The 69,833-nt window shown below is 44.0% G+C and overlaps 5 protein-coding genes across 8 annotated transcripts in view; 2 read left to right on the top strand and 3 right to left on the bottom strand.

The window, feature by feature from the left end:
* Positions 1 to 10,876: 10,876 nt before the first annotated feature.
* Positions 10,877 to 32,508, bottom strand: LOC148774652 (uncharacterized). Of its 2 annotated transcripts, none has more exons than XR_016035452.1 (2): positions 32,416 to 32,508; positions 10,877 to 11,206 (listed from the first exon to the last, which is right to left on the bottom strand). XR_016035452.1 is itself a non-coding variant. In XM_088828672.1 (2 exons), exons 1-2 carry the CDS (start codon positions 15,705 to 15,707, stop codon positions 10,959 to 10,961), a joined length of 318 nt encoding a protein of 105 aa, XP_088684798.1. In that variant the 5' UTR covers positions 15,708 to 15,763; the 3' UTR covers positions 10,877 to 10,958. The 2 variants fall into 2 exon arrangements, 1 of the variants encoding a protein (XP_088684798.1); XM_088828672.1 differs by lacking the exon at positions 32,416 to 32,508 and adding an exon at positions 15,638 to 15,763.
* Positions 31,645 to 33,770, top strand: LOC129536645 (C-C motif chemokine 3-like). The gene is made up of 3 exons (XM_055395686.2): positions 31,645 to 31,852; positions 32,440 to 32,554; positions 32,962 to 33,770. Exons 1-3 carry the CDS (start codon positions 31,777 to 31,779, stop codon positions 33,050 to 33,052), a joined length of 282 nt encoding a protein of 93 aa, XP_055251661.1. The 5' UTR covers positions 31,645 to 31,776; the 3' UTR covers positions 33,053 to 33,770.
* A 5,597-nt stretch (positions 33,771 to 39,367) lies between these two features.
* Positions 39,368 to 42,079, bottom strand: LOC129536652 (WAP four-disulfide core domain protein 18-like). The gene is made up of 3 exons (XM_055395697.2): positions 41,971 to 42,079; positions 40,961 to 41,109; positions 39,368 to 39,614 (listed from the first exon to the last, which is right to left on the bottom strand). The coding sequence occupies exons 1-3, from the start codon at positions 42,053 to 42,055 to the stop codon at positions 39,567 to 39,569; spliced, it is 282 nt and encodes a 93-aa protein (XP_055251672.2). The 5' UTR covers positions 42,056 to 42,079; the 3' UTR covers positions 39,368 to 39,566.
* A 14,926-nt stretch (positions 42,080 to 57,005) lies between these two features.
* On the top strand, positions 57,006 to 59,189 carry LOC129536663 (WAP four-disulfide core domain protein 18-like). 2 transcript variants are annotated; one of them, XM_088828671.1, is made up of 4 exons: positions 57,006 to 57,162; positions 57,778 to 57,926; positions 58,754 to 58,856; positions 58,946 to 59,189. In XM_088828671.1, exons 1-4 carry the CDS (start codon positions 57,078 to 57,080, stop codon positions 58,975 to 58,977), a joined length of 369 nt encoding a protein of 122 aa, XP_088684797.1. In that variant the 5' UTR covers positions 57,006 to 57,077; the 3' UTR covers positions 58,978 to 59,189. The 2 variants fall into 2 exon arrangements, with proteins under 2 accessions (XP_088684797.1, XP_055251684.2); XM_055395709.2 differs by lacking the exon at positions 58,754 to 58,856.
* A 9,880-nt stretch (positions 59,190 to 69,069) lies between these two features.
* LOC129536673 (WAP four-disulfide core domain protein 18-like) overlaps positions 69,070 to 69,833 on the bottom strand; it is a 1,938-nt gene continuing 1,174 nt past the window's right edge. For both annotated transcript variants that reach the window (XM_055395720.2, XM_088828441.1), the window contains exon 3: positions 69,070 to 69,314. In XM_055395720.2, coding sequence (XP_055251695.1) covers positions 69,267 to 69,314 — 48 coding nt within the window. In that variant the 3' untranslated portion in view covers positions 69,070 to 69,266. The remainder of the gene's footprint in view (positions 69,315 to 69,833) is intronic.

A 69,833-nucleotide genomic window follows, 5' to 3' on the forward strand; every position in this document is an offset into this window, starting at 1 on the left:
GGCAAGAGTACTGGAGTGGGGTGCCATTGCCTTCTCCCCATTTGATTCTACCTACAAGCAAATAAATTCCCACATTGTTGAGACATTTTTCTGAACCCTCTTCTGTCTTCTCTTTCTCTTTCTTCCACACCACTGACCCCTGCGCCCTTCCAATATATCTTCAACCACCACCAATACAGTCATCACTGATACCAACCCCCCACCCGCACCCCACACTCCACTCTCCAAAAGCAGCAATACCTTCTCGGTTGACAATCTAAGAATTTTTCTCAGTTGTCAATCTCCTTGGTATCTCTGAAGAACTGACATTGTTCAGGATCTTTTCAGTCTGAAACTCTCACTGATGGCTTCTCTCTTTGCTCTTCCTTTTCTATGCCTTTGGCTTTCTTTTATTTCTACCAATACCCACCCCCAACTTTATTGGCTCACAGTCAAACATGATTTCTCTGGTTGCCTTGCTCCTGCCTTGAGCTTAGTCACTAAGTCGTGTCCCACTCTTTGAGACCCCATGGACTGTAGCCCACCAGGCTCCTCTGTCCACGGGATTTTTCCAGGCAAGAATACTGGAGTGGGTTGCCATTTCCTCCTCCAGTGGATCTTCCCAACCCAGGGATTGAATCCATGTCTCCTGCATTGGCAGGTGGATTTTTCACTATTGCGTCATCTGGGAAGACTGCTCCTCCCACTCCTACGTAATCAATGGCCAGTCTTTGTGAAATCTTTCACAACTTCTCTTACAGTCTTTCCAAACTGACCTGTACCACCCTAGTCACATACCTGGACCCTTGCAATACTCTTGGAACTCTCTCTCATCTAAAACACGTATTGTATGTTGAATTCCAGCCAACTCTGTGCATGAATGTGAGATTGTTCTTCCCAAAGTGCAACTCTAATCAGGTGACTGATTTCCTCAAAATGCAAATCTGTTCTCTTCTGTGATGACCTCCCCAACTCCTGCCTGTGGAAATCTCCTTAATCCTTGAAAGCCCCACTGTACTGGCTATTTCCACCATAAGCATAATGAACATACTCATTCTTTCTAGATTAGGCAGTAGTTCTCAAACTTTAATATGATAGGAATCATCCAAGGATTCTGTTAAATTATGGATTGTGATTCATGTCTGGAGTGGGGCCCAAGATTACGAGTTCTTAACAAGCCTCACGGTGATGCTAATAACCCTGGCCAACAGACCACATTCTAGGTAGAAGAGACTCTGCCAGCACTTTTGAGTCACCCCAAAAAGCTTGTTAAAAGAGACTAATGCTAACATCCTCTGCTCAGGTTCTCTGAGGTCTCTAGCTTTCTCTGTGTGGGGTGTGTGTACTTACTGAGATAAAATTACCATTTTAAGGTGTACCACTCAGTGGTTTTGGTACATTCACATTGTTGGGCAGCCATCACCATTCATCACCCCCAGAAGAGATCCCATACCATGATCCAACTCTCTCTTCTGAACTTCCCCCACCCCCGGCAACCTCTAATCTACTTTCCATCTCTAAGCACTTTTCTATTCTAGCTATTTCATATTAAGGAACTCATTTAATAATATGGTCTTTTGTGTCTGGCTTCTTTCACTATTTTCAAGGTTCATTTAAGTTGTAGCATCTGTCAGTACTCCAGTCTTTTTCATGGTTGGATTGTGTAGATCTACCAGATATGATTTATACATTCATCAGTTGATGGACACTTGGGTGATTTCTACTTTGTGGCTAGTATGAAGTTAATGTTGCTACGAGCACTCATGTGCAAATTTTTGTGTGAACATGTTTTCAACTCTGTAGGGTAAAATTGCTAGAGTGGACATAGTCACGTAGCAAGTCTATGTTTGATTTTTTGAGGAGCTGCCAAGCTGTTTTCCACAGAGCCTGCACCAATTTAACCGCGATCAACCAGTGAGAGTTCCAATTGCTCCCATATCGTTGCCAACATTTGCTGAAACCTGACATTTGATTATAGCCATCATAGCAATTGAAAAGTGGTATCCCATTGGGGTTGCAATTCACATTTTCCCAGTGACTAATGATGTTGGACTCTTTTTCATATACTTAATGATCATTTGCATGTGATGTATTCAAGAAATAGCTATTCAAGTCCTCCTTTTGCAAAATAGAAGTGTTTGTCCTTTTCTTGATGAGTTGTAGGAATTCATGATATATTCTGGATATTAGACTGTTATTAGATGCATGATTTGCAAATATTTTCTCCTATTCTATGATTTATCCTTTCATTTACATGATAGTGTCTGGCTTCTTTAACGGACAAAAGTCATTAATTTTATGAAGTGCAACTTCTTTACCTCTTTCGTTGCTGTGTTTTGGGTCATTTTTAAGAAATCATTGCCCAATTCAAGGTCACAAAGATTCACACTGATGATTCCTTCTAAGAGTTTTATAGTTTTAGCTCTTTTAGTCAGGTCTTTGATCCATTTTGAATGATTTTTTTGTGTATGTAGGTATGTATACTATGTATGTATGCATTTATGGTTTGAGATGGTAATCCAAATTTATTTTTTGGCATGTGGATGTCTATTTGTCCCAGCATCATTTGTTGAAAAAAAAAATCCCATTCTTTCCCCCACTGAACGGTCTTTGTCAGTGTGTGTGTGTGTGTGTGTGTGTGTGTTTAAATCCCAGCTAATTCTCCAGCACAGTCATGGTTAAACCACTCCTCTCCACTCTTTTCAGTACCTCTGTCATGTCACTTTCTATCAAACATGTTTAACGTTGTGAATTAGTCTGTTGAGAGCAAACTTTGATTTCCCATCCTGATTATTTCTGCCTTGCTGATATGAAACCTGACTCATACCTCTATTTCTTCAAATATCTAGTCCCTGTTCTTTACACATATAGTAGGTACTTCTTAAAGAATAAGTTGATGAATTAGAAACAAGGGAATGAATGAGTAAATAAACCATGAATGAATCAACAAATGGCTGAATATTAATAAAGGGTAGTGATCCCCAACCTTCCTCCACAAATGGGCAACAGCTTATGAAATCCTAAAATGTCAGAGACCTGCTGTCTCTGGGAGAATCTCTACTCCAGCTCAGCATCAGCGTCATGTGGAGCCTGTATAGGCTCAACCTTGGAGAACCTGAGTAATCAGGTCTGGACCAGGTCCTACTCTCTGTAGTTCATTTGAAAGCTCCCAGATGATTCTGATCATCAGCCACATTTGAGAGTCACTCATCTAGTCCAACCTCTCTTTACTTGCTCAAGCCACACACAAGACAACCCCCATTTACAGACGATAACATGGACACGGAATGAGATTCATTGCGAGGGTGGCAGGAGCAGGTCAACCACTGGCAGGCACCACAGTGAGAATCCTCTTGTAGGTGGTGATATGCTTGTTGGTTGCAAAGTTCTTTTGCCCAAGACTTTGAAGCAGCTTTGAGGGTCTGCTTCCATCTTTAAACTCTATCTCTATGAGTATCAAGACTAGAATCCAATAAGTGCTTCCATCAGAAATAATTTCTTTGCTCATGTATGGCAGAAACACAATATTGTAAAGCAATTAATCTTCAATTAAAAATAAATATTAAAAAAGAATAGTTTCTTGACCTTTGGGGGCTCAACTCTGTATTCGAGGTTAATTTCACTGAGTTGCATAACACAAGGGACATGTACATTAACGGTAAACAACCCTGAATTCAAATCCGAATAACCCAGATCTTATTTACTGGAAGGGTCGGATGAGGTTCTATTGAAGCTCATGTTTACACAGTGAAGTCCTAGATCAAAGTGTATCCTGATGTTAATAGGTCACGGTCATTTACAAGATAAATATTCATGGTATTTAAGTGTCTCAACCCAGTCTTTTCTGATCGTGAAGGTATCTGTGTGGAGCAGTGCCGAGAAGACCAGGATTGCGCAGCAGGAGAGAAGTGCGTCAGCAATGGCAGTGGCCACGTGTGCTCACCAGCTCCGCAAGCAAGTAAGGCTGAGCGCCCTGCCCGAATTCCTCAGCTCAGCAGGGATATGCTTGGTCTTGCCCAGCCTTCCAACTGCTTGGCATACACACAGCCGAGCAGCTCAGTTACCTTGTGCTAAGTCCTCTGAGTACTACCTACTACCTGCGTGCTAAGTCTCCTCAGTCACGTCCCCCTCTGTGTGACCCTGTGGACTGTAGCCCGCCAGGCTCCTCTGTCCGTGGGATCCTCCAGGCAAGAGTACTGGGGAGGGTTGCCATGCCCTGCTAGTCCCCATTTTCATGTCTCTCCAGTACTTGGGATAGCTGACAATCCATTCTTAGTAGGTTCCTCAGGAAGCTCCCACGGAAACCACGTCCCCAGTCGTCTCGATCAGTCGCTGCATCGCTTCCCACAGATTTCTGCACAGAGGGAGACGCCTCACTGCTCTGGGGGAGTTTACTGCTGTGTCTCCTTTCATCCGCTCATATTTTGGAGTTTGAGGGGACACATTGTTCCGCAGTTTCGTTGTCTACGTGTTTTAAATGTTATTTTGATAGCTTTGTGGGTTTTTACAGGGAGATTTTAGAGAACTCAAAAACGTATGCAATCTACACAATTAAAACCATTTTTCCAGAATCTGACATTATTTTTATTGAACAACTTCTTTTGCCTTTATGAATTGTCTGCTTGATCCTTTTGCCCATTTTTCTGTTACATTATCAATTGTTACTGTTAATTTATAAGGAATTCTGGATGCAAGTTTTTTGTTATATGCATGGATTATAAACAGTTTCTGCTAATGTGGCTTTCTTTTCACTCTCTTAATGCTGTCATTCAATTAAAAAACATTCCTAATTTTAATGAGATTCCATCTACCTATCTGTTTTAATGGTCAGTAATACTTCTGTGATATTTAAGAAATACTTGCCTATCCCGAGATCATAAAGCTATCTGTTATAGTATCTGCTAGAAGCTTTATTGCTTTACCTTTTACTTAGGTCTATAACCTATCTGGAACAGATTTTATTGTGTGGTATGAGAAGAGACACGGAGAATGCAATGGCAAGCCACTCCAGTACTATTGCCTAGAAAATCCCATGGATGGAAAGCCTGGTAGGCTGCAGTCCGTGGGGTCGCTAAGGGTCAGACACGACTGAGCGACTTCACTTTCACTTTTCACTTTCACACATTGGAGAAGGAAACGGCACCCCACTCCAGTGTTCTTGCCTGGAGAATCCCAGGGACAGGGGAGCCTAGTGGGCTGCCGTCTATGGGGTCACACAGAGTCGGACACTACTGAAGTGACTTAGCAGAAGCAGCAGCATGAGAAGAGACAAGATTCCTTTAAAAAATATATATGTGAACAATCCAGTTAACCCAATTGCATTTCAGTTCTGCAGTTTTGCTTAATATTATCTTGTTTTCTTGATTATTGTTGGTTTGGGGGAAACCATATAAACTTTTAGAATAAGCTTATCTATTTTTGTGAAAAATTCTTCTATGATTTTGACTGGGATAGTATTATCTTTATTGGGGTGGGGGAACTGACATGTTTATGACACAATCTTTTCATTCAGAAACATGGCGTCTCTCTCCATTTATAAGATAGCTAATTTTTTTTCTTAGTAGTATCATATATTTTTCTGCACATAATTGGTTAGATTCATTTTTTGAATGTTATTGTAAAGGCATTTAACTTATTTATTTTCAAACTCAAGACTTCAAAGCCTTTAACCACATCTTTGCTCATGTCAGGCATCTGTGTGAATGAGTGCAGAGAAGACAGGGACTGCGGCGTAGAAAAAGAGTGCCTCCACGTTGGCTGCCGGCGCATCTGCCTGCCTCTAGCTACTCCGGGTGAGTCCTGACTTCTCCACCACTGTCTGTCCTGCAACAGTTAGGAGCTTGGCATTGTCTAGAGTTGCACAATGGTGTGGTCGCCCAGAGAAACACTGGAATGCCTGAGGTGTCTCTCTGTTCTTGCCGTTTGAGCAAAAGGCTGGTCACCATACCCTTTCTCCCTACAATGTGAAGTCTGGGAATGATGAAAAAAAAATCTCATTTAATTTTGCACAAGGAATGTTTACTTATTACAGAAAAGTCAGGAAGTACGGGACAAACTGATGGCAAGATGTGCCTATTATCGTATTACTGGGAGATAAACATGGTTATGTGTATGTTCATATCCTTCCACGTATATTTTCTGGAGGTAAGGCCTTTGCACCACAATGAAGATCCCACATGCTGCAATTACCAACAGACGGAGCCAAAAAGAAAAAAAGAATGGAAGGAAGGAAAGAAGATTTTTAAAAAAGAGAGAGCAAGAGAAGAACTGGATGGGAGTTGGCGAGCTAAGAATGGGTGGAATACAAGCCCTAGGAAAGAGAATAGCATATGCAAAGGTCCTGAGGCAAAAATGAGGATCATACATTTGAGATGAGAAAAGAAGATTGGTGTGCCTGGAGCTTCAAAACAAGGGAGCAGCCTGAGCCTCAGCAGACAGGCAGGGACCCAATTATGCGGCATTTGACAGGACATGCTACAAGGATTTTGGATTTTATTCTGGGTATAATGGGACGCTTTGGAGGGTTTTCAGGTGGTTGCAGTGGAGAATGGAAGGGATGCAGAAAGAATAGAAGTGGAGAGACCTAGTGGAGCATATTGTGGTCGTCAGGGCAGGGGATAAGGACAATTTCTATTGGCATGAGTTTTTTCATGTCTGCAGGTAAAGTTTGTGTGTAGGAATGTATTGCAGTTACTTCGATTTTTAAATGAATATTCAGTAAAGCAACAAATTAAAAACATAGCTTACCAGTGGATAAAGAAAATGTGGTACATATATACAAAGGAATATTACTCAGTCATAAAAAAGAATGAAATGATACTATTTGTACTAACATAGATGGACCCAAAGTCTATCATACTGAATGAAGTATGTCACACAGAGAATAAGAAATATCATATGGCATCCCTTAGATGTGATATCTAAAAAGACATGATGCAAATGAGCTTATTTACAAAACAGAAGTTGCCTCACAGACTGAGAGAATGAACTTATGGCTTCTGGGTGAAAGGGGAAAAGGGATAGTTAGGGAGTTTGGGATGAACAGGTACATACTGCTATATTTTAAATGCGTAGCCAACAAGGACCTACTGTATAGCACAGGGAACTGTGCTCAGTGTATGTGGCAAGCTGGATGGGAGGGAGGGGAGTTTGAAGGAGAATGGATACATGTGTTTGTATATGTATGGCTGAGTCCCTTTGCTGACCTCCTAAAACTATCACAACATTGTTAACGGGCTATTCAGTTCAGTTCAGTTCAATTCAGTCGCTCAGTCGTGTCCGACTCTCCGCGACCCCATGAATCACAGCACGCCAGGCCTCCCTGTCCATCACCAACTCCCGGAGTACACTCAAACTCATGTCCACAGAATCAGTGATGCCATCCAGCCATCTCATTCTCTGTTGTCCCCTTCTCTTCCCGCCCCCAACCTTTCCCAGCATCAGAGTCTTTTCCAGTGAGTCAACTCGTCGCATGAGGTGGCCAAAGTATTGCAGTTTCAGCTTTAGCATCAGTCCCTCCAATAAACATCCAGGATTGATCTCCTTTAGAATGGACTGGTTGGATCTCCTTGCAGTATAAGGGACTCTCAAGAGTCTTCTCCAACACCACAGTTCAAAAGCATCGATTCTTCAGCGATCAGCTTTCTTCACAGTCCAACTCTCACATCCATACATGACCACGGGAAAAACCATTGCCTTGACTAGACGGACCTTGGTAGGCAAAGTAATGTCTCTGCTTTTTAATATACTATCAAGGTTGGTCATAACTTTCCTTCCAAGGAGCAAGCGTCTTTTAATTTCATGGCTGCAATCAGCTGAGTGCTTAATCAAGTAGAACAGATCAATCTTAAACAATCAGTCCCATTTAAATTTTTGTGAATTAAATTTTGACAAAAAATTTTACCCAGTCTAACACTCAGAACCTTCCAAAGTAATGCACTCCTGTAAATATAACAAATTAAAATTTTGACTATAGCAAAATCAAGTTGTGTTAAACATGTCAATATTCTCTGTTAACTTAGCCAAGTTCTCTTACATCTCTCAACTCAAAATCACAAGCACAAAATAAATTGTTTAATTACACATTTTATATTAGAATTACAAGGATAATCTGCTATGCACCCTAAGAGGCCATTAAAAAATGTAAGTGCTCTAAGTTCAAAATTATATACATGATTCCAGCGATTACAAATATATGGGAATTCCCTGGTGGTTCAGTGGTTAAGACTCAGCACTTTCATTGCAGAGAGCCTGGGTTCAATCCCTGGTTGGGGAACTAAGATCCAGCAACTAGCATAGAGCTGCTAAAGCAACCAAAAAACTTTTAATTAATCCCTATATCTGATTATTAATATTTTGGACCTGATTTATATATTTTTTAAATTAATTAATGAATTTTTTATTAACTTATTTGGCTGAGTTGAGTCTTAGTTGGTCCGCAGGATCTTCCTTGCATCATGTGGGATCTTTCCTTTAGCGTACAGACTCTAGTTGGGTCGTGTGGGCTTAGTTGCTCCAAGGCATGTGGAATCTTAGCTCTCCGCCTAGAACTGAGCCCGCGTTCCCTGTATTACAAGGTGGATTCTTAACCACTGGACCATCAGGGAAGTCCCCACATCTTTCTGTGTTTAATTACCACCTTTGTGAGGCTTACCCACTAAGGTGCAGCGTTACTATCTTACACAAATTGAGATTACTGGCCCAATTTTATATGATCCCCACCGGCTCATCATCCCAGCACTGGAGGATGCTTACTGGCCAAAACGGACTTCTGACCTGGGTTTGTGCACTTCAAGTGTGATTCTCTCCACCATAACTGGGTACACAGAACTCTACTTTAATACTCAAAATGGCAACAGGAGGCTTGGAATTCACATCTTTTAAATAGGGTTGATGTCTTCTAAGTTCTGATTAGACCCTCGAGTGCTTCTTCTGTGTGACTTGTGTAGACAGAAGCCAGCACCTTCACTGAGGGTGTAGCAAACATTCCTAACGGCTATGCTAGACTTTTTGCAGGTCTTTAGCTCTTTCAGGACATTTATTACCCTCCCCTCTGGCACTAAAGACACTTGAAACCAATCCATCCATCCTTTAGATCCTTCTGTAATTCTCTGTGATCTGTGTGGATGGAATCCTTCTAAGGTTACAGCTGATGCCCTGCAGCAATTTCTTACCACATAATTCAGTTCTGAATGCCTGTGAGCATCTTCTTGATGCTCAGTCTTGACTCCAGGTCCCTGGTTGGATTCTGCATACCCACCAAGCACTCATCCGCTTCTGAAGCAAATCCTGAGGTTATGCGGATGAGAGTTTGGACAGGGGTGGTGGTGGAGAAGCCAAAGTCGCTGGAATTGAGAGAGATTTTGAGGCAGTTGACAAGATTTGTTGATAGGATTTGTTGATAGATTGGATGGATGCATCAGGGAGAGGCGTTTCAAGGGTGACTTACTGTTTTCATCTGGAGCAGCTTGGAGGATGGAGGTTCCATTCCTGAGGAGGGGGCTCGGAGAAGGAACGCAGCTGCGGTAGTCATAGCTCCACATTCAGGGGAGGCTCGATATCCACCCAGCTCCCCGCAGGCCCGAGCACCCCAGTAACTCAGGAGGAGCCCGACCTGCATGGCGGCGGGGGTGAATGGCCACGGTTTGCCATTTGTGGAGCCTGTTCTGCAGAGGTCGTCAGTGGCCCCTTCTGTGCCCACCCCCTCCCTGCCCTTCACCCCTGCACTCCCACCCGTCCTTCCTGGGGACCCCTGGTCTCCCCACCTCCTCACTCACTCTAGTCCCTTTGGCTTTGAGATTTGAGCTTCCATCCCATTTTAGTGTGGATGGAGCTGCAGATAACCGCTTTTCCGATGGGATTTGTGTGAGCCCAAGAGCACAGGGGTGCTAAGGACTGGAGTTTGGAAGAGGAGGAGCCATCCAGGGAGGAAATGGCCTTGACCAGGGCAGCTGTGGGCTCTGAGAACAGACTGTGCTCTTTTCCTGACTTTGCCCCTGACAGTAGGTGGCCGTCCCCTCCCCACCACGAAACTCAGGGATGGACAGAGACCTCTGACCTCTGATGTCGAAGAGCATCCTTCCTGCACAGGAGTTCAGGGTCGAGGCTGACAGCCACAGTGTGCCTTCCCCAAGGACTGCGGTGGAGGGCGTGCGCTGGGCCACACTGGTGTCCCTGAGGCCCTTCTGCAGTCTGTGTGCAGTGAGGCACGGCCAGACTGGCATCAGCCTCTGCCTCCTGCCTGCCTCCCTTTCCTCCTCACGCCCGCAGAGCACTGCCCTGTGCCTGTCTCTGTCTTTAGTTGAGGAGGTGGTGAGGCGGATGGGCAGATTTCCAAGGTCAGTTTTATCCCAGGTGTCAAGGATAAGGGTCAGGCAGCATCTAAAGAGACTGTAGGACTTCAGTGTTGGGGTGCATGCATTGGGGACAGAGCATGGATTTTGGAGGGGCGCACAGATTTGAGGGGGGAGCACGAGGAGGTTGACAGGTGGACAGACAAGTGCATGTTTTGAATGGCAGAGACCTGGGGAAGGGTGAGCTGCTCTGCCCACTTGGATGAGGGGGTGATGAGATGACCTCGATGCGCACCGCAGCTCTGCACACGCAAACAGAGGGTCTCCCCACGGCGTCTGTATTCACACTGCTCCTCTTGTTTAAGGACCCTGAACTGGGGTCACTGTTTGTCCTCCTCCTGATTCTAACTACACCCCCATCATTCCACTATTTACATCTACTCCTATTGAAATGTTTACAAGGCCCCAGATACACAGTAAATACCACAGAAGTGTCTGTAATTTCAAAGAAATGATCAGGCTGTCTTCAAGAGAACCAATTTAAGCCACCAGTCCCTTTCTGCAGCATGGATTTATTTCAAGACCTGAGCGCCTGCAAGGGGACGACAGATTCTGGCCGGTTGCCACAGTCTCCTCTGGCCCCGGAAGGTGGAGCTTCATGGCAAAGCTTCAGGAGAGCACAGCCCATCAGAGCAGGAGCACGGAAATGCACGCACAGGCGCTCATTCGGCCAGGACTCGCCCAGGGCCCATCTGGGCTGAGGGAGCTGGCTGGGGAGGGGAGGGGGCTCTGCAGCCTCTTCTCATGATTCCTCGACTCTGAAGGTCCCACTGCTCCCAGCTCACTTGGATGTTTGGTCCAGGTATTCGATGTGCTTCTGCACCCAGGCCTGGCCTGGGTCGGCACAGATGGATCGCCCACTTCTGGTCTGGAAGCTGAGGAGCAAAAAGGAGATGAACAATGGAGAGTCAGCAGGCAAAGAAGAGTCCGTCCCACCACCCCAGCCTCTCCCGCCACCCTCACCAGCAGCTGCCTCCTGTGTCACTCCCACCCCACCCCACTCTTGTCACTGTTCCTAGAGACTCCGCCACCCCTTCCCTCTCCCAGCCCTACTGGTTTTGAGATTGCACTCTTTCCATTGTTGGGGGGCTGTATCTATATGACCCCTGGCTGGGGTACTGGTCCTTCAATAATTTTCCACACGGGAGAGGGGGATTGCCATTGACATGTAGGAGAAACGGCAGGTTATCAGCTGGTTCTGCCACACTTAGGGCTGTAAGATGCTGGAAACTTCTCCAGCATCTTAAGAGAAAGCTTCGACCTCTATCTGCACCCCCACAGCCCCTGAGGAGGGGTGGGGGAGTGTAGGGCAGGACATGAGACAGTAGCATCTGACAGGAAATGTTCTGATCTTCCTCCTCCCCACCCCACCCCCTTTTTAAAAATCTTTCGGTTGCGCTCCCAGGCATGTGGGATCTTAGTTCTAAAGCCAGGGGTGGAACCAGTGGCTCTGGCAGCACAGAGTCTTAACCCCTGGACCACCAGGAAGCCCCCTCCCAGCCCTTAAATTGTCCCCCTCTGAGACATCTCCTCCCTCCCACTGCCAGCCCCTCGCAGCCTCATCTCCCAAACCCTCCCCAGGGCTGGGATGGGACTCTGTGATCCTAGTGTTTCAAATTTCTGATTGTCCTCAGGATTCAGAAATGAGAAATCAGAATTCCTAGAAAATCTCAAATCATAAATTATCTCATATTTGTCTTTTTAAAAAAATTGAGATATAAATGGATGTATAACATTGATTTCAGTTTAGCTGTACTGTATGTTTAAATTTTTTAAATTTTCATTTTATTTGAAATTACTTTATTTAAATTTTATTTTATTTTGAAGTATAGCTTCTTTACAATGTTGTGTTAGTTTGTATATTTTTTGCAGCACTTTATAAAAATAATGTAACTACACAGTAAACAGTGAAACATTTTTTGCTGATAGGGTGTTTTTTTTTAAGTTTCAGAGGTTTTCTGTAAAAATAAATAAATCCAAGGTAATAATAAATGATGTTTCTATGTATAGTGACAAGATGATAGACTCGGTAACACATTGAATGTTCTCTAGCAGATAGAAACAGTTGATAATAGAAAACATGAAGAGAGGGTCCATTAACACAAAGTAAAGGGTTAATGAAAATCATTTAAAAATTGAAAAAAAGTGCTTTAACTATTTGATATTTAAAATATTTAAAATTTATCATTCAAAAGTAAAAAATTTAAACATAGGAAGCATTGAGACTTCTCTGGTGATTCAGTGGTTAAGATGCCACACTCCCAATGGGGCCCAAGTTTGATCCCTAGTCAAGGAACTAGATCCCACATGCTGAAATGAAGACCTACTGCAGCCAAATAAATAAAACAAACAAAAAAATCTGAACAAACAAAATAAAACACAGGAAACGTTAGTTGCAAGCTATTTGTAGTCTTTACTTTCCTTTGTTTAGCCTCAAATATTTCAGACATAGAACATTTTTTCCATATTGGGTTAGCCAAATTGTTGAAAGTATGTCAAAATGCATTTTCAAGTTGGAACTTGAATACTAAATGTTTCATATAATCTCATTTCTTATTTTAATGATGGACATGGCTTGTCTGCTTCTCCTGAATTTAGTTTCTCCTTTCAAATTGGTGTTGCTTTGGCAAATTTAGATTTTACAGAAAAGTTAGCCAATGCTTCTGCTGTCATGTCCTAGCATTCCGTGACATTTACACATTGACTCTGTGTATTTCTTCTGTCAAAGCATTTACAAAAAACTATCACCTTCAGCAATTATTCAAACCCAAGGTAACTGAACGTTATGGGCAATGTCAGTGAACGTTATTATTCAAATAACATATCCACATCTCTGAGCAAGAATCACAGTTGGAGTTGCTCATTTAAGGACATAATTTGTTTCTCCCAACTTGTTCTTTCTTGAAAAACCACTTATATGATTGTGAAAGTATATGAGTTTTACAAACTCATTAGCATTTCTTAGCTGTGAACTCACACTTTTACCGGCGCAATGGTCTCAAGCTGCCGGATGGGGATAACCTCTCCCTTAACTGCTCCCAGTCACTCCACATGCTGATCTTAACCTTAAACTCCACATGCCAAGTGTTTACCACTTTTGTTCCTGATATCAGCAAATTCCTTTAAGTCAGTAACATCTCTCTGTTGAGTGTCATGCAGTATTCTATCAGAGAATCAGAATACTTTTTTCCATTTTCTCAATTGCTCTACTGAGTTTTGGGGGGGCTTGTAATTTAGAAAAAAGCATATAATTTCCTGAGAAATATAATTTCCCACATGAAGATGCTAGTGGATGCCTAGGGTGGGCCACAGCAGAGGGGGGGACTGTTCCCCTGCATCTGAGAGGACCCTCTCTCACAGATCTGGCAGCGGCAGACACTGCTAGAAATTGGACGTTTTCTTGGCTCAGAGGAGCAGGGCCTTGGCTAGGAGTCACGAAAGCTCCACTAGTCCTTGTTTCTTCTCCTGAAAGCTGTGTGACTCCAGGCAGGACGCCCACCCTTTCTGAACCTTTGTCCCTAAAATGGCAAATAGTAGCCTTAGGGCAATTACTGTGCAAACTGATATTTATACAGATGATTGTTTTGTGCAGTAAAGGCCTTATTACCCCCACGGAACAGACAAGAAAGCCGTGGGTCAGGAAAACTTGACAAAGCACAGAAGGTCACAGGCTGGCCAGAGCAGAGCTTCCAGATCCAGGCTCCCGGGGAGAGATGGTCTGCCTCTGCCCCCAGTGCACTCCAGCGTGTTGCCTGAGCAAGTGGCACAGAGTCGGCGTTTTATGTGTATATGGGATAGATCCTCCCTTGAGATGCTGGGCAGAGCAGCTGCAGCTCCAGGTCGGGCATGGGATCACCAGGGTCAACACTGATGCACTTACCACCAGTCTGGACCCAGACAGCCATTCTGTGGGTCATTTTCAGTACAATGTTCAAAAACATTACCTGTGCTAGACAGCATTCCATCATGAAATAGGCTTGTATTGGATGATGTTCCCTGACTGTCAGCTAAGGTGAGTTCTGATGGGCGAGGCTAAGCTGTGGTGTCTGGGAGGTTAGGTGCATTATATGCATTTTCAACTTCTGGTATTTTCCATTTCCGGTGCGTTTATCGGGAGGTAATCCCCTCGTGAGGCAAGGAAGATGTGCGCTGAGACTCTACTACAGGCCTGGCACCTGGCTTAGTTCCTGATGTGACTCGTCTCCCTTCCTCACAACCATCCTTTGAGAAGCTATCAGTGATCACATTTGCAGATGAGAAGTCATATGACAATAACTGAAATTATTGGAAAGTAGTGAAAAGCTCTTTTGCAGTCAAAATTCCTGGAAAGTAGCTGTCAAATATGCCATTTGATATAGTAGGGTGTCAAATGACAGTCCTAGCATGGAATGTTGTTCAGTCCGATTTTGGTTGACATTCAGCCCAGGAGAATTGTTTCCTGGGAAGCTTCCTCCCAGGTCCCTCTGTGCCACCTCCTCCCCGGGCTCCAGACCCCTGCAGAGAGGCAGGCAGGCCTGTGGAGGGCAGTGAGCTGGGATCAGGACACTGGGGGTTTAGCCCTGCCTCTTTCAGAGTCAGCTGCTGCCTCCTCTTCCTGTGGCACAGGTGTTTAGTGAGAGCTCAGTACACAGCTCTGTGCCGTGTACACACTGGACAGGTCTTGCAGGGAGAGGAGGGAAGCTGACCCAGCTGTCTCAGGCTCAGATTCCCCCGACCACGTGGACCACAGCTGGGTGTGGCAGGCAGTGTGGACCCTGGAGCCTGGGCAGGGATCCCTGTCTAAGGGGACAGCACCTCCACCTCAGTCCCAGTTGGAGGTGAGCTAGTGGAAACTTGGGCTCATGTCTGCTTGGTCTTCCATATTTGTGAAAGAAATGGGCAATAGGGATTTTTTTTAAGGTTTCCAGTTTTTCAGTGTTGGCAACCATCCAAATATGGTCAAACCCCATCTAAGCCGTGAAGAGAGCATGATCCTTTGTGGGTTCCTCTTGCCCAGATTCTGCTCCTGCCTGGAGGCTGCTGAGCAGACACGCAGAGGGCTCTGGGTCAGCTTCTTGAGGCTGGGGCCCAAAGGCCAGGAAGGCTGTTTTCAGAGGCAGGTTTTCCCCACCCGAGGGGAGGCAGAAGTGAGCCTCAACCAGAAATGGGGAGACACCCTCGGGAAAGACACTCTCTGTTTATCAGGAACCCCAGACCATGTTTTCTAGACCACATACACCTCCTCACTGCAGCTCCACACCCTGCCCACCCCCACCTTCAGTCTCTGTGTTCTCATTGTTCAGAGCAATAAGAGTAGCAGGTCTCACCTTCATTGGCCTCCGAGTGCAGGACAGCAAGAGTGAGGAGGAAGGCCAGGGTAGCCAGGCTGACCCTCATCGTTCTGGGTGCCGACCAGCAACAGGAATGGGGCTGGGCTGAGGACTCCTGGATTTTCTGGCTTCTTGAAATCTTATAAATTTTATAAGTTGCTGCTCAGGAAGTCAAAACATACAAAAATTTAAGGTTGTGTGGCAGTTTTGATTCTTGGGAGTTGTAATCAATGCTGCTGTGCAGTGCATGTGCTCAGTTGTGTCTAACTCTTTGTGACTCTGGGGACTGTAGCCCACCAGGCTCCTCTGTCCATGGAATCTTCCAGGTGAGAATACTGGAGTCGGTGGCCATTTCCTCCTCCAGGGGATCTTCCTGATCCAGGGATCAAACCTGCATCTTTTATCTCTCCTGAATTGGCAGGCAGATTTTTTTTTCTTTTTTTTTTTAATGTAGATTTATTTATTTTAATTGGAGGCTAATTACTTTAAAATATTGTAGTGGTTTTGCCATACATTGACATTAATACTAACAATGAGAAAACAGAAAGAGAAATTAAGGAAACAATCCCATTCACCATGGCAATGAAAAGAATAAAATACTTAGGAATATATCTACCTAAAGAAACAAAAGACCTATATATGGAAAACTATAAAACACTGATGAAAGAAATCAAAGAGGACACAAACAGATGAAGAAATATACCATGTTCATGGATTGGAAGAATCAATATAGTGAAAATGAGTATACTATCCAAAGCAATCTATAGATTCAATGCAATCCCTATCAAGCTACCAACGGTATTTTTCAGAGAACTAGAACAAATAATTTCACAATTTGTATGGAAATACAAAAAACCTCGAATAGCCAAAGCAATCTTGAGAAAGAAGAATGAAACTGGAGGAATCAACCTGCCTGACTTCAGGCTCTACTACAAAGCTGCAGTCATCAAGACAGTATGGTACTGGCATAAAGACAGAAATATAGATCAATGGAACAAAATAGAAAGCCCAGAGGTAAATCCACACACCTATGGACACCTTATCTTTGACAAAGGAGGCAAGAATATTCAATGGAGAAAAGACAATCTCTTTAACAAGTGGTGCTGGGAAAACTGGTCAACCACTTGTAAAAGAAAGAAAACAGGCAGATTATTTACCAACTGTGCCTCCTGGGAAGCCCTGTGACCAATGACATACCTAAAATATGAGAACTCAATCAATTTAGACAAAGAAAAGAGGAAGGCAGAGAGTGACCCTGACTTTCACATTTGGCTGATGTCTTGAGGGTGGTGGTGGGGGAGGCCTGGAGACCAGGAGCTGTGTCAGAAATGGCCCCCCTCTCCCGGTCTCCCTTGAGAGCCTGGTTAAGCCCCCTCGGTGAGCCTGATCTCAGGTGTGGACCGTGAGCTCAGAGGCCAGGTGACTGTCTCAGGATCAGCAGCTCTGGCCTGATGCCGAAGAGGGATGTGGGGGTGAGTGCAGGGTTCACCCCGAGCACAAGGTCCAGGCTTGATGGGGGCTGGGGAGGGAGCAGGGTCCAGGGGCGTCCTGGGACAGCTGGGCCTCACCAGCCAGGGTGGACTGGAAACCTTCACCTATGTGGAACAGAAGGGTCCTGCCCCCTGCCCAGCCCAGGGAGCTTCATCAGACCCTTAGTTACCCAGGCAGGGGCCTGGGCTCTCTGCTCAGCCAGGCCAGCCTCCAAGACAAGACTGAGAGACAGTTTCTTCTGGACTGAGCTGGGGGAGCCAGAGGCAGGGCAGTGTTGTCCACAGAATACAGCTGTGTCTTGTCACCCTAAGTGTGTGCTGCAGGGGCCGTGCTCAGGATGCCAGGATGGCTTAGTGACCGAGACAGAAGGTGCCAACCATCCTGGGTGCCTGGGACCAAGGAGGTTCCTGGGATTTGGGACTTTCAGTGCTGACACAGGGGTGATTGGTTATCCTACTAGGAGGTCAGGCAGGAGTGACTGTCCCTACCTCCAATCCCACCACATTCAGATCAGGCACCTGTGTGGTTTTTTCCCATTTCTTTTCATTGTGATTACAATACATATAATGTAGAATTTGCCATCATAAACATTTTAAGGGTACAGTTCAGTGGTGTATCTTCAGTGGTGTTAAGTACATTCATACATTGTGCAGCCAACCCCCATCCATCCACAGAACTTTTTTCATCTTGCAAAACAGAAACTCTATTTCATTCAGCGGTGACTTCTCACTCTCCCTCCCCAAGCTGCTGGCAATCACTATTCTACTTTCTGTTTCTGTGAATTTGACTATTCTAGGTACCTCACACGTGAGTGGAATCATGCAGAGTTTGTCTTTTGGTGACTGGCTTTTTTTCTCTTAGTATAATGTCTTCAAGGTTCATCCATTTTGGAGCATATGTCAGAATTGCCTTTCTAAGCCTGAATATTATTGCACTGTCTATATACCATGTTTTGCATGTCCATACATCTGCTCATGGACACGGGCTGCTTCCACATTGAAGCTATGGTAAATAAATGCTGATATGTATGTGGCCATACAAATACCTCTTTAATATCCTGTTTTCAATTTTTTTTTAATTTTCAATTTATTCATTTTTTAATTGAAGGATAATTGCTTTACAGAGTTGTGTTGGTTTCTGCCAAACATCAACATGAATCAGCCATAGGCATACATATGTCCCCTCCCTCTTGACCCTTCTCCCACCTTCCTCCCCATCCCACCCCTCTAGGTTGTTATAGAGCCCTGGTTCAAGTTTCCTGAGTCACACAGCAAATTCTCACTGGCTATCTGTTTTACATATGGTAATATAAGTTTCCATGTTACTATCTCCATACATCCCACCATCTTGTTCTTCACCCCGTTTTCTTTTCTTTTTTTGGCCTATACATACATAACTGGGATGGTTGGGTCATATGATAAATCTATTTTAAATTTTTTCAGGAACTACCACACTGTTCTACCACCATTGCATCATTTTATATCCCCATCAACACTATACAAAAGTTCCAATTCCTCCACATCCTCACTAACATTTGTTATTTTCTGTATCTTTGAGAGTAGCCATACTAATGGTGTGGGGTGATAGCTTGTGGTGTTAAGTATCTGTGTTTTTATCAGTTTTACATAATAGGGTTCCAATTTGTTCGCAAAGAAAATGTCCCCTACTGAAAGGAAAAAAGTTAACCCCCTGTTCTTATGGAAAGATCAGTAACTTTTGATCTGGTCAGAGGCATTGTTTCAAGCCCAGGAGGTCACCACTTACAAGCTATGGGAACTTTTGGGTAATTTTGTTAAGCTTTCAAAGCTTTGCATGCTTACTGAAAGGTGTATGTGTTGACAGTGAGGTCCAGCTGCTCATCACTCAAAAGCCACTGAAGAGGCCAGGTTGGTGGAAAGTAAAATTTGCTTTGTTTTGGATGCCAGCAACCAGCAAGAATGGACATCTGTCCAAAGGCCACCTCCCCACCACTGACAATCAGTGAGCAAAAGCTTTTATAGACAGAGGGAGGCAGATAGATGCAGATATAGCACAGGCAGCTCTGACAGTCATCTTGAAATTGTCCTCAGTGGTTTGACCAGTGTCATCTTGATTATTTTCAGTTCAGTTCAGTTCACTCACTCAGTTGTGTCTGACTCTTTGTGACCCCATGAATCGTAGCACGCCAGGCCTTCCTGTCCATCACCAACTCCTTGAGTTTACTCATACTCATGTCCATCGAGTCGGCGATGCCATCCAGCCATCTCATTCTCTGTCATCCCCTTCTCATCCTGCCCCCAATCCCTCCCAGCATCAGGGTCTTTTCCATTGAGTCAACTCTTCGCATCAGGTGACCAAAGTATTGGAGTTTCAGCTTTAGCATCAGTCCTTCCAGTGAACACCCAGAACTGATCTCCTTTAGAATGGACTGGTTGGATCTCCTTGCAGTCCAAGTGCTAGAGATCAAAGCATTTGTTCACAGATTTTCCAGCCCACATTTCCTCAGATGTCCATTGCTGCCAGAGATGGAAGTGGAGTTAGTCCAGCTTCACTTGCCCTAGCTGCACCCATGCTGACTTGCAGTGTACACTTCCTTTTCAAAGTGCCAACAAAGGATTTCTTACCAAGAATTGCATAGACATAGAATCTTGCCCTTAACAGAGGTGGATGACCCCTCTCAAGTTCATGGAATCCATCTTCTTTACTATTCCTTTTTGGAAAGTCAAAAAAGCGTTGAAGACGGAAACTGAGGGTAACTGGAGGGGAATATTTTAATCACAGTGTTGATGTCATGCTGTCAGTTGCACAACCCAGGGCTGTCAACACCCTTTGGTTAACAGAGGGATTTTCAGAGTATCCTCACGAATAGCTCCGTTTCTCCATCGGTTGGAAACACTTCTGATGAAATTGCTTGTTCTTTGAGGTCCTTCTGAAGAAATGATTTCCTAGTTAGAGGGTGGCCAGGAGCTGGTATTGCAGCAGGCCTCCTTCAAGGACAGATAGATCTGTGAGGTGTGTGCTAACTGCTGCTCCCCCACAGAGCAGAAGGTGCTGATGTTCTTTCACAACTGATCTGACCACACAGATGTGATATCAATGACAATGCCACCAGCGGTCCGGGTCAGAAATAGCCCTCACCATCTGGGCTGGAAGATCCACTTCTAAGACGGCTTTCTCCATCACATGCGCCACATGCCTGGGCTTGGAATTTCACTGGAGCTGTGTCCATATGGCCCTTCTAGATGGCAGTCTTAGGGCTCAAAGATGAGTGTTCCAGATGAATAGGGAGAATCTGTCTGGGTTTTTATGACTTAGTCACAGAAGTCCTATTGTATCTCTTGCATCATAATCGACTGGTCAAAGCTGTCACAAGCCTGATCAGATTCAAGGAGAGGAGAAATAGATCCCTGCCTCTTCTTGGCAGGAGTGTCAAAGAAATCATGGCTGTGTTTTAAAACCACTATAGTATCATTTTATCTGTAAATGTTTCTATAAGCTTATTTTTTACTTATTTAAAAATTTAATTTAAATATAGTTGATTTACAACATCATGTAAGTTTCAGGTGTTCAGCACAGTGCTTCGGTTGTATTAGCTTCTTGTTGCTGCTTTAACAAGTGACCCTCAATCTTAATGGCCTAGAGCAACACAGATGTATTCTCTCACCATGCTGGAAGTCAGAAGTTTGAAATGGGTCTCTACTGGGTTGAAATCAAGGTATCTGCAAGGCTGCCTCCTTTTTTTGGAGGCTCTATGGAAAGATCCACTTTCTTGTCTTTTTTGACCTCTAGAAGTTGCGCCACATCCCTTATCTGTAGCCAGCAATGGACAGTCAAATCTTTCTCACATTGCATCACTCCGACACTGACAGTCTTCCTACCTGGTAGAATCCTGGTAATGACGCTGGGTCATGCAGATAACCCAGGATAATCTCCCTATTTCAAAATCAGTTGATGTCTATCTTGAGTCCTCTTTTCTGTGGAATGTAACATATTCACTGATTACAGTGATTAGGACATGGCCTCTGAGAGAAGGGTTATTATTCTGCCTACTCCTACTTCAGTCTATATCTTAAAAAAAAAAGAATTAAAAAAGTACAGTCACAGTACCATTGCTTATTGGCCATCTGTATGTACTCTTCCCTGAAATGTCTGTTTATGACTTTGGTCCACTTTTTAATTGAATTATTCATTCATTTGTTTAAGGTAGAATTTTGAGAGTTCTTTATATATTCCAAATACAAGTGCTTTGTCAAATAAGTCTTTTGAAGAGCAAAACTTTAAAATTGATGTGCTCCAATTTTATCAATTTTTCCATTTATGGGTTGTGCTTTGGGTATCAAATTTGAGAACTTTTTCCCCTTGTCTTAGGTCTAGAAGATGTTGCTCCTATTTTTTTTTCCTAAAAGTTTTGTCATTTTATGTTTTACATTTAGGTTCATGATCCATTTTGAGTTATTTTTTATGTGTAAGGTATGAAATTAAGGTCAAGTTTTCTTGGTTTTGTTTTTTTGTTTGCTTTTGGTCTATAGATGTCCACTTACTTTGGTACCATTTCTTAAAAAGTTTATTCTTTCTCCATTATTCCTTCTATAGATGTTTGCTAGAATTTGCTTTTGAAGGCTATGAGAATTTTGGTAGGGAGGAAGACTTAAATTACTTAATAGAAATAATTCCTTAATAGATATAAGACCATTCATATATTCCATATATTTTTGTTACATAGTCTTCTCATGTCAGTAAATTATATTTCTGATAAGGGCGAAAGGGACTATACTCCAAAGAAACAACAAAATTTAGCAAGCATGTACCAGTCTGAGCTGGGAGAGAAACTTGGGTCTGGATTTTGAGGGTGACTTGATCAAGGATGAAGCACAAGCAGGAGTCAAGATTGCCAGGATAAATATCAATAACCTCATATATGCAGATGACACCACCCTTATGGCAGAAAGCAAAGAGGAAATAAAGAGCCCCTTGATGAAAGTTAAAGAGGAGAGTGAAAAAGCTGGTTTAAAAGTCAACATTTGAAAAGCAAATATCATAGCATCTAGGCCTATCACTTCATGGCAAACAGATGGGGAAACAATGGAAACAGTGACAGACTTTATTTCTTGGGCTCCAAAATCACTGCAGATGGTGACTGCAGTCATAACATTAAAAGACGCTTGCTCCTTAGAAGAAAATCTATGACCAACCTAGACAGAATATTAAAAAGCAGAAATATCACTTTGCCAACAAAGGTCTGTCTAGTCAAAGCTATGGCTTTTCCAGTAGTCACATATGGATGTGAGAGGTGTACCATAAAGAAAGCTGAGTGCCAAAGAATTGATGCTTTTGAACTGTGGTGTTGGAGAAGACTCTTGAGAATCCCTTGGACTGCAAGGAGATCCAACCAGTCCATCCTAAGGGAAATCAGTCCTGAACATTCATTGGAAGGGCTGATGTTGAAGCTGAAGCTTCACTACTTTGGCCACCTGATGCAAAGAACTGACTCATTGGAAAAGACCTTGATGCTGGGAAAGACTGAAGGCAGGAGGAGAAGTAGACAACAGAGGACGAAATGGTTGGATGGCATCACCAACTCAATGGACATGAGTTTGAGCAAGCTCCAGGAGTTGGTGATGGACAGGGACACCTGGTGTGCTGCAGTCCATGGCGTCACAAAAAGTCAGACACGGTTGTGTGACTGAACTGAACTAAACTGATCAAGGAAGCTGGAACACAAGAATGGATTAGGGGGAGCTTATTGGCTTGGGGACACTCTTTCTGGATATAGGCTATAACTTCCTGGCAAGGATCACAGAGATTGGTGCAATTTTGCACCCAGGAAATCTTCAGAATCCCGGCAAAGGCAATGGCTCATGATGAGTGAAGTTAAAATACTTGAATTGCCATGACAGGTGGAGAAGACCACCTATTTTCTCCAGGTGGAAGACCTGGAGAAATGGGCATGGTAGAGTAGATATACCATGTGAGGCTGAAAGATCCTCCAAATTATGTTCTATGGAAAGTCCCAGAAAGCACATTATTCATCAAAGCCATCAGGATTGGCTGGTGAGACAGGGATCAGCATCAGTGGTATTTCTCCTTTTCCAGCTAGGACTGAGGGTAGGAGTGGCTGATACAGAACTTCGCCCATTGATAGCAGTGAGGATAATGCCCTCCCTCCTTTTGAATCTTCAGGATTATATCTCTCACCATGTTGTAAAACTGTTAGCCATTATGTCTTCAGATCCATTTGCTGTCTCATTCTGTCTCTTCTCATTTTGAGATTCTAATTAACCAAATGGCAGGTGCCCTGCTCTAGCCTCTGTGTGCTCTTACCCTCTCTTTTGTATTTTTCATTCTCCTGCTCCCCCATGCTTCATTTTGATATGCTTGAACTTGACTGATATTTCTTCAGTTGAGTTTAATCTACTCTGAGGTTTTATTTCCATTTCTGCATTTTTTGGATCTGAAATCTATATTTTAACTCTTACATATTTGCAACAATACTCATGGTAGTTTCCAGTTCCTCACCAAAAAGCTCAAATTTCTTTGTCAGGCATTTGTGGCATCAGCATCTGGGATTGTATTTAAAAACATTTTAGGGTTTGAGATTTTCTAAATGACCCAGGTGACAGGGGCTGGCCTCCTCTTTGTTCAAGTGGGTGGTTTTCTTCTCATTTATTTTTCCTCCCATCAGCCCAGACAGAGGATGGTTTCTTGCAGTCTCTTCACTTGGGCAGCACTGGACTTTGTTTTCCTCCAGCCCAGCAAGGATGTGAAAGGTTCAGTTCATCTTCTCAGCCACCTCTTCTGAATTGCAAACATCCTCAGTCTAGAAGAGACTTCACTGCCAGGCTCAAATTTCTGGATTTCTGTCATCTCTGGATAGAAAGAGCTTCTTGATGACGGTGAAAGAGGAGAGTGAAAAAAATAGCTTAAAACTCAAAATTCAAAATACTAAGATCATGGCATCCAGTCCCATCACTTCATGGCAAATAGATGGAGAAAAAGTGGAAACAGTGACAGATTTTATTTTCTTGGCTTCCAAAATCACTGCAGATGGTGGCTTCAGCCTTGAAATTAAAAGACTCTTGCTCTTTGGAATAAAAGCTATGACCAACCTAGATAGCATATTAAAAAGCAGAGACATCACTTTGCCAACAAAGGTCCATATAGTCAAAACTGGTTTTTCCAGTAGCCATGTACGGATGTGAGAGTTGGACAATAAAGAAGGTTGAGTGCCAAAGAATTGATGCTTTTGGACTGTGGAGCTGGATAAGACTCTTGAGAGTCCCTTGGACAATAAGGAGATCAACCAGTCAATCCTAAAGGAAATCAGTCCTGAATATTCACTGGAAGGACTGATGCTGAAGCTGAAGCTCCAATACTTTGGCCACTTGATGTGAAGAGCCAACTCTGGAAAAGACCCTGATGCTGGGAAAGATGGAAGGCAAGAGGAAAAGGGGATGACAGAGGAAGAGAGGGTTGGATGGCATCAGCAATTTTAAGGACAGGAGTTTGAGCAAACTCTGGGAGGTAGTGAAGGACAAGGAAGCCTGGAGTGCTGCAGTCCATGGGGTTGCAAAGAGTCAGAAACGACTTAGTGACTGACAGCAACAACATCCTTTCTGGGGTCTTTAAGCAACAATTCCTTACTTCTGACTTGCTGAGGTAGGCTGTCTCTTGCCAGAGTATTATGCATTCTTCGTAAATCTGATTCATATGGAGCACTGAGTGACAAATTCCTAGTGTTTAAGAGTGTGGGGCTTGCTCTAGTCTGCAGTTTTGATCACATTACCAATTATATGACCTGGACAATCTCCAATCTCACTGAAACTCTGTTTCTTCATTTGTCAAAGGGTGATAATCAGAGTACACACAACACAGTGATTTTGGAGAACAGACCATGCATGTAAACCCCTTAGTGACTAGAGAGGTTTAGTGTGCACATAAGAATCGTTCAATTGCCAATTTGCTTGGTTCCTTATGGGGAAAGAGGAAAGTGAAAAAGTTGGCTTAAAACTCAACATTCAAAAAACAAAGATCATGGCATCTGGTCCCATCACTCCATAGCTAATAGATGGAAAAACAATGAAAACAGTGACAGACTTTATTTCTTGGGCTCCAAAATCACTGCAGATGGTGACTGCAGCCATAACATTAAAAGACGCTTGTTCCTTGGAAGAAAAGCATAGACAGCAACCTAGATAGCATATTAAAAAGCAGAGACATTACTTTGCCAACAAAGTTCCCTCTAGTCAAAGCTATGGTTTTTCCAGTAGTCATGGATGGATGTGAGAATTGGACTATAAAGAAAACTGAGCACCAAAGAATTGATACTTTTGAACTGTGGTGTTGGAGAAGATTCTTGAGAGTCCCTTGGACTGCAGGGAGATCAAACCAGTCAATCCTAAAGGAAATCAGTCCTGAATATTCATTGGAAGGACTGATGCTGAAACTGAAAATCCGATGCTTTGGCCACCTGATGTGAAGAACTGACTCATTGGAAAAGACCATGATGCTGGGAAAGATTGAGGGCGAGAGGAAAAGGGGACGACAGAGGATGAGATGGTTGAATGGCATCACCGACTCAATGGACATGAGTCTGAGCAAGCTCTGGGAGTTGGTGATGGACAGGGAACCCTGGCATGCTGCAGTCCATGGGGTTGCAAAGAGTTGGACACGACTGAGAGACTGAACTGAACTGACTTATGAGGAAATTGTTTCTCCAGATGTGGGACCAGGAGTTGGTATCACCCAGGGATCAGCTTGGGCTTCCCTGGTGGTTCAGATGATAAAGAATTCACCTGCAATGTGGGAGACCTGGGCTCGATCCCTGGGTTGGGAAGATCTCCTGGAGGAGGGCATGGCAACCCACTCCAATATTGCTGCTAGGAGAATCCCCATGGACAGTGGAGCCTGGCAGGCTACAGTCCAGGGGGTCACAAAGAATCAGAAATGACTGAGCAATGAATCACAGTACACAGAATAAGGATCAGGCTTAGCTGTTTCCTTTCCATGTGACAGATTTCTCTCTGAAGTGAATGATAACAGCCTTCTTCCATATAGCAGGATGCCCTGATGGACTCCCACAATTGCCCTAAGTGTATAAATGTGACATGCGAAAACACCACTAGGTCTCAAAAAGGATAAGCCAAACTTAACCACACCCTGATGGAAAGAACAGAATTGGAAAGCCTGGAGGTACAAGGGTGGTGAAACTCAAGATTATCTTTCCAGTAATTTGTCTATTTGTTGAATACTCACCATAGACCTGCAAGTCTAGATTTAACGCTTTAGGAGGGTCAGCAGCTTTAAAAATGGCCATATTCTTTGATCCAGAAATTCTATTTTTCAGAATCTATTTTATGGAAATTAACTCACAAATGGGGAAAATTTTAAGGACAGTGGTTTTCTTGTGGTAGTTTATCTATGATCACATAATTAATAGCCAACTATATAGTCTACCTTGCTGGACTGGTAAACTGATAGACATAGTGGTTAATGTTTAAGAGTCTAATGCCAGCCTCTTAAACAAATAGAATGATATGAAAAGACTTGATTTTTATTATTACATATGAATAAACAAGATGCAAAAATAAAATCCTGGGAAGATGAGAAAAACAGAAAGAAATAAACCTACTTTATATGCCGATCCACTCCTCACCCCTTGTCCCATAGGCTGTCTCTTCTCCACAAGCCTGGCCTGTCTCTAGGAAGGAGGAATGATTCTGATATTATACCAGGGTAAGAACACATGATCATCAACAAATTTTTGACGGATCTGGAGAGAAATGAGAGAAACGGCAGGCACTGAGATGTCTGCCCTAACCATGAGGAAGTGGCAATCAAGAGCCCCAGAAAAGCCAGGTCAATTTCTTTCCCCCTTGGAGGGTGGCCGGCCAGAAGTTGGTGGAGATGTTAGTGCTCAGGGCTGCGGAGTAGGGCACAAAATGAACCAAGTAAATTAAGCATTTCTTCTTGAACGTGAATTACTGTTTTGAATCTCTGGCTGTCTTGTTCTCAGTCTCTGGCTCCCTCTTCAGGGAATATAGACATTGGGTCAGGGAGCCCTTGTTTCATCTCTTTTGGGGAAATTCATCTGGTCCACAGAGACAATTGCCAGCAAGATGCCACTTTCTGTACATCACCCAAAGGGTGGAGCTCCTTAGGAGAGCCAAGGGACTCTGTCATTTTGTTCATCCTAGGAACCAACTGGACCTGGCATTTGCATCTTATTAGTGAATGCATTAGACCTCAATTTTCCCCACTAACAATGGGTCTACCAGATCCAGAGACAAGATAGTTAAAACTTCCTGAGAAGTTTAGGAAACAGCTCAGAATGTTTTAAAACCTTCTGTGAAGTTCTTTGCTTTCATGTGAGAAATCTCAACCATTGAGTTTAAGTGATGTGGTTTAGACATCTGTCCAGAGCATTGAGAAGCAATTCTAAAAGAAAGGACGGATGAGAGTCTTGTGATACAGACAAGACTCATGAGCTGAGGGATGTAGTAAGGAGATGGTTGACCAGGGCAGCGTGGGGAACTCATCAGTGATGGGCAGGTAGAGGGCAAAATCAAGATAGACTGGGGTAAGTGCTGCTGCCTCCATCCTTTGGGAGTCCATCCTGTATCACTGTCCCTTTATAGGCAACTCTAGAGCATGAGAAGCTGGAGGCTGGGCGTGACCAGAGAGGAAGTTGCTGCATGGTGTCTTGTTATGAGTTGCACATGTTGGGGTCACTGGGGTCATATGGAGGTTCAGAGCATCCAAGAAGAGCTCAATTGTTCATTCGTTGGGGCTGATTGACTGGAAAGGTTTTGGCCAGTGACAGGAAGTGAGATGATGTTAGTGTCAGAGCCATAAGGACATGGAAAGATCTACAGATTAATAGTTCCTCCCACAGGGCAGATCTGATGCTCTGCTGCAGCTGTTCTGATCACAGAGGGTGACATCCACGGGTGATGACACAGCACCCTGAGCACACAAGTCCCACTGAAAACCGCATCCTGGGTGAAAGGGACCATGACATCATGTTGCTCGGACCACTTCTGAGGAAATGATTCATGAAAAAGAAGGTGGGGGAGCCAGGAGTTGCTGTCTCTAAGGGACGAAGCTTAGCTGGTCTTCTACCACGAACAGAGCTTTATGGATCATTCTATTCCCTTTTGCCTTTCTCGGAGCAGACATTTCTAATGTTCTTCACAGGTGTTTTGACTGTGACATTTCTACTGATGCTGTAGAGTCTTCAGTAGCCTGAACTGTGTTTGATCAAAACTCAGATGGACAGAATGGAATTGGGGAAGTCTGGGACTTGACAGACTTGACACGATAGATAAAGTCGGCTTTTAAATCACTGTTTCATTCATCAAATATTCACCAGTCCCTACAATATGCCATTAAAATCTTGTTTAACAGTTGGGTATATAAATGAGTGAACATTAGACATGGGGTGTCTCTATAAATCAGGAACCCTAAATGTCCTTACATTTTGGCCCAGAAAGTCTACAGCTAGGAAAATATCCTATGGGGGAAAAAAACCTCATTTGTTGAGAAAGTTTTATGCATATAGATATTTGGTGAAGCATATTTATAGAAATTAAAAATAAAAAACAGTCCAAATGTGCTACAGTAGTGCATGACAATATTAATACACTAGGCAGATGGATGAGGAAATTAGGCAGCTCTTAAAAATACTGGGATGATTTGGAAAAGTCTTGTACTGTTAAGTGTAAATAAGAAAAATAAAAATTTGCATTCATATCATGGCTACAATTATGTCCCTTCCCTTTCCCATATACACGATAAAAAGAGATAAAAAGCAAGTAAGTAAATGGAACTATCATAAGCCTAGGGGAAAATGCACTTGAAAGAAACAAGCCAAATTAATAGTCATTAGGTTTGGATAATAGAACTTTTCCTACCTTTGAGTGAGTGAGTGAAGAGTGAGTGAAGTCGCTCAGTCGTGTCCGACTCTTTGCGACCCCATGGACTGTAGCCCACAAGGCTCCTCCGTCCATGGGATTTTCCAGGCAAGAGTACTGGAGTGGGCTGCCATTTCCTTCTCCAGGAGATCTTCCCGACCCAGGGATTGAACCCAGGTATCCTGCATTGTAGGCAGATGCTTTACCATCTGAGCCACCAGGGAAGCCCCCTTTCCTACCTTTAGGAAAAGACATTTTATTCAGACTGTGCCTAAGTTCATTTATGCCACAATAAGACAGGAAGAATGTAGACGAAACCCTCCCAGCTCCACATCCTTACTTTCATTTGCCATGCTGCCTACCCAACTTTCAGAAGTGAAACAATTCTTTACTCTTTTCTGTATTTTATATATATTTAAAATCAGTTTTAACTACTTTTGAGAGCATTCTACAGTCAAAATTACAAATTACGATTTTTAAAAAGCCCAACTAGAATTTCAAACACTAGCAACATTGCTTTTTCTCCACTCCTGTGAGACTCCTTCTTATGCAGTGGGTGAGACTTTTTGAGACGATATGATGCCTGAGTAGCAGCAGCTATTTCCCCACCATGAGGTGACAAGCCTAAAGAAGAAAAGCCAACAAACTGTTGAGGGAAGGGGAGATATTTTAAGAAGAGTCATTAATGATGTCACTGAGGTTCTAGACAAACCCTAGAAATGCCTTGACTTTACAATAAGGAAACAGGGAATGTTCTAGGATTCTTTAATAGCAAGGACTTCCTCTAAAATTTATTTACTTCCACAGTTTCTAAGGGCAAATTACTACAAGAGGTGAATTTGTTATCATATTTAGTTGGAAGTCATCTTTTAATTGTTTTAAATAAGCTGTGACAAACTGTTATACAGATGACCTTATCATTGTGGTTACGTCCATAGCGTACCTCTCTGGTGGAGAGTTTTTCTGTTTAAAGGGTAGCAACAGTTTAAGGGTCATCATATTAGCTCCCAGTTAGCCCAGAGAGAAGGTTTTGTAGGTCTTCATAAAACTGTTCAGCTTCTTCAGCATCAGTGGTTGGGGCATAGACTTGGATTACTGTGATATTGAATGGTTTTCCTTGGAAATGAACCGAGATCACTCTGTCATTTTTGAAATGCAAGTAATGGCTTTTGGACTCTTTTCTTGACTATGAGGGCTACTCCATTTCTTCTAAGGGATTCTTGCCCACAGTGGTAGATATAATGATCATCTGAATTAAATTCGCCCATTCCCATCCATTTGAGTTCACTGATTCCTAAAATGTCAATGTTCACTCTTGGCACCTCCTGTTTGACCACTTCTAATATACCTTGATTCATGGACCTAACATTCCAGGTTCCTATACAATATTGTTCTCTACAGCATCTGACTTTCACCACCAGACACATCCACAATTGGGCGTCATTTCCACTTTGGCTCAGCCTCTTCATTCCTTCTGGAGTTATTTCTCTGCTCTTCTCCAGCACTTTGGGCATCTACCGACCTGAGGGGTTCACCTTTCAGTGTCATATCTTTATGCTTTCTCATACTGTTCATGGGGTTTTCAAGGCAAGAATGTTGAAGTGGTTTGCCATTCCTTTCTCCAAACCAAGGACTAGCTATTTTGTGTCCGTCAGCCTGTTGATGGTGATGTCTGCAGGCACTTGCCTGGACTGTACTTATGTGGGAGCCCCACAGATATTTCACAACTGGAGCCAGTGTTGAAGCTGGACCAGCCATTAAGGTTCTTATTATAAGTGTAAGATGAACCTCAACAACCATCAGGGGACTTTGAAAGACAAGGTTTGTTACTCAGAATCACAGAGGGTACGCAGCATGGCTGCGGCTGCACAGCAAAGTCTCAGAGAGGGAGAGCTCAGACCTGGGGCTCTGCCTTTGCTGGGGTGAGGGTGGGGTGCCCAGGGTTTTGCAGGTTCACTATTGGTGAATTTAAAAGATAAGAGAGAAAGTGTGGAAGGGAAAAGTGAAGCCACGCAAATGGTCAGTTATCTAGGTCATCCAGAACTTTCTAAAAGGGGAACTTCATGGATAGGGCAGCCTGGCCCGTTGTCTAGTTCTATATCAGGTGATGTGCTTATTCAAGATGGATATCTTTGAAATGGATGCTTCACAATCAAAAGCTTAAGGTAGAATGTTTGAGGAATGAGCCAAAGTCTGAAAGGCCAGGCTCACTCCGGCCCCTTCAGCAGCTAAGTATTCCCCAGTTCTCTTTCCCCACCCAGGGTGTGGTTTTAGCTTGGGGTGGGAGGTGGGCTTCTCAAGACTCCGTGGTATTATCGTCTAGGTCAGAGCTGTGTTGTCGGGATAGCTGAGGGGGGGGTCCCAGAAGGTTCAGTTCTGTGGGGAGATGCTTGGTGTACTGACCTGCTCTTGTGAGAAAGCACCACATAATCTTGTCACAGGGTCACACCAGCCTCTCACCTCCTCTCACTGGGGAAACCATTTCCCCATCAAGTAAGCAACACGACCGTTCTTGCAAATATGCTGAGCCTTTGTGGTGACCCAAAGCTTTCCTGGCTTCTGCCACTCACAGCATGATACCAATGCTGTGATAAAAAATACAGCCCCCACCTCGGCCTCCACAAGTTTCCGTCCTCTAGTGTCCCAAGGCTGCCTATAAAGAGAGGACACAGCTCAGACCCCAGCAGGAGGCTGCAGCTTCAAGTCTCCGAGTCCGGCTCCACTGACCCCACCTGACCCTCTCACCTGCCTGGCGTCATGGAGGTCCCCGGGGCCGCCCTGGCTGTCGTGCTGCTCACCGCGGCCCTCTCAGCCCACACCTGCTCTGCCACCCGTGAGTCCGTCTTCCCTTCCTTTAGGCCTGTTCCCCACTCTCTGGTCGGGGCTTGGGCCAGAGAGCCGAAGTCTTTCACCTGAGCCCTTAAGTAGAGAGCTTTGGAGAGATTTTAGCCACTATTTACTGAGCAGAACTTTCCTTCCCAGGGTGGTTTTTAGCAATTCTATTCTCTGGCTCTGAGAGACAGTGGGAGGAAAGCCCATTTTATGGATTCCTGGGAAAATGAGGCCCAGGTGGAATTCTGACAAAAGCTGGAATCTGTGTCCAGTGGGCTCCCACTGATGTGGCCTTTGCTTTTCTCAAGAAGCCAGTGGAGACACCCCAGGGAGAGAGAGAGTAAAAAAAGCTTGTTCGGAAAACTAAATTCTTCACAGAGAGACGTGGAAACCCCAAACCAAGACAGACAAAGCATGTGAAATGCCACAAGAGAGACACAGAAATAAAAATGTCAAGGGAAAGAAGAAATGCCCCCACCTCCCCCACCCCCAGCGCGGTCTCCTGCAGGTCTGCCTGACCCTCGAGGGGCAACTGGCTGCTTTTCCCCCTGAACAAGGACTTACCACGGTCTGTTCCATCTCTCACAGCTGGTGCCAATACCCCGACCGACTGCTGCTTCTCCTTCGTCTCCCGGCAGATACCGCGCAAACTCGTGGACGACTATTATGAGACCAGCAGCCAGTGCTCCAAGCCCGGTGTGATGTAAGGGCCAGCCTTCCTGCCCACCCTGGGGAAGGAGCCTGGGGGTCTGGCCTGAGGCACCTCCTTGGAGCTCAGGACACCAGGGGGCCCCCTGCCGTGTTTTCTCACCTGGTTTGGCGCCTGCAGAGGGTCCTGGGGGTTCTGCCCCTGGGCAGAGGGAGGAGAGGGAAGGGGTGACAGCAGGAAGCCATCCTCGCTCTCATTTGCCAAACAACGATGCTAGATTTCCGAGGGGACCCCCATAGGAGACCCAGGATGGTCTGTGAACCCCAGGGTGAAGGAGACATGATTTGAGCATGTGGGCAGGCCCTGAGATGTCCGGGGCAGAAGGAGGGACGGGTCCTTGGGGGCCCAGGATCCCCCCAGCTGCACTCACCGGTGTGTAACCCTTCCACTCCTCTCCACAGCTTCAAGACCAAAAGAGGCCGGCAGGTCTGTGCCGATCCCAGTGAGGCCTGGGTCCAGGAATACATCACCGACCTGGAGCTGAATCCCTGAGTGGCCTGGGTGCGGCAGGGAAGATGTTCCGTCTATGGACAGTCGGGGAAGCAGGGCAATGACCCTGGGACTCCAAAAGGCACCTCTTCTGTGGGTCGCAGCCCACCCCCGGCCACTCACTGGGGCCCTCCCTCACTTTAATGTCTCCTATTTAACTTTTGCATTTCTTTCCACCGTGGAAGCGTGTGACGTCGTGAACATCTGCTCTGGCCCCTGTCGCCCTCTTCCCCGACCCCTCCCTTTCCTCCGTAATTGTCCGCATGCGGATCACTCGGTGTGATTGGCGCTCTCCTGGCAGCAGCCGTATCATAATGCTGGTGAATGGTTTTGCCCAGGACTGTGATTCAAAACATGGAAGGTAATCCAGCCGTTTCCTTGTGGTGACTCTTGATTTTGCTTTTCTAGCAGCCAGAATGGGAGAAGGCAATGGCAACCCACTCCAGTACTCTTGCCTGGAAAATGCCATGGGTGGAGGAGCTTGGTAGGCTGTAGTCCATGGGGTCGCGAAGAGTCGGACACGACTGAGCGACTTCACTTTCACTTTTCACTTTCATGCATTGGAGAAGGAAATGGCAACCCACTCCAGTGTTCTTGCCTGGAGAATCCCAGAGACGGGGGAGCCTGGTGGGCTATCATCTATGGGGTCGCACAGAGTCGGACACGACTGAAGTGACTTAGCAGCAGCAGCGGCAGCAGCAGCAGCAGCCAGAATCACAGATTGAGACTAATACAGCCGGTGGGGGGGTGGCGGGCGGGGGCGGGGAGAGAGTAGGGAAATATGAAAAGGGGCTGGCAACGAGGAAGGAAAAACATCCTGGAACAAGAACACCAGACATTCCCCTGGAGATACTGTCCAGGAAAATTATTACCGGCACATTAATTTTTAAAATTTATTTTTATTTTTTAAAAGTATTTCTTTCTTTATTTTTGGTCATGTGGGGTCTTAGTTGCAGTGTGTGGGCTCAGTAGTTAAAACACAAGGACTTGTTTGTTCCATAGCGTGTGGGATCTTAGTTCCTTGACCAGGGATCCCTGTATTGGAAGGTGGATTATTCACCAGTGAACCGCCCGGGAAGTCCTGACGTGTTATTTTATAACCAAATCATAATTTACCTACTTAAATGAAAACCAAGGTGGTGTGTATTTGTGCACACAATTGCATTTTTGTATATGATTTCCTCAAGATAAAGGCTCACACTTGTTGAGGGCTTATCGAATGCTAGGTTTTATGATCAGTGCTTATAGTAGTGCTGTGCTAAGTGATCACCTTGGTGATCCTGCAGTCTAACCCTGCAGTCCAACCCTGCCTGCAGTCTAACAAGAACACCCCACCTGCCAGTTGATGGAGAGCCTTGTTCACCTCCCCCACTGTTCTGCACTCTGCTTTTTGGGGGAATATTCTTCAAGCCTATATCTGAGCTGAGACTTGGGGTCTAGAGTGGCCAAAGTTAAATTAAAAAATATGGGGTGAAGAATTCTTTAGCATAAGGATGTCCCGTGCAATTGTTGGGACATACTTATACAAAAATTATTTGTTGGGTATCTGAAGTTCAATTTTAACTAGGATTACTGTATTCTACCCGGTGACCCTACTTGGGGTGCACACCTCTCATTAAGGCTGCCTGTTTCCTGTTGAAGTTGGGTCCCTAAGGATTGGCTTGAATGCAAATACTTTTCAACATTGAATTTACATTAGAATCACTTGGTGGCTGTTGTTTAGTTGCTAAGTCGTGACTGACTCTTTGCGACCCCATGGACTGTAGCCTGCCAGGCTCCTCTATCCATGGGATTCTCCAGGCAAGAATACTGGAGTGGGTTGCCATGCCCTTCTCCAGGGGATCTTCCCAACCCATCAATTGAACCCATATCTCCTGCACGGCAGGCAGATTCTTTACTGCTGAGTCACCGGAGAAGCCTCAGAATCACGTGGGAGAACTTTCTGAAAACTTCATTGCTAGGAGCTCGCCTCCAAATTTAAGGCTCTAATGAGATCTAGGTGAAACCTGGGCATCAGTAATTTTAAAATGTTAATAATGCACACCCAGTTTGAGAAGTCACATTTGGGTGTAGTCTTAGCCTGTTTTTGGCTGGTCTTGGGGTTTCAGAGGTGGTACAGCTCTCTTCCAGTTTTTCAAGGCTACTGATCTGTTTTTATTGTCAGGTTCATTGGATAGTTAATTAGCAGAAAATCTGTCAGCTACTGACACACATCACCTCTGCTTACAGTCCATTCAAATTAGTCACAAGAGACAAAATCCATCTGCCATGTAGGGAAACATATGGACTACTAATATTCAGGGAGCACTAATATCTCTGCCAGTTACTGTCAACAAGAGGTTTACCGATGAAAGCGGCGGTCCGAGGTGAACTTTTCTTTTGGCCACACTAGGTGGCTAGCAGGATCTTAGTTCCCCAACCAGGGAATTGAACCTTCATTCTCTGCAGGAAGAACTGAGTCCCAACTGCTGGGACACCAGGGAACTCCTGACCAATGTGAACCTGCAGTCTATGCAGGTACTTTCAGCTGCCCATATGAAAGGCATATTCCATATTCAGAGTTTTAAATTAATATCATTGACATCTTTTCACCCAGTACATTTCTATCAATACTTCATCCTTTTCAGTGGTTCTGTATTTATTATGTGACTGTACTCTGTTCTTTTTGTTTGTTTGTTAGTTTGTTTTTGGCTGCCCTGGGTCTTTGCTGCTGAGAGCAGGCTTTCTCTAGTTGGAGCCATCGGGGGCTTCTCTTCATCACGGTGCACAGGCTTCTCATTGCAGTGGCTTCTCTTGTTGTGGAGCGTGGGCTCTAGGCTTATGGGCGAAGCTTATGGGCTTCAGTAGGTGTAGCAGACAGGCTCAGGAGTTGTGGCTCGCGGGCTTAGCTGCTCCTTGGCATGTGGGGTCCTCCCAGACCAGGATCGAACCCTTGTCCCCTGCATTGGCGGTCGGATTCTTATCCACTGTGCCACCAGGGAAGTGCACGTGCTGTGATGTTTTAAACTGTTCTCTTTCTCTCTCTTTTTGATGAATATATTTTTTCTTTCATTGTTTTTGCGAGCTGGGCTGCAAAGAACATCTATGTGCCTTCAACTTTATATCTTTAGATAGTGTTTCTTGAAATAGGTTCCTCAAAATTAGGTTGAAGAGTTTGTACGTTTTAAAATTTGCTAGAAATTGTCAGTATGCTTCAAAAATGCTGAACATCAAAATTCCACTTTTTAATACTAAAAAATAGAGTACTAGTGCTAAGTAGCTTCAGTCCTACCCGACTCTTTGCAACCCTGTGGAATGTAGCCCACAAGGCTCCTCAGTCCATGGGATTTTCCAGGCAAGAACACTGGAGTGGGTTGCCATGCCCTCTTCCAGAGTATCTTCCTGACCCAGGGATCAAACCCTATCTCATGTCTCCTGCATTGGCGGGTGGGTTCTTTACTACTAATGTCACCTGGGAAATAGAGTTTAAAACAAAACAAAGTAAGTAGGGCTTAACAAAAATTAATACACATTTGCATTTCTCATAAGCATGTAGAATTTCTCCCTCTGGAGTTTTACAACAGAGACTCTGATTTAGCCTAACTTTCTTATTTTGAAAAACATAATCTAGGCCAGGACTCAGGAAAGTTTTCCATGAAGGGTCAGATAGTGAACGTTTCGGGCTTTGCAGGCATACAGACTCAGCTGCAAGTATTCAACTCTGCCATAGTAATGGGAAAGCAGTCATAAACATACCATATGAAATGGAATGGGTACGGCTGTGTTCCTCTGAAATTTTATTTACAAAAGCAGGGATTGTGTTGGATTTAAAGAAATTTGTTTTTGGCAGTGCCACATGGCATATAGGGATCTTAGTTCCCAAACCAGGGATCAAACTGGTGGCCCCTGCAGTGGAAGCTTGGAGTCAAAACCACTGGATTGCCAGAGAAGTCATGGTATTGTGCTGGATTTGTTCTGAGGACTGTAGTTTGCTAACCCTGATCAAGATAATTGATCTAATAAATCATTTGTCCTTCATCATAGAAGTCTTATTGCTTGTATTGGCTGATTATCTTTTTCTTCTCTAATGTTAGCCGCTGATTTTGTCAAGTCATGAATTATAGGAAAATAATATCCAGGTTTCATGTTTATTGCCACATGGATCTTATTAAGAAGAGTGGTAAATCCTTATTGACTAATTCTGTAGTTTTTGGTCTTTTGGCTTCATGTAAATCACTTGGGAATTTGGGAGAAAATCTATATCCCAGATCCTAAGAAATTCGATTGTGACCATATTAAACAACTCTGCCAGATGGTTCTGGGCTGCTTGGAGAAATGCTGATATCAGCTTGCATTTTGGTTATATTATTTATTAGCTGTAAGACTGTGGGTGAGTTGTTTTAGCTCTCCGAGCTAACATTTTTGCTTCTCTCAAATGGGGATACTTGACTCTTAGTGAAATTGTTAGAACTTAGAGAACAATATATAGTTCTTAAGAAAGCATGATTTAGGAGAAAAATAGACTTCAATGCATGAATATATATCAAGAATGAATTTACCTAAAGCATAGATTATACACTAGGTGCACTCCAGTATTCTTGCCTGGGAAATCCCACGAACAGAGTCGCCTGAGGGGCTACAGTCAATGGGGTCTCAAAGAGGTGGGCATGACTTACTGACTAAACAACAGCAGAAACTGTGTCACTACTCTTCTAAGACCCTGACTACCAAAATCTCACTTGTTACGATAAAAATAGAGTTTAAAACAAAACAGAATAAATAGGAACAAAAATTAATATACATTTGCATTTCTTATAAGAAATGCCTTGTCAGTTTCCATAGGGAGAAATAGAATTTTCCCTTAAATATAAAGGCAGTTTAAATGCAGGTGAGGGACTTTCCTGGTGGTGCAGTGGTTGAGACTCCACACTTCCAGGGCAGGGGGCACAGGTTTGATCCCTGGTTGGGGAACTAAGATCCCACATGCCAAGCGGTATGGCCGAAAAACAAACAAAAACAGAAAAAGAAAATGCAGATGAGAAAAATGAGTTTACTAAAAAGTACAATCCTGGTTGTTCATTGGAGGGACTGATGCTAAAGCTGAAACTGCAATACTTTGGCCACCTCATGTGACGAGTTGACTCACTGGAAAAGACTCTGATGCTGGGAAAGGTTGGGGGCGGGAGGAGAAGGGGACGACGGAGAATGAGATGGCTGGATGGCATCACCGACTCTGTGGACATGAGTTTGAGTGACCTCTGGGAGTTGGTGATGGACAGGGAGGCCTGGCGTGCTGTGGTTCATGGGGTCGCGGAGAGTCGGACACGACTGAGTGACTGAACTGAACTGAAAAAGTACAAACAAATTTCTAGAAACATCTGGACTGTCTGAAGGGCAGAAACGTAAGTGGAAGTTGTAGGATGCCATCCTCAAGTATTTTTGGAGGGGAAGGTTATATCTTGGCGTTCAGAATGGCAGATAACAGGTGAAACTGATTGAGAACATTTTAGGGATATCCTCATGAACCCGCATAAATGACCAAGGGAGACAGGAGCCTGGAATGGTCTGGGATGGGGATGACCAGCCAGTGAAAGAGAATTTAAATGCAAATTTGCCCTCATTCTGATGCACAGACAGGTGAGGCCACAGGACATTGGGGTTATAAGATGTACAAGAGCAGTGCTGGTGACCAGGACACACAGATACAAAGGACCATACTGAGCAAGTAAGTGGGAGGATCCCAGTGGAAAGAAGAGATAAAACGTGCAGCAGTCAAGTCCAGTTCATCATTTTTGCCGGAATCTTTGAGAGACCAAGTTGCCTCCTCTTTCTCAGGGAAAGTCTGAATTGAGGTTGCAGTCCCAGAGCCCATCTCCTAACTGTATTCTAACTGCTCATCATTCCAGGACAGCAGTTGGCATTTCCCAACTCATGTCACCCACATCCCAAGGATCAGGGTCACTCTCCCGGAGTTAGGCATCCGGTCCTTCTAGATGTCTGTGTGCTGCCTTGGAATGAGGTATCCGCACCCTTGCTCCTGCTCCTTTGGAGTCTTGCCCTAATAAAGGCTACTGCAACAGGCCTCCTTTGTGCTACATAGTCATTCACATTTTTTGCTTGACCAAAATCATATTTACAGAACACTTGAGAGAATATTCTCATGCCTTCTGCGCTGTCTAGAGACAGAGACATGGGAGGAGGAAAGGAGCTGGCTGGGAGGAATGTGCCGCTGATCTACTGGTTTCCTAAGTGTCCTGTATTCACGGGCCAACTGAAGAGCGCACATATGGTCCTGCTAGCCAAAGCAGGTCCGCCAGAATGCCTAAGTGGAAAGAAGGACGCAGCCTGAATAATGCCATAGAAGCAGTTTATTTTGGACACAAGCTCTTTAGAAAGCAATCATTCCACCATTTTAGATATTCATCTTCCAGGGCTCCAATTCCAGGAATAGCAAATAGCCAGGAATGTTTTGTCACCATGCCAAGCGTCGAATTCATGGATTCATGAGAAATCTTCTGGTGCTGGTCTCCAGGCATGCTCAATAAACCTCCAGTCCAGCTTTCCCACGGCTGCCAGAATCACCCTTCTAAAATACAGATTTGATCATGACGTTAACTGTGCATGGGCTTCCCTGGTAGCTCAGCTGGTAAAGAATTTGCCTGCAATGCAGGAGACCCCAGTTCGATTCCTGGGTTGGGAAGAGCTGCTGGAGAAAGGATAGGCTACCCACTCCAGTATTCTTGGGCTTCCCTGGTGGCTCAGCTGGTAAACAATCCGCCTGCAATGTGGGATCCCTGGGTTGGGAAGATCCCCTGAAGAAGGGAACGGCTACCCGCCTCCATTATTCTGACTTGGAGAATTCCATGGGCTATTCCATGGGGTCGCAAAGAGTCGGACACGACTGCGCGACTTTCACATTCACTTAACTGTGCTTAGAAACATCCAGCAGTTTACCAAAACCTTCAGCCGGAAGCTCTTTCCTCACTGAACTCTGGCATGGATGACCCTCCACCATCCCCTTGAGATGTACAACCTCTTTCTACCACCATCACCTCCCCATCTCCAATGGAGGACCCACACTCCTTCCATCCTCTCAACTGCCCTGTCCTCCTCCAGCTAATTCTGCATCCTTTATGCTTCCTCAATGATCTCCACTCTCCGACAACTTTCCCAGTCTCTCTCCCTCAAGGCAAAGCCAATAACTTCTCTCTTTGCTCCCACAGATCTTAGGCAAGCTATATATGAAGCACTCTTCACACCAGACTGTAATTATTCATCTAGGTATGTCTCCCTCACCCTGTTGTTCTTGTCTTTTTATTGCAACTCTAGCATCACACCTGCCTGACACGGGAGATACTCCGTCCCATGGGGTTCCCTTTCCCTTCCTTCCTCCTCCAAGGATGACCCATTTCCAGGAAAACTTTAGCCCCTTTGCAAGGGTGGGGGCGAGAAGAAGGAAAGTGGGATGCCCTTGGTTAAGAGTAACCTGTGAAAGAATTCCCTGGTGGTTCAGTGGTTAAGAATCCAACTTCCAATGGAGGGGACCAAGGTTTGATCTCTGGTTGGAGAACTAAGATCCCACATGCCCTGGGGAAACTACGCTGGCACGCTGCAACAAGAGAGAAGCCCAAACACCACAACAAAAATGCTACATGTGGTAATTGACTCGATGCAGCCAAAAGAAATAAATATATATATTTTAAATGACCTGTGCATCTAGGATCATGGATACATATCTCATCTGAACTCATCAGGGCTCTCCTGGGATAGGGCTCCTCTTCAAGAGGCCTTAGATGAGGCCAGCTGTCTCCAGCCTCTTGGAGTTTTCCAGGTTCCCATGTGCAGTGGACATGTGAGCAGCCGTCTGTTCCAGCAAAGTCCGCTGGGGTGCTCTTGGTACCGTTGGCCAGCTCTTGGCTGATCTGTACTCACCTTGAAGACAGGCTTTTTGCAGATGTAGCCACATCCATTGCTGCAGCATTTCATTCCCTTGGGACAGGAATCATCTCCTGAGCACTCATTAAGACAAATCCCCGGAGAATTTTTGGGCACCTCTGGGCAGAATCCAGGTCTCTGCCGTCCTAAAACAAAAAACAAGGTGGTTTTTGTGGAGCCTGGAATGCAGACAGACAGGTTTGAGAACTGAGGCTGAGAGTCTGAACCCTCGTCACTGGCCGGACTCCCACCTCTTGCACTGCTTCCTTTGTGCTCTGGGCTCCTCCTTCCGCCTCCACTGCTCCCCTCTCACTCTTAAGCCCAGAGTCGGTGCCTTCAGAGAGAGTTCTTCCTGCTCCCAAAGCTACCCAGACTCAGAAGACAAGAAACCTGTACAGTCATGGCCCTCTTTTTCTTGCTTCGTAAGAAGATCTTAGAGAAGTCCCTGCTTACAGAGAGCTCTGTCTCTGCACTCACATACCCTGTGTTTGCTCTCCAGGTTCCTCTGCAGTCCCACTTCTAGGCACGTGTCCTAACTAGAGAGAACCTTACACTTTACCCACAACTTTTGTAAAATTAAATTATTTCTTTTTAATTGGAAGATAATTGCTTTACAATATTGTGTTGGTTTCTGCCAAATATCAACATGAGTCAGCCATAGGTGTACCTATGCCCCCTCCATCTTGAACCTCCCTACCCATCCCACCCCGTCTAGATTGTAACAGAGCCCAGTTTGAATTCCCTGAGTCATAAAGCAAATTCCCATTGGCTCTCTATTTATCTATTTTACCAACAGATGGGTTGGTAATCAGATCCAACCCAATCTGATAAAGGGAATTGAAAACAGGATAAATGCTCATTTAGATCAAAAGAAATGTGTCTGATCAATGTTGACTCTCCACTCTGCAGTGGGGACACAGCTGCTTCCAGGCCAAACCATCTCCAAGTCTAACACTGGTCTCTGAGCCTTCTCTGCTGTCAGGAAGGATTCACTTCAGCACCCTCACCTTTGATAGGGGGTCCCTGAGCACAGGCCACCTCCAGCCCCATGATGATGAAAGCCACCAGAACGAAAATGGTGCCTGTCTTCATGTTGGCCTCTGGTGTGGTGCAGGGGCAGATCCCTGCCCCAATTTATACCCTCAGTGTCGTCAGAAAGGAGGGTGGGGCAGGAGGCAGTAAAGCAGGAAGAGTATCAAATAGAAGCTCTCCAGAAAGTGCCCTCAGAAGTTCTAATTTATTGTTCTATTTCACAACTGGTTTCTTAGACTTGGGAATGGTTTCTTGGATATGCAAATACCAAACTGGAGAGTTTGGGAATACTTTTTAACCCTTCATTTATTACTTCATCACAACTTGGCCCTGGTTTCCCTGGTGCCTTTGAGGGACTGTGGTCAAAGTGTTGCAGGAAGGGGGACCACCTCCAGGGTCCGAAAGTGAACTCTTGTCTAAGACTTGAAAATGAGTTGCCTGAGGAGACACACGTGCTGGCAAAGCAAGAGACTTTACTGGCAAGTGATGCCCAGGGGTAGAGCAGGAGCGTAAGGGAAACCAGGATCACTGCTCTGCCCCTTGACTCGCAGTCCTGGGTTCTATGGTGATGGCGTGAGTTTCCAGATGGTCTGGCCAATCATTCTGACTCTAGCTTCTTCCTGGTGACACAAGATGAATTTCAGTGAGGAGGATTCTGAGAGGTAGGTAGGACTTGTAGTGCCTCCTTTTGTCTTTTTCCGAATTCTCCCTGTTGGTGATGGTGTGTTAGTTCCTTGTTCCTTTACCAGGACCTCCTGTCTTAAAACAAGTCATGCAAACGGTTGCTATAGTGCCTGGCTAGGGTGGGTGACTTCGGTCAACATTTCCCTAATGACTCTTCCCCGAGACACTTCATACTCAAGCTACTTCTTGGGAATTGGGGTGGAGGTTTCTTTCTTCCATAACTACTTCCAGCTGAGAATGAGTATACTCCTGCCTAAAAACTAGCATTCACCCTCATAGTAAGAGCAATTTAGCTTGAAACTGTCAGAGATGAAACAGGGGCCAAACAGGAGGGCTAACAGGATAGTCATCACAGGGCCCGGAAAAAGAAGGCAAAATTTGGGGTGAGGACTGCAGGATGTATAACTTTCTTCTGATTGGTGGCTGGTGAGGTAACAGGGTGGTGCTCCAGGAATCTTGCATTCAGCCTAAAGTTACCATCCCTCACCTGGGTGGGGGCTTAAGTTCAGCAGAAGAGCTCAAAGATATTGTTAAGCATATTCCTTGAGTAGGAGCAAGGACCTGTCCCCAAGTAAGAACCACTTGACTGGTCCACCTCTGTTTCTGCATTCCCTCCCTTCCCTGATTAGTAATTGTCTGAATCTGCCCTTTGGGACTCAGAGAAGGTCAAGGAGGCAGAATAAAGCTTATATCCTACAAACAAGAAATGGGACACAGAAAGGATTTGTACTTCAGAATCCCAGAGTCTTGCTCAGTTTTAATTCAGAGAACTGAACAACTATAGTTCTGATAACTTCCTGTCAAAATAGAGGATAGTTCTGCCTCAATTTGGAAAATAGACACTGAATTGAAAGTATGTCTGAGTTCCAAGTCCCGGATCTGAGTCTTGTTTAAATAAAATCTCAGTCCCTTGGTCTGCCATTTTGATGTAACAGATCCAATCAGAAGTAGTTGGAGGAGTAATAACTAGAATTTTAGTAGACAAAATAAATCTCCTTCCTTTTCAGAAGACTAAACCTGAAACCCAGTCTGGACCTGGCACTTTGCAGGTACTTGTAGCCAAGTAACCAGTTGTCTAGTTTTATATAAGTAGGTTTTAACTTTTAACGTGGTATCAACACATAGATAACAGGTGTTTTTGGTCATCATACATGGCTCTTGTTTTTGTTAATGTACAATCTAAAGTAATTTCCTTTATCTAGAAAAGTAATAGTTACAAGAGGAACCCTTTAAAAAGTAAAGTTGCTAGCTGCCAGCAGACATCATTTTGAGAATGTCCAGTGGCACCCAAGACTGACACAGCTCAGAAAACTCTTAGCAATGCAAGGACTTGTCTGAAATTGCACTCATAGTGTCACCTAGTAATTTCCTTGGATGTTGACCCACAGCTATTCCATTATGACTTTCGACTGTAATATTCTCCTTAATAGCCAAAGCAGATGTCACCATTAACAATGTTGGTGTTTCTCTAGGTATGAGAAGATGCAAGAAGTAGGACCCATAAAATAGCCTCCTGAAAATGTCTAACTATCTGAAGGCCAATTCTGCCGGCTTTTCCCAGAGCACGGAGGGCCTCATTCCTGATGGCCACACTGAACTCCTTTCAGGGGTGTTGAAGGTCAGAAGTTGCAGTGATCATAATTTAATCTTTGCAGAGGTAGATGGCAAGTGCCAGTTTCCAACTGGAAGGACCCCTTCATGATCATAAATTTGGGGGGGTTGCCTTTCGTGACTATTTCATCCCATGATGCTAAGAATGCTCAAAATTCAGAAAACTAAGATCATGGCATCTGGTCCCATCACTTCATGGCAAATAGATGGGAGACAGGGGAAACAGTGTCAGACTTTACATTTTGGGGCTCAAAAATCACTGCAGATGGTGATTGCAGCCATGAAATTAAAAGACACTTACTCCTTGGAAGGAAAGTTATGACCAATCTTGATAGTATATTAAAAAGCAGAGACATTACTTTGCCAACCAAGGTCCGTCTAGTCAAGGCTATGGTTTTTCCAGTGATCATGTATGGATGTGAGAGTTGGACTGTGAAGAAAGCTGATCACCGAAGAATTGATGCTTTTGAACTGTGGTGCTGGAGAAGAATCTTGAGAGTCCCTTGGACTGCAAGGAGATCAACCAGTCCATTCTAAAGGAGATCAATCCTGGGTGTTCATTGGAAGGACTGATGCTGAAGCTGAAGCCCCAATACTTTGACCATATTATGTGAAGAGTTGACTCACTGGAAAAGACCTTGATGCTAGGAGGAACTGGGGACAGGAGGAGAAGGGGACGATAGAGAATGAGATGGCTGGATGGCATCACCGACTCGACGGACATGAGTTTGGGTAAACTCTGTGAGTTGGTGATGGACAGGGAGGCCTGGCGTGCTGTGATTCATGGGGTCGCAAAGAGTCAGACACAACTGAGCAACTGAACTGAACTGAACTGAGTGTATCCCAGGTCGTTTGACTTAGTCTGTTCTGTACCAATCCTTACCTTTCAGGCAAATTGTATTTTGGCATTGTCCATAAGGCACACAACCCAGTTTTCTAGTGTTACTACACTGATTATCTTTAATATGATTTAATTGCTCCCAACATAGAGGAGATTTTACATTTCAATTACATAGCCTAGTGTTATCTACATAAATCCATCCCATAATTGTGAGAGATTTTATTCCTTGGCTGAAACTTTGCTGTTGCTCTGATTTAGTTTGAGAAATCAGACAGAAGAAAACTTATATTTACGGCCAGGGTCAGAGCAGACATTATTAATTGGCTAGGTGAAATGATTCCATCTAGTGATATCAAAGTGATCTGAACATGACTATAAGTTTTTAAGGTAAATTTCATCAGGGCCAACCAGTTAGAGCCTTGGAGTGGAGAAATTCACCAAGGAAACCCAGAAGTACTAGACAGAAGTAATTGGGCAGAAACCCAACAATTGGATTGATTTCTAAAACTAGCATGGGATCAGGCCTAAGATCAAAAAACATTCGATTCATATACAAGGGTCCAAGAAGTCAAGAAAACCTTATAAATGATCATGCAAGTCAGGCTGAGGATCTTGGGGAGCTGTCTACTTCTGATAGTGTCTTCTTCTCGTCCTGGTGTGAGTGGAGTTTCTCCTCTGAGAGTCATTTTAAGGTAATTTTGAAGTCAGTCTTTCTCTCCATAGGTAAGTCCAGTGCAAGGGCCCTTTGTGAGTGGAAATTAATTCAAAAGTCAATTTCTTTCAGTTTCACTGTGCATGAGATAACAATGCCTTAGAGACAGATAAGGGTCCTTCCATCCAAGTTGGAGGTAGTCCTTTAAATTATGCCTTTTTCAGTATGCATACTCCTCTGGTTCCAAGTCATGGGGCATCTGATACAGTTTAGCACTATGGTGTGAAAGCTGTATTTATCCAGAAGTCCTTTCTATAAATCTTCTTGACAAAGAAGCACTTTGCAAAAGCATCAGAATAAAATCATAACTGTCTATGATGACAAACGACTTAAGAAGGCATGTTTAAAATCTGATTACAATGCAATTGACAAAGTAACTTGATTACTTCTGTGACAAACAACACTTGCAGATAATAACTAGAATTATGACCAATAGCATTTTACCAGGACATGTCAGAATTTTAGGAACTTCACATAATTTTTAGAATATTTATATTAGTAACATTTACCATACAATATAACCTAAAGTGACTTATTACTCCTTTGGTAATACTTTCCATGTAACTTAACATACCAAATGAAGCTAATTAGTTTAATAAATCTCTTTGGGATGTTTCTGGGGCCTTTCAAAGTATCCCAAAGTTAGCTAGAAGTCAAGAGGACTTCATTAGAATTTGATTCAGGAAGTTTTGTTAAAAATATCCCAAGAGTTTAGAACATTGTCAGATAGAATCATAGATCACTGTGAAACTGTGGTTATTCTCTTAGCCAGCGCTGGTGGGAATGTAAGTTAGCTTGCTGATATGTTACAGTGAGCATAAACTGAGGCTCAAGGTCTAGTGGAAATCAACTCTGCCATTTTGGCCCTAGTTGGTTCTACCAGTTTCATCATATCCTGTGGATGTCCTTCTTTTAAACGTTGTGCCCTGCCCCCTTCCCTCCTGTTTCATTCCCCCCTCAGAAACTTTACTCCCGGACTCTTACGGGAAGCATGAACACTGCTTACGGGAAGAAGGGCATTAACACTGCCTGCGAAGGAGTAAAAATCTCTGGATGCCAGATCTACGGACCCCAGGGGCAGGACAACTGCTTGTTTTAATCTGTATGGGCTGGAATTCTCATGTAGCCATCATCTTGATGTGGAACTGTTGGAAGTGCTTCCATAACCTTTCTATGAATCTCTTAATGATGAAGTGTTTTTTGGAACAGCATCAGAGTATGAATGTGAATGTGTCAGTTGCTCAGTTGTGTTCAACTCTTTCAAGTCCATGGACTTTAGCCCACCAGGCTCCTCCATCCTTGAAATTCTCCAGGCAAGAATACTGGAATGGGTTGCCATTCCCTTCTCCAGGGGATCTTTCCGACCCAGGGATCAAACCTGAGTCTCCCGCATTGCAGGCAGATTCTTTACCATCTGAGCCACCAGGGAAGCCCACAAAAGTGTCTAAAAAGGATAAAAGACTTAAAAGACATGGTTAAACATATGATTACAGTGTAATCAATAAAGAAACTTGGTTACAGTAACCAGAATTATGAATGATTATATTTAACCTAACATAGTGGAGCAATGGTAAAGAATCTGCCTGCCAATACGGGAGACACAAGAGATGTGGGTTCAATCCCTAGGTCCAGAAAATCCCTCGAGTAGGAAATGGAAACCCACTCCAGTATTCTTGCCTGGGAAATCCTACAGTCAGAGGTGCCTGACAGGCTACAGTTCATGGGGTCGCAGAGTCAGACACAACAGAGCTCAAGCAAGCACAAGCACAAGAACCAAATAATCCGAGTTAAATATTCCCTTTAAGATACCTTGTTGTTGGTTTTCAGCTGCTAAAGCCTGGTGTGCTGTGATTCATGGGGTTGCAAAGTCGGACACGACTGAGCGACTGAACTGAACTGAAGTTGTGTCTGACTCTTTGTGATCCCATGGACCGCAACACACCAGGCTTCCCTCTCCTTTACTGCCTCCTGGAGTTTGCTCAAACTCATGTCCATGGAGTCAATGATGTCATCCAATCATCTCATCCTCTGTCACCCTTTCTCCTCATGCCTTCAATCTTTCCCACCATCAGGGTCTTTCCCAACGTGTTGGCTGTTTGCATCAGCTTCAGCATCAGTCCTTCCAATGAACATTCAGGGTTGATTTCCTTTAGGATTGGCTGGTTTGATCTCCTTTCTGTCCAAGGTACTCTCAAGAGCCTTCTCCAGCACCACAACTTGAAAACATCAATTCCTCGGCACTGAACCTTTTTTATGGTCCAACCCTCACATTTGTACTTGACTACTGAAAAAACCATAGCTTAGACTACAGTTAATTCCATATTTGGTATCATTGATCAGTTCAGGAAAATTCAAGATCTAAAAGGGAAAATCAGTTTTAAAGTGTAACTCACAACATTGTTGTGTACCTGCTTCTGGGTGCTGATGTTCAGGGACTACCACTCCATCCCCAAGACCATTCCTAGCCTTTGTCAGCAAAGTGATGTCTCTGCTTTTTAATATGCTGTCTAGGTTTGTCATAGCTTTCCTTCCAAGGAGCAAGTGCCTTTTAATTTCATGGCTGCAATCACCATCTGCAGTGACTGTGGAGCCCAAGAAAATAAAATTGGTTGCTGCTTCCATTTCTTCCCCTTCTATTTGCCACGAAGTAATGAGACTGGATGCCATGATCTTAATTTTTATAATATTGAGTTTCAATAGTAACCAGATTTCAACCAGCTGTTTCACTCTCCTTGTTGATCCCCATGAAGAGGCTCTTTAGTTCCTCTTCACTTTCTGCCTTTAGAGTGGTATTGTCTGCATATCTGAGGCTGTAGATATTTCTCCTGGCAGTACTGGTTCCTGCTTGTGATTCATCCAGCCCGGTATGCAAGATACTTCAGGAGCCCTCTAAATTATCCCAAATTTAACTGGAAATAAAAAGAACTTTAATTAAAATTTGATATTTGGGACACTTGTCAAGAAGTTTTAAAAGCACGTGGTCAAATAAGATCTTTAATCACTGTGAGACAATACTTATTCCTTATTGAAAGTAACAAGAGGTCGCAAAAGCAAATACAAATTGTTTAAAGGCAAATAAACCCAAAATCTGTTGTTGAAAGCAGCATTTCTAGAATGCTTTGGAGGGAGAAACCAAATTCAGTCTTGTTCTAGCCCATTCCTAACAAAATCCATTTACCCAACTAAATTCAATCTGACCTTAGAAAATCCTGATTGTTTGTTACTCTTTTTAGAACTTTTTCATTTCTCAATCTACTAGGACTTGTTCCCTCAGGGTCAGAAAGCCATTCGATCAAGCTTGCTTTTACTAACTGTATATGCAAAAAAACTAGTTTTGAAACCAGTTTTAGAGAGTTTCTTCTAAACCAACTTTATCTTATGTCTAAACAAAATGGTGACCACACAATGTTACCCCATGTCACAAGGCAGAATAGCCATCACAAATCACAACACAGAACTCGAAGTATAAAGTATACACACACTGAGCTGTCCTCATCAGACATTTCCTAAAATATAAGACTGCAGTCTCTCAGGAAACCTCCTTCAGAGACACGAACTTCAGATCCAAGTATGAACAGAGTACATAGAAATATCTCAGGTCTTTAGATTTCAAAGGGAGGAAAGGAGGCCAGGTTGAAAGAAGAATGGGGTGGTAGAGGGACTAAAGCGATGCCCTTACAGACACCTGGTGGCCACTTGCAGATGCAAGGTGTTATGAGACTTTCCCCTGGGCTTCCGGGAAGGGAGGATGGGAACTCAACCCTACCTGAAACTAGAGGCCAGATACCAGACCTGAGGCAGAATTAGAGTTCTCTGCCCACCAGAGGTGATCAGGTGAAAACCCTCAGATCAGGCTGAGGCCCTCCAGCCAGACTCCTGTGTCCAGGACCAAGACAGAAGAAAAAATAGGAGGATAGGAAAGACTGAAAAGCAGAAGAGAGAGGGAAGGGGAAAGAGGTCAATAAAATCTCCTGTTCCTTCCCTGGTCAAGGCGCTCTGGCCAGTCATCCACGTCAGGAGGAGACCAGAGACAAAATGGCCCCGTTGTGGCCACTGGATCTGGTCCATCACTGGGTGAGCTGGTCTCCGAGGACCCCAAGTGGTCAGGATGTCAGTTGTAGTGAAGAAGAGATCCCACCAGAGTCGCCATTTGTTGCAGGAAGGGAAACCTCTTCCAGGGTCTGAGAGCGGGCTCTTATTTAACATTCAGAAATGGATTATCTGAGGAGACACACAGGCTGACAGAGCAAGAGTCTTTATTGGAAAAGGACACCCAGATATAGAGCCGAAGGGCAAGGGAACCCAGGGGGACTGGCTCCCAATCTCAGAGTTTGTGGTAATGGGGTTGGTTTCTGGGTTGTCTCTGGCTAATCATTCTGACTCAGGGTTCTTCCTGGTCCTTCCTGTCCGTGCCTCACACAGCCAAGATAGACTCCAGTGAAAAGGATTCTGGGAGGTTAGCAGGACATTTGGGCTGGCAGCTCATCCCTCCTTTTGACCTTTCCTGAATTCTTCCAGTTAGTGGTGGCTTGTAGTTCTGAGTTCCTTACCAGTACCTCCTGTTGTAAGAAAACTCATGCAAGGGGCTACTGTTTTGCCTGGCCAAGTTGGGTGACTCCTCTATCACTGCCATTGGAAATTCCACACCAGTGGATCTGTGGTGGGTTTGAAGTGTTTACAAGGAATGACATTCTTTGAATTTCACTTTCTTCCTCTGTGACATGGGGATGCCCGTGGAAGCAACTCCACAGGCTTGTGAGCCTTCAGTGAGTGTACTTTACATGATTCATATAAAGTGCAAGTGCTGGACCTGCCAGACAATTTTATGCTTAATAAAGGTCAAGTATTGTCATTATTATTGTAGAGTCTCTCTTTAATAATCTTGCAGCAGCTGTTCTTGCAATGCCTATTCAGCAAGACATTACAGGCCTTAATTATGCTTCGCTTCTTATTGGAAACTCAAAGTACTACAATAACAAGCGGATTATATTGTGTTATACAATTTCTCTAGTTAAATTCCTTTTCTGTGCGGAGTATTCACTGCCTCATAGTCCCAATTGAGATACATCCCAAGGGGAGGATGAGACTAGAAGCTTCAACTAGTCCATTAAAAAGAGGGGAGGGATAAATGAGGAGGTTGAGATTAACAGATACACACTACTGTATATAAAATAAATAAACAACAGGGACCTACTGTATAGCACAGGGAACTCTTTTCCATGCTTTGTAATACCTATATTAGTCACTTTGTCATGGCCAACTCTTTGTAACCCCATGGACTGTAGCCTACCAGGCTCCTCTGTCCATGGAATTCTCCAGGCAAGAGTACTGAAGTGGGTGGTTAATCCCTTCTCCAGGGGACCTTCCTGACCCAGGGATCAGACCTAGGGATCAAATCCCAGTCTCCCGCATTCCTGGATTCTTTACTATTTGAGCCAATACTTAAGATAGAAAAGAAACTGAAAAAGAATAGACATTTGTATACATGTTTTGTCAAGAGAATGCACTGGTCATAGCAAACACCCTCTTCCAACAACACAAGAGAAGACTCTACACATGGACATCACCAGATGGTCAACACCGAAATCAGATTGATTATATTCTTTGCAACAAAAGATGGAGAAGCTGTATACAGGTAGCGAAAACAAGACCAGGAGCTGACTGTGGCTCAGATCATGAACTCCTTATTGCAAAATTCAGACTTAAATTGAAGAAAGTAGGGAAAACCACTCGACCATTCAGATATGACCTCAATCAGATCCCTTATGATTATACAGTGGAAGTGAGAAATAGATTTAAGGGACTAGATCTGATTGATAGAGTGCCTGATGAACTCTGGACGGAGGTTCGTGACATTGTCCAGGAGACAGGGACCAAGACCATCCCCATGGAAAAGAAATGCAGAAGAGCGAAATGGCTGTCTGAGGAGGCCTTACAAATAGCTGTGAAAAGAAGAGAGGTGAAAAGTAAAGGAGAAAAGGAAAGATATAAGCATCTCAATGCAGAGTTCCAAAGAATAGCAAGGAGAGATAAGAAAGACTTCCTCAGTGATCAATGCAAAGAAATAAAGGAAAACAACAGAATAGGAAAAACAAGAGACCTCTTCAAGAAAATTAGAGATTCCAAGGGAACATTTCATGCAAAGATGGGCTCGATAAAGGACAGAAATGGTATGGACCTAACAGAAGCAGAAGATATTAAGAAGAGGTGGCAGGAATACACAGAAGAACTGTACAAAAAAGATCTTCACGACCAAGATAGTCACGATAACGTGATCACTGACCTAGAGCCAGACATCTTGGAATGTGAAGTCAAGTGGGCCTTAGAAAGCATCACTACTAACAAAGCTAGTGGAGGTGATGGAATTCCAGTTGAGCTATTTCAAGTCTTGAAAGATGATGCTGTGAAAGTGCTGCACTCAATATGCCAGCAGATTTGGAAAACTCAGCAGTGGCCACAGGACTGGAAGAAGTCAGTCTTCATTCCAATCCCAAAGAAAGGTAATTCCAAAGAATGCTCAAACTACCGCACAATTGCACTCATCTCACACGCTAGTAAAGTCATGCTCAAAATTCTCCAAGCCAGGCTTCAGCAGTATGTGAACCGTGAGCTCCCAGATGTTCAGGGAGGTTTTAGAAAAGGCAGAGGCACCAGAGATCAAATTGCCAACATCCACTGGATCATGGAGAAAGCAAGAGAGTTTCAGAAAAACATCTATTTCTGCTTCATTGACTATGCCAAAGCCTTTGACTGTGTGGATCACAATAAACTGTGGAACATTCTGAAAGAGATGGGAATCCCAGACCACCCTGACCTGCCTCTTGAGAAACCTGTATGCAGGTCAGGAAGCAACAGTTAGAACTGGACATGGAACAACAGACTGGTTCCAAATAGGAAAAGGTGTACATCAAGGTTGTATGTTGTCACCTTGCTTATTTAACTTATATGCAGAGTACATCATGAGGAACGCTGGGCTGGAAGAAGCACAAGCTGGAATCAAGATTGCTGGGAGAAATATCAATCACCTCAGATATGCAGATGACACCACCCTTATGGCAGAAAGTGAAGAGGAACTCAAAAGCCTCTTGATGAAAGTGAAAGAGGAGAGTGAAAGGGTTGGCTTGAAGCTCAACATTCAGAAAACAAAGATCATGGCATCTGGTCCCATCACTTCATGGGAAATAGATGGGGAAACAGTGGAAACAGTGTCAGACTTTATTTTTTTGGGCTCCAAAATCACTGCAGATGCTGATTGCAGCCATGAAATTAAAAGACGCTTGCTCCTTGGAAGGAAAGTTATGACCAACCTTGATAGTATATTAAAAAGCAGAGACATTACTTTGCCAACCAAGGTCCGTCTAGTCAAGGCAATGGTTTTTCCCGTGGTCATGTATGGATGTGAGAGTTGGACTGTGAAGAAAGCTGATCGCCGAAGAATCGATGCTTTTGAACTGTGGTGTTGGAGAAGACTCTTGAGAGTCCCTTATACTGCAAGGAGATCCAACCAGTCCATTCTAGAGGAGATCAATTCTGGATGTTCATTGGAAGGACTGATGCTAAAGCTGAAACTGCAATACTTTGGCCACCTCATACGACGAGTTGACTCACTGGAAAAGACTCTGATGCTGGGAAGGGTTGGGGGCAGGAGGAGAAGGGGACGACGGAGAATGAGATGGCTGGATGGCATCACTGACTCTGTGGACATGAGTTTGAGTGTACTCCAGGAGTTGGTGATGGACAGGGAGGCCTGGCTTGCTGTGGTTCATGGGGTCGCGGAGAGTCGGACATGACTAAGCGACTGAACTGAATTGATAACATGTATAACCACTTTGCTGTACACCTAGAAGTAACACAGCATTGTAAATCAACTATACTTCAAGAAAAACATAAATAAATAAAATTTTAAAAAATTTAACTTGGGAAGCAAGGCTATAAATGTAGTGGATCAGTATGTGAGAAATCCATGTCTCTTTGCTGTGGAAGGAAGTGTAGATTGTATGGTCTCTTTTTTTTTCTCTTTCAGCTTTATTGATATATAATTGACATACCTTAGAGAGAGGGGGAGAAAGAGACTGTACATGTTAAAGGTGTAACATTTAATGATGTGACTTACATCCATCTTGAAATGATTATCACCCTAAGTTGAGTGGACATCTCTCATCTCATAGAGATACAACAGTGGAGAAATGTAAGAAAATGTTTCTGCTTGTGATGAGAACTCTTAAGATTGTCTGTCTTAACCACATTCACCGTTTACATGTAGTGGTCTTAGTTATCTTTACATATTGTATATTATATATATACATATATATAAGGTTGTATATTGTCACCCTGCTTATTTAACTTACATGCAGAGTACATCATGAGGAACACTGGGCTGGAAGAAGCACAAGCTAGAATCAAGATTGCTGGGAGAAATATCAATAACCTCAGATATGCAGATGACACCACCCTTATGGAAGAAAGTGAAGAGGAACTCAAAAGCCTCTTTATGAAAGTGAAAGAGGAGAGTGAAAAGGTTGGCTTGAAGCTCAACATTCAGAAAACAAAGATCATGGCATCTGGTCCCATCATTTCATGGGAAATAGATGGAAAGACAGTGGAAACAGTGTCAGACTTTAGTTTTTTGGGCTCCAAAATCACTGCAGATGCTGATTGCAGCCATGAAATTAAAAGACACTTACTCCTTGGAAGGAAAGTTATGACCAACCTTGATAGTATATTAAAAAGCAGAGACATTACTTTGCCAACAAGGTCTGTCTAGTCAAGGCTATGGTTTTTCCCGTGGTCATGGATGGATGTGAGAGTTGGACTGTGAAGAAAGCTGATCACCGAAGAATTGATGCTTTTGAACTGTGGTGCTGGAGAAGACTCTTGAGAGTCCCTTGTACCGCAAGGAGATCCAACCAGTCCATTCTAAGGGAGATCGATCCTGGGTGTTCATTGGAAGGACTGATGTTAAAGCTGAAGCTGCAATACTTTGGCCACCTCATGCGACGTGTTGACTCACTGGAAGAGTCTGATGCTGGGAGGGATTGGGGGTGGGAGGAGACAGGGACGACCGAGAATGAGATGGCTGGATGGCATCACCGACTCGATGGACATGAGTTTGAGTGAACTCCGGGAGTTGGTGATGGACAGGGAGGCCTGGTGTGCTTAATTCATGGGGCCGCAAAGAGTCGGACACGACTGAGTGACTGAACTGAACTGAACTGATACATATATATAAAGAAGCATTTCACAGCAAATTATTTGATAACCAAGAAATCCCCAAACCTGCTAAATGTCAAAATTTGAAGCTTAAGTAAATTATAAACCATTCATATAACAGAATTTTAGATAGTAGCTAGTTTTTAAAAAGAAAAGAGGTTGCTAACCTAAAAAAGAGTCCCTTGGACTGCAAGGAGATCCAACCAGTCCATTCTAAAGGAGATCAGTCCTGGGTGTTCATTGGAAGGACTGATGCTAAAGCTGAAACTCCAATACTTTGGCCACCTCATGCGACGAGTTGACTCACTGGAAAAGACTCTGATGCTGGGAAGGATTGGGGGCAGGAGAAGGGGACGACAGAGAATGAGATGGCTGGATGGCATCACCGACTCGATGCACATGAGTTTGAGTGAACTCCGGGAGTTGGTGATGGACAGGGAGGCCTGGCGTGCTGTGATTCATGGGTCGCAAAGAGTCAGACACGACTGAGCGACTGAACTGAACTGAACTGAACCTAAAAAATGCTCTGAGACATAACATTACATGAATAAAGCAAAATAATGCATATAACTATTTCTGCAAAAAAAAGTATATATTTGTGTATATACATATATGTGTACATAAAAGCATAGGAAAAGGGCATGGGAAAATACACAGCAAATTGGTAATTTGATTACTTCCTAGAAGGTTACTCTGGATATATCTGTATTGTTGGAATTATTTACCACAATCAAGTGTTGTTTGAAAATGAACTTTGACAGATTATGTTAACTCAGTGGTGGTGGTCAAGTCTAGCTCACTTTTTGAGAAGGATTTGAGAGACCTCTCTTTGCCAACAGTGCTGCTCCAAAGGACTCTCCTGCAAGCTGTTTGGAGCTGTGCAGCCCTGGCCCCACAATCATGGCTACAGTATACAGCATCCTGGGGTCCAGCCAGCCATCTTGGGTTTGGATCTGAGCTTCCCCTTTGCTGTGCTGCATGGGGCCATTGATCTCCACCCCGGACTGAGCTCCCTCCCAGGGAACCCTGGTCCCTCCTTCAGACCAAAGAGTCATTCCTGGGGGCTTGTACCCTTTGAACATGCTGAGATTCCCAGATGCTAATGTGAGCTCTCTGCCTGAGACGGACAGGCTGAGTCCTCCTTTCTTGGCTGACTTAGTCTTTCCCTGCTCTTAGGGTAGCAGGCTTCCCCACAGAAGGTCCTAAGGTGCTTATCTGAGGTCTGACCACCAAGGACAAAGTCACTTTCTCTTCATTCCCACAGTCATTCAAGTTTAACCTGCATATGCCTCTTTCAAAGATTTTGTAATTGGGATGGGAAGGTGGGTGGGCTCCTTCCACAGGCCCCTGAGGAGGCGTTCGTGTCCTTCTCCTATAGTTCTGCTCATGTAGGTCACCCACACATCTTTTTCTCCAGGAACTTCTTGGTATGGAGCAGGGCAGCCTCAGAGACCACCAGTCATCAAGATAGACCATGTCTCTCAACTCTCAAGGGCTCCAGCCTGCTTGTGATCTTGCAACATCCATCCCCTTAGATGACTGATTTCACTACCATCGTGGTTCCACCCTCATGCCTAGGGGAGGCTCCAAAGCGTACACTTACCATCCTTGAGTAACTGGACCTGCTGGAGACCCCAGATGGGCCCTGACAATGCCTAGCTTCATAATTTCAGCTCTCACTGTGAAATTCTAAGTTACATGGAGAGAATTCTTTTCTTTGACCATGGCTCCTAAAGGCACCAGGGAAACCAGAGCCAAGTTGTGATGGAGCAATGAAAGAAAGGCTAAAAAATGTTCCCAAACTCTCTGGTTTGGTGTTTGCATTCCCAAGAAACCATTTCCTTGTCTGAGAAAACAGTTGTGAAATAGAACAAGGAAACTAGAATATCCTAGGACACTCCCTTGAGAGCTTATATTTTAATCCTCTTCCTGCTCCACTGCCTATCACCTCACCCTCCTTTCTGTTGACAGTGAGAGTATAAATTGGGGCTGGGCTCGGCCCCTGCACCACACCAGAGGCCAACATGAAGACAGGCACCGTCTTTGTTCTGCTGGCTTTCGTCGTCATGGGGCTGGAGGTGGCCTGGGCTCAGGTGTCTCTTGTCAAAGGTGAGAGTGCTGAGGGGACCCTAGCTGACAGCAGAGAAGGCTCAGAGCCCAGTGTTAGACCTGAGGGTAGTTTTGCCTGGAAGCAACCAGGTCCCCACAGCAGAGTGGGGAGTTGGCATTGATTAGATGCATTTTCTTTGATCTAAATGAGCACTCATCCTGTGTATCCCATTCTCCCTATCAGACTGGGTTGGGTCTCATTAATGGGGGTAAAGGGTACGTTTTCTCTCTAGTTAGGAACTGTGCCTTGTGTGTGGGACCCCAGAGGAAGTTGGGAGACAAATGGAGTGTGTGAGGCAGGGGATGATGATCTCTGTAAGCAGAGGCTTTTCCAGAATCTTCTTATAAGGTGGGAAGAAGAGGGTTATGACTGTGCAGGTTTCTTATCTTCTGAGACCGTGCAGCCTTCAGAGAAAGGAGAGCTTTCTCCTAAGGCCCAGACTGTGGACTTCATGAGAGAGGAGCCGTGGAGGCTCGGGGAGGAGTTCAGAGCTCAAAGGAAGCAATGGAACTGGTAGCAGTCCTGCCCGTGATGGAGGCATCAGGCCTCCAGCATCAGTCCTCAGGCCTGTCTTAGTGACTGTTCCATACTCCAAACACCGTCCTGTGTTTCAGAACAAGAGAAAGTTGGATTCTGCCCAGAGGTGCCCAAAGGTACTCTGGGAACTTGTGTGGAATTGTGCTCAGGAGACGATTCCTGTCCTGAGGGAATGAAATGCTGCAGCAATGGATGTGGTCATGTCTGCAAAACGGCTGTCTTCAGAGTGAGTACAAGTCAGGCAAGAGCTGGCCAAGGGGTGCACCCGACTCTCCAGTGGACTTGGCTCACACGTCCACCGCCAGGAGAGTCTGGAAAACTCCCAGAGAAAGGGGCTGGAAACATGGCAGGACAGCTGGCCACATTATCTGAGGCCTCCTCCTAAAAGAGGAGCCCTATCCCAGGACAACGCTGATGGGTTCGGTTGAGACAAGTATCCATGATATAGATTCACAGATCATTCTTAACCAAGGTTTTCTCACTTTATTTCTTCTTCCTCACCAAAGGGATTTGACCCTTCCTGGAAAATGGAACATCCCGGGAGGAGGAAGGAAGGGAAAGGGAATCCCTAGGAATTGAGTATCTCCTGTGTCAGGCATGCATTTTGTGGGAATTGAAACAAAAAGACAGATACAACTGGATAAATGAGACAGACATAGATAAACAATCTAGGGTGACCAGTGCTTTGCACAGATTTCTCGTACAATCTGTGGGAGAAAGAGAGGGGTTATGTGCTTTACCTTGAGGGAGAGAGATTGAGAAAGCTGTCAGATAGTAGAGAACATTGAGTGAGAGAATACAGGGTGCAGAAAGTTAGCAGGAGGAAAGCAGGGCAGGTGAGAGGGTGGGAGGAGTATGGGTCCTCCACTGGAGATGAGGAAGTGCTGGTAGTAAGAAGGGGCTGCAGCATCTCAGGGGGATGGTGGAGGGTCATCCATGTCAGAGTCCAGTGAGGGGAGAGCGCTTCCTGCTGAAGAGTTTGGTAAACTACTGGATGTTTCTAAGCACGCTTCCCTGGTGGCTCAGAGGTTAAAGCGTCTGCCTCCAATGCAGGAGACCCGGGTTCGATCCCTGGGTCGGGAAGATCCCCTGGAGGAGGAAACGGTAATCCACTCCAGTATTCTTACCTGGAGAATCCCATGGACGGAGAAGCCCGGTAGGTTACAGTCCACGGGGTCGCAAAGAGTCGGACACGACTGAGCGACGGAACGGAACGGAATGTCATGATCAAATTTATATTTTTAGGAGGTTGGCTCTGGTGGCCGTGTGAAATCTGACTGAACGGTTATTGAGCATGCCTGAAGAACAGCACCTGAAAATTTCTTATGAATCCATGAACAAGATGCTTGGCATAACAAGACTTCCATATCCATTCCTTGTTCTTTCCTTTGCCTGGAATTGTAGCCTTGGAGGATAAAGATCTAAAATGGCACAATGGCTGCTTTCTAAAAAATACATGTTCAAAATAAACTAAATCTGTGGCATAGTTTGGGCTGTGTCCATCTTTTCATTTAGGCATTCTGGTGGATCTTCTTTGGTTAGCAGGACCATATGTGTGCTCTGTAGTGGGCCCATGAATACAAGGCACTCAGAAAACCAATAGATCAGACCCAAGTTCCTCCCAGCTAGCTCCTTTCCTCCTTCCACATCTCTGTCTCTAGACAGGGCAGAAGGCACGAGAATGTTTTCTCAAGCGTCCTGTGAAGATGATTTTGTCAAACAACAAAACGAATGAGAATGTAGCACCTAGGAGGCCTATTGCAGCAGCTTTTATTAGGGCAAGACTCCAGAGGGGTAGGAGCGGGAGCAAGGGTGGGATACTCCATTCTAAGGCAGCACAGCGACATCTAGCAGGTTGCCTAACTCTGGGAGAGCCATCCTGTTGCCTGGGATGTGGGTGACATGAATTGGAAAGTGCCAGCGGCTATCTTTAAGTGATTTGAAGTAAGGGTACAGTTAGGAGATAAACTCTGAGGATGTAGCCTTCCATTCAGACTTCCCTGAGACATAAGCTAAATCTTAGTCTCCCAACGATTCTGACAAAAATGATGGACGGGACTGACTTTATCTCTCCCAAGAATCGAGTTCTCAGTTCACTTCTCTCCATCAAGATTCCTCCACTTAGCCTGATAAGTATGAAATGTGGTCTTCCGTATCTGTGTCTCCCTGTCACCAGCATTGCTCTTGTACATCTCATAACACCAATGTCACGTGGCCTCATCTGTCTGTGCAGAGGAATGAAGGCACATTAGCATTGAAATCTTCTGTCACTGTCATGTCATCCTCATCTCAAACCCTTCCAGTCTCCTTTATGAGACTCGTCATTTATGGGGGTTCATGAGCATACCTCTAAAACGTTTCCAATCAATTTCACCATTTATCTGCCATTCTGATTGCCAAAGTATGACCTTCCTTGGCAAAGATACTGGAGGATGGCCTCCTACAACTTCCACTTACGTCTCTCCCCTTCAGGTAGTGCAGATATCCCTAGAAAGTTGTTTGTGCTTTTTAGTAAACTTCTCATTTTTCTCACCTGCATTTAAACTGCCTTTATATTTAAGGGAAAACTCTATGTCTCCCTATAGAAATTGATAAGGCCCAGATAACGCAAGACTCACATTCCAGATTTGGAACTCAGCAATATTTCCAATACAGTGTCAATTCTCCAAATTGAGGCAGAACTATGCCCCATTTTAGCAGGTGGCCATATCTGTCTCCTCCCAGTTCTCTGAATTGAAACTGAGCTGGATTGTTTGGGGATCCAGAGTACAAGTGTTTTCTATGTTACTTGTTTGTTGGGTATAGGCTTCATTCAGCCTCTCTGACCTTCTCTGAGTTCTCTGAGTTCCACTGGGCAGATTCAAACACTCACTAATCAGGGAAGGGAGAGGGAAAATAGGGAAGGAGCAGTCAGGGATGGTACAGTCTTAAGGTATTTTTCAAGTTATTTTTCAAGTAGCATCCATAGCAATATCTTTGAGTTCTCCTGCAGGAACTAAGGCCTTCAACCAGAAAGGGGATAACTTCAGCACAAGATTCCTAGAGCACCACCCTGTTACCTCACCACTAGCCAATCAGAAGAAGACTTTCTTCTGCAGTCCTCACCCCAAATTCTGCCTTCTTTTCCTGAGTCCTGCTAAAATCATCTTTTTAGGCCTCCTGTTTGGCCCTTATCTGTTTCAACTGCTTACAAGGTTCATATCTGACAGGGTCCAACAGTTTCAGGCCAAATCGTTACTAGAAGGATGAATGCTGGTTTGGGACCCAGAATACCTCGTTTTGGATCAAGGGGAAAGAGACTTCTACCCTGCTAGGCAGGCCTACGCCCACTCTCAGCAGGAAGTAGTTTTAGAAGAAAGAGACCTCCGCCCCAATTCCCAGAAAGAATCTGGAGTATGAAATCTCTCTGCAGAAGTTGTTAGGAGAAATACTGACTGAAACTGTCCACTCTGGCCAGGAAAGGTAGTAACCACTTCCACGAATTATCTTACAACAAGAGAGCCTAGTAAGGAACTCAGAGCTAACAAGCTGCCACCAACATGAAGATTTCAGGAAAGGTCAAAAGGAGGGAGGAGATGCCTGTCCAAATGTCCTGCCAACCTCCCCGAATCCTCCTCACTGGAATCCATCTTAGCTGAGCAATGCCTGCACTATCAGGAAGGACCCTGAGTTGGAATGATTAGCCAGAGACAATCTGGAAACTAACGTCATTACCATAAAACTCGAGACTGCGAGTCACATGGCAGAGCAGTTCTGGTTTCCTTTACCCTGTGGTTCTCCACCTGGGTACCCCTTTCCAATGAAGTCTCTCGCTTTGTCAGCACGTGTCTCAATTCATTTCCAAGTGTTAGACAAGAGCCCACTCTCAGGCCCCGGAAGGGATCCACTTTTCTGCAATCGTGGGGTCCTGAAAAATCCCCAAGATGTTTTTCATGCTCCTGGAAATGAGGAGCAATTTAACTGTCTGGTTAAAACATTATTTCTTCATGAAAAACAAAACAAGATGATGCCCTTATAAAAAGTGGGCTTCTGGGACTGGAGTGACAATCACAAATGTGGGGATCTATTAAATTCTCGTGACATATTACCATTTGAACACATCAGGTGTCTGCAGCAGCCATGAGGTATAAATGAACAATTAAGTGAGAAGACTGAGTGGAGACCTTGGGAATTCCTAGATGTTCTGTAATTGAGCAGGATCCCAGGGAGCCGTCCCAGTACAGAACCTTCCCCCCTATCCTCTGCTTTAGCTCTTCTGAATTGGATACAAATTAGTGACTAAACAACAATGAAGTACTCAGATGATAGTACCTGATGCACCTTTCTTGAGTTGTTTTACACAAGGTAAAATCATCCCCAAAGGGAATAGATTGATTACTTAATGACCATGAGCACATAGTCCCCAGGCATACAGGAACCTTGGGATTGACAGTGTTCAACCCTGTGACACCCTCACCATCAACCAGTCAGAGAAATGTGCATGAGTCAATCACATACCCTGGGACTCTCCTCACCTTGCCTTTTAAAAGGCTTTGCTGAAACCCATCAAGAAGTTCAGGTTTTTTGAGCACTAGCTGTCCCAGAATTCTTTGTGTAGCACCTTACAATAAACACTACACATTCCTTCACAACAATCCAGGCCACATTCAAGGGAGAAGATTCAAATTTTGGTTTGGTAATACTCAGTCTGCAAAACCCACCCATCAATACTCGCCGCCATCAAAGTTTTATTCCTAATTTTTTTTTCAGAATGGTATATGAGCTGCCTCTATGTTCAGACTCCTAAATTTGCTGAAACTCAATTATTCCTGGAATTTCATATTCCACAGGGTCATTTTCCATCCCTGCCAAATCTTTTAAACATCCAACTGTTGCTCAGCTCCCTAGTCCCAGATCTTGTTCGTGTTTCATGTTTGTCATCTTTGTCCTATTTTATGAAGAGCCCAGAATGAACATTAAGACATAGTGTTCACAGCATGAGCTCTTACTAGGTTAGAGATGATGAAATTTAAAAAGTCAGATGTCACAGACCTGACCATCTCCTTAACACCTGTGGGCCTGCTGCCTTTCTGCATGACTTTAAGTGTGTAATAGATAATATTTGGAGGGATTCACAAGGAGTTCTCCCTCTCTCCCTTGCTTCCTTACACTCACACCCATTCCCCTGTGTCGACTAGAAAGATGCACAGTGTGAGAGTTTCGAGTTAAGTTTTATTTGGGACAAAATGAGGACTGCAGCCGAGGAGACAGCACCTCAGACAGCTCTGAGAAACTGCTCCAAAGAGACAGTGGGGAAAGGTCAATATATATGATTTTGGTGAAGGGGGAGTTCAATGCAATTAAGCACTCATTTTACAAAAGGTTTTCTGCTGGTCACGAGGAGCCGATGTCATCATGAAGGGATTTACTCCTTTTCTAGATATGGAAAGATGCAAATGATGGGATTATGAAATCAGTTCCTGAAAATATCTAACTATCTAAAGACTTGTTCCACCAGATTCCCTGGAGCACAGAGTGCCTCACTCCACCCTGAACTCCCTTAGCGGGTATTGAAGCTCAACAGCTGCAGCAGCGCAGGGTTCCATCTCCTCAGAGGCAGATGGCAAATGCCCTTGTTGTTATTGTTCAGTCACTAGCAATGCTCTTGCCAAATGCCAATTTTTAATTTTCAATCAACTGGGCTTCCCTGGTGGGTCAGCTGGTAAAGAATCTGCCTGCAATGTGGGAGACCTCGGTTCGATCCCTGGGTTGGAAAATTCCTCTGGAGAAGGGAACGGCTACCCACTCCAGTATTCTGGCCGGGAGAATTCCATGGACAGAATAGTCCATGGGGTCACAAAGAGTCAGACACAACTGCATGAATTTTCACTCACTCACTTAAGCAATTATAAACCCAGACTCACCGGCCTTGGGGGAGGGTGAACTCAGCTTAGAGAAGCAAATCAACTGAGTTCCTCAGCAGGATTTCCTTGCGAGTCTACATACTAGTCCTGAAAGCACAGGTTTTCCATTTCAAGGTCTGGGATTTGGGGTAGAAAGGATTTGGGTGGAGGTGAGGGGATGGGAATAATGCCGAGCCCGCAAAGATAGTTTGAAGATCCTGTCAACTACAGATCAGCGCAGGTGGTAAAGTATCTGCCTGCCAGTGCAGGAGACTCAAGAGACACGGGTTTGGGTCAGGAAGATCCCCTGGAGTAGAAAATAGCAACCCACTCCAATATTCTTGCCTAGAAAAGTCCACAGACAGAAGAACCGGCAGGCTATGATCCATGGTGTCGCAAACTGCACACACTCAAGGGCATTTGCCATCTGCCTCTTCCAGGAATGAATCCCATGCTGCTGCAGCTGTTGATCTTTGATATGCCCTGAAGGGAGTTCAGGGTGGAGAACAGGAATGAGGCACTTTGTACTCCGGGAAAACTGGTGGAACAGCTCTTTAGATAATTAGATATTTTCAGGAACAGATTTCATGATTTCAGTCCTTGCATCTCCTCACCCTTTATGGTGACATCAGCCCCTGGTGACCAGCAGAAAGCCTTTTGTAAGGTAAGTGCTTGATTGCATGAGCTCCCCCTTCGCCAAAATCATGTGTATTGACCTTCCCCCTCTACTTCCCCCCGAGCAGTCTCTCAGAGCTATCTGCAGTGCTGTCTCCCAGGCTGCAGTCCTCATTTTGTCCCAAATAAAACTTAACTCAACTCTCAAGTTGTACATCTTTCTTAGGTCGGTGCTCCATAAAGTGTCAATAGAATAAATTAATGAAAAATAAATAGTCACACATGGACACACATAGAGAAATACAACAATAAAAAAAAAAAAACAGTAAGTTCTAAAAGTTTCAGAGAGAAAACCACAACTGCCTATGAAAGAGTCAGATGAAGTTCAGAATTCTCAGCAGCAATTCTAACCATCAAGATAATGAAAATATATTCTCAAAGCATAAAGAAAATATTTATGCATAGAGTATTATATCCAGGAAAGTGATCACTTAAATGGGAGAACAAAATTAAGATAATCCTCAGGCATCTGAAGCCAAAAAGTCCTTTTTTGAAAACACTCTTGGAGTAAATATTTCAGCAAGGAAAGGAGAAAAAGTCAGAAGGATGATTCAGATTCATGGGTGGTAAGGGTGAGTTTACAGCTTACTAATAGATGGAAATTTTTTTAAAGTACAAGCATACAATCCAGAACTGAAATTCTATTTGGGATCTACGTGGCTATTGAGTAGTTTGGGGTTGGGGGCATGAGCACAAAGAGACATGAGGGCAAGCTAAGGCAATGCCCTTGTTCTGGGAAAGGTGCAAGCATTAATAATGCTTAAAAACTCAACAGGGGTAAATTCCAGAAGAATAAAATTAGAAGTATGAAGTTTAAATTACCAGATGAAAAATTTAACCTAGTTAATGGAAAGAGTAAAGAAAAACAAACAAACAAACAAAAAAAAAGCAATAAGAAAGTATGATAAATAAGAAACATGAAATATGGTGACAGGATAAATCCTAGTTTACCAGTTAGGGCCATAAACATAAATAGGTTAAACTTACTGATCAGAATGTAGGGAATATGCTATGCACAGGCCTGCTCTATAATTAACAGGGCTTCTTTGAAAAATAAGAATGACTTTCTCATCACCCCCAGGCGAAGGGCTGGGAGCAGTAAAAAGTACATCGTGGAAAAACATCTTGAAAACAAGATGTTGAAGTACTGATGTGACTGATGGAAATTAGTGACTGTTCCCATAACCAGAGCCTTGCGGGAGTTGCTGAGAAATGACACTGAGGACTGTGCATTGTATATCTTTATCTCCGATCTGAGATTGTAAACAACAGATATCTCAAGAGCTCGAGGAAGTCGATGTTAGCAATAAAAGGCATGCAAGGATTAAGATCTGGGCTTTTGCCTGCAAATGAGTCTTATTTTTCCTTATTCTTCTGTGGCACTTCTCCCTTGGGTTGGTTTGTTGTTGGGCTGGTCCCGACACAGAAGACCTCTCAAATTGAATAAAATGAATTTAAGTCAAGCAAAATACTGCTTTAAGAAACACATGAAAAAGGTCTAATAGTATGTCTTATAGAGAAGGAAATTTTACTGGACAAATAGGAACTAAAAGAACACTGAATTATCAATTTTGATATTTAGCAAAAATATTTTAATATCAAACATATAAAGGAAAAAGGATATTATTTAATGTTCAAAGGAATGATAAATTAAGATGATTGTGAACACAGGCACATATACTCCTAAAATTATTACTTGACATATATACAAAGAAATAACTGATAAAAGAAAAGAAATACATGAATAAATTATTTTAGTTGGACATTTATCAAATCCCTCTCAGAAATTAATGAATAATAAGACAAAAATAATGAAAAATAAAGACAAATTAAATCATAAAGATTAACAAATTCAAACTAGTAGATAATAGACAACTTTACACTCGACAACAGAGAAGATAATTTTTTTTTCTTTTTCAGTGTTTATAGGACATTCACCAAAATCAAACAAGTACTAGGCCACAAAGAAATTCAAAACCTATTCCTGATATTATAAACTATATTATCTAGCTGCAATGCAAAAAAAATAAAAATTCTTAGAGTCTTCCAGAAAATAGAAGAGGAAACACTTCCTAACTCATTCTATGAAGTCAATATTATGCTAATATCAAAGCTAGATAAAGACATTACAAGAAAAGAAAATTAAAGGCCAATATCCCTTATAAAAATAAATGCAAAAATCCTAAAAAAAATAAAATACTAGCCAAGTGATTTCAATAGCATCGTAAAGGGATTATGCACCATCACCTAGTAGGATTTATCTTAAGAAGGCATTGGTGGTGAAAATCAATAAATATAATGCACCACATTAATAGAATAAGGGAAGAAACAACACATCATCATCTAAACTGATGCACAAAAAGGATTTGACAAAACCTACCAACTTGATGGACATGAGTTTGAGTGAACTCCGGAGTTGGTGATGGGCAGGGAGGCCTGGCATGCTGTGATTCATGGGGTCGCAGAGTCGGACATGACTGAGCGACTGAACTGAACTGAACACTCTTTAATGATAAAAATACTAAGAAAACTAGGAATAGAAGTGAATTTTCTCAACACAATAGATGGAATTCATGAAAAATTCACAGCTAACATCATATTCAATAATAAATGACTAAAAGCTTTCCTTCCAAGACCAGGAAAAAGACAAGGGTTTCTGCTTTCACTGTTGCTATTCAACTGGAACTTCTAGCCACAGAAATGATGCAAGAAAAAGAAATAAAAAGCATGAAAGTTGGGGAAAAAAAAGAAATAAAACTACCTCTATTTGAAGATGACATGATTCTATACATAGAAAATCACAAAGAATTTACAAAAATTCTACAAGAGGCAAAAAATAAATTCAATGAAGTTCAGGTCAGTACACAAAGCATTTCATCAGCAATGAAAAATCCATAAAAGAAACTAAGCAAACAATTTCATCTACAATAGGGTCCAAAAGAATAAAATACCGAGAAATATTTAACCTAGGAGGCTATTAACTGTTTCACCACTGAATGCCAGATTTCCATCCTAGGAGACTAACAACCTTCTTATTGCCTTTGGCTTCTAACTAGATCAATTCATGAAACCCAGATTCCTGCCATTTCCCTGAGCATAGTTGCCCTGTATCCACTCCTGACACCAGTTTCATCCACAATAAGCCCTTTTAGATACAGACAAAAGAAGTCAATTCTGACTAAGTTGAGACAACAGGAATTTTGTTATTACACAGCTCATAGAAAAAACAGGAAAGACTGGTGAATCAGGTTTAGGAACAGATTAAGAAACCATATAAGGCCGGTAGCAGAGGACATAGCCAAGTTCAGCTCACAGCCACAATCTGGTTGCTGGCACCTCTGCCACTGTGATTTGTTTTGGACTATCCCTAAGTCACAGTGCCATTCCCTATAGATCCACATCATCAGAGAGAAGCAATATAATTCCAAGCCCTATTTGTCAGGGAGTAGGAACGAAGTATCTGGGCCTTGCCAACCTCCAGAGGGAAAAACAGAGTTTCTCTTAAATATAAAGGCAGCTTAAATGCGGGTGAGGGACTTTCCTGGTGGTCCCATGATTAAGACTTCGTGCCTGCAGGGCAGGGGGAACGAGCTCAATCTGTAGTAGGGGAACTAAGGCCTCACATGCAGCAGAGCACACACCCCCAGCCCCTGCCGAAAAAGAAAAAGTAAATGCAGGTGAGAAAAATGAGAAGCTTACTAAAAAGCACAAAAACTTTCTAGGGGCATCTGGACTACCCGGAAGGGAGAAACCTAAGTGGAAGTTATAAGATGCCATCCTCAAATATCTTTGCAGGGGAAGATCATTCAGCATGGCAGATAAATGTTTGAGAACATTTTAGTGGTATGGTCGTGAACCCCCATAAATGACCAAGGGAGACAGGAGCATGGAATCCTTTGAAATGGGAATGGCCAGCCACTGAAAGATGATTTCCAGGCTAGTATGCCCTCATTTCGATGCACAGACTGGTGAGGCCATGGGGTACTGGGGTTCTAAGATGTGCTGTATGAGAAGCGAGCGCGGCGCTGGTGACAGAGACGTACAGATATGGAAGAGTAGACTCGGCAGGCAAAGTAGGGGGATCTCAGTGGGAAGACGTGAACAGAGAGCTGGAAGAGAGAAAGCTTGCAAGCAGACAGTCCAGACTATCATTTTGCCAGAATCTTTGGGAGACCAAGTTTTATCCTCTTCCTCCGGGAAAGTCTGAATCCAAAGCTCCATCCGCAAAGCCTTTCTCATAACTGTATCCTGACTCCAAATCACTCCAAGACAAGCGCTGGCATTTCCCAACTCATATCATCCCAAGTTCCACATGCCAAGGATCAGGCTACCTCTCTTAGAGTCAGGCATCAAGTCCCGATAGATGTTGGTGCCTTGCCTTCGAATAGGGTATCCCTGCACTGCTCCTTCCAAGTCTTGCCCTAATAAAGTCTGCTCTAACAGGCCTGCTATGTGCTACATAGTCACAGTTATTTATTTTTTATGCTTGACCAAAATCATATTCACAGAACACTTGAAAAGATATTCTCAGACCTTCTACCCTGTCTAGGTACATAGAGATAAAAGTGAAAGTGTTTGCTGCTCAGTCATGTCTAACTCATTGCGACCCTGTGGACTGTAGCTCGCCAGGCTCCTTTGGAGGAATGAGACTAAGGGGTTTGGGGACTGAAATTAGGTTGGGGGGACTTGCCTCTGGTCTATTCGTATCCTGAGTGTCCTGTATTCATGGGCCCACTGCAGTATACACATGTCCTGTTAAGCCACGGAGGGGCTACCAGAATGCCTACATGGAAAGAAGGACACAGCCCAAACTATGCGACAGATTTAGTTTATTTTCCACACAGGCTCTTTAGAAGGCAGTCATCCCAACATTTTAGATCTTCATCTTCCAGGGCTACAATTCCAGGCATAGAAAAGAGTCGGAAATGGGTGTAAAAGTCTTGTAGTTATGACAAGCATCGAATTCATGGATTTGTGAGAAATCTTCTGGGGCTGGTCTCCAGGCATGCTCAATAAACCTTCTGTCCAACTTTCCCGTGGCCACCAGAGCCACCCTTCTAAAATACAAATTTGATCATGACATTAATTGTGCTTAGAAATATCCAGCAGTCTACCAAACTCTTCAGCAAGAAGCTCATTCCTCTCTGGGCTCTGGCATGGATTACCCTCCACCACCCTCCGAGATATTACAGTCCCTTCCTCCCACCATCACTTTCTCTTCTCCACTGGGGCATGTCGACACTCCTCCCACTCTCTCAGCTGCCCTGCCTTCCTCCTGCTGTCTTCATGCATCCTTTATGCTCTCCCTTGACGTTCTCTACTCTCTGACAACTTTCCCAATCTCTCTCCTCCCAGGCAAACTCAATAACTCCTCTCTTTGATCCCACAGATCTCAGGCGAACTCTCTTTGGGGCACTCCTTACACTAGGTTGCAATTATTTATCGAGAGCTGTCTCCTGAACGATGTTGTTCTTGTCTTTTTACTTCAATTCCAGCACAACGTGTGCCTGACACAGGAGATACTCCGTCCCTTGGGGTTCCTTTTCCCTTTCTTCCTCCTCCCAGGAGGACCCATT

This window comes from Moschus berezovskii, chromosome 20 (genome assembly GCF_049115385.1).
Source record: "Moschus berezovskii isolate FMDL1 chromosome 20, NW_MosBer_1.0, whole genome shotgun sequence".
NCBI classification, from domain to species: Eukaryota; Metazoa; Chordata; class Mammalia; order Artiodactyla; family Moschidae; genus Moschus; species Moschus berezovskii.

Excerpts from the sequence above, each read along its gene's own strand:
- LOC129536663 (XM_088828671.1), top strand. The coding sequence starts at position 57,078 with ATGAAGACAGGCACCGTCTTTGTTCTGCTGGCTTTCGTCGTCATGGGG. Across the intron at positions 57,163-57,777 it reads TCAGGTGTCTCTTGTCAAAG|AACAAGAGAAAGTTGGATTC; the intron begins GTGAGAGTGCTG and ends CCTGTGTTTCAG. Across the intron at positions 58,857-58,945 it reads CCCATGGACGGAGAAGCCCG|GAGGTTGGCTCTGGTGGCCG; the intron begins GTAGGTTACAGT and ends TTATATTTTTAG.
- LOC129536652 (XM_055395697.2), bottom strand. The coding sequence starts at position 42,055 with ATGAAGACAGGCACCATTTTCGTTCTGGTGGCTTTCATCATCATGGGG. Across the intron at positions 41,110-41,970 it reads TCAGGGACCCCCTATCAAAG|GACGGCAGAGACCTGGATTC; the intron begins GTGAGGGTGCTG and ends TTTTTGTTTTAG. Across the intron at positions 39,615-40,960 it reads GCAAAAAGCCTGTCTTCAAG|AAGGGTGATTCTGGCAGCCG; the intron begins GTGAGTACAGAT and ends TCTGTATTTTAG.
- LOC129536645 (XM_055395686.2), top strand. The coding sequence starts at position 31,777 with ATGGAGGTCCCCGGGGCCGCCCTGGCTGTCGTGCTGCTCACCGCGGCC. Across the intron at positions 31,853-32,439 it reads CCACACCTGCTCTGCCACCC|CTGGTGCCAATACCCCGACC; the intron begins GTGAGTCCGTCT and ends CATCTCTCACAG. Across the intron at positions 32,555-32,961 it reads TGCTCCAAGCCCGGTGTGAT|CTTCAAGACCAAAAGAGGCC; the intron begins GTAAGGGCCAGC and ends TCCTCTCCACAG.
- LOC148774652 (XM_088828672.1), bottom strand. The coding sequence starts at position 15,707 with ATGAGGGTCAGCCTGGCTACCCTGGCCTTCCTCCTCACTCTTGCTGTC. Across the intron at positions 11,207-15,637 it reads GCACTCGGAGGCCAATGAAG|CTTCCAGACCAGAAGTGGGC; the intron begins GTGAGACCTGCT and ends TTTGCTCCTCAG.